Consider the following 72,089-nt stretch of genomic DNA (forward strand, 5'->3'; position numbering starts at 1 on the left):
AAGGAATGAAATTGGGTCATTTGCAGAGACATGGATGGACCTAGAGGCTGTCATACAGAGTGAGGTAAGTCAGAAAGAGAAAAACAAATATCGTATATTAATGCATATATGTGGAATCTAGAAAAATGGTACAGATGAACTCGTTTGCAAGAAAGAAATAGAGACACAGATGTAGAGAACAAAAGTATGGACACCAAGGGGGGACAGTGGGGGGGCGGGTGATGTGATGAACTGGGAGATTGAGATTGACATGTATACATTAATATGTATAAAATAGATAACTAACAAGAACCTGCTGTATAGAAAAATAAAATAAAATAAAATTCAAAAAAAGATTGATATGGAAATTATTTCAACATCTTGGATAAGCTAAAATGTCTCCATCAAGTCTTTCTTTAGGGCACTACTTCAAGTAGATTAGATGTCATCATTATCTGTGACAACAATATAGTAGTGAATGTGAGTTTCCTATAGATGCAGCAGCAGTTGGTGAAATATATAATCTGCTCTTTTGTAGTTATTATTCCTTGGCTTTTTTGCCCTGATGAAATGGTCCAACTAATTTATGAATAGGCAGTTTGCCACTCAGACAGATGGCTCTGACTGCAGCCCAGAGACAATGTATAGTCCAAAAATGTTGATGTTGACAGGATTTTCAGGCACAAAAAATCAAATGTCTGTCAGTCTCTTCTTAAGATGTGTCATCACTAATCCACTATTTATTGCATTATGTTCTAAAACAAAATTTTTTCATTTTCATCAGGAGAGATTATAAAAAGAAGTATTTTAATGGGAAATTCAGAGTAGAGCTTCCTGTTCCAAACAACAACAAAAAAACAACATTTCTTCTTCACCTTCATCTTCAAAGAATAATAAAGTATAATTCTATTCCATGACTTTTATACTCCTGGGCCAAAGCTGGTCATGCCACCAAAATAAATAGGCTTATTGACTTGAAGATAAAAATTTCATCATAGCCTCAGTAGTTATTTGTTATGATTTTATCAACATCAACAGAACTACTAAGCTTATTTTCTGATCAATCTTCAGCTGAAGATAAAGCATATCAATCACACACTGATACTATTGATATTATCAAACAGTATTTATAGTGAGTCATATAGACTTAAATGTCTATGTTATGGTACATATAGACACTGATCTTATCATGTTATCTTGATATAAAATATTTTGCTAAAAATACCTCTGTTTTGATGTTTGACATGACATGGGTAACATTAGACACAACATTTTATTTTGTCATAGAGTTTTCTTTAAAAAAACTTTTTGCCATGTAATGTTCTAGTGAATTTAGAGGAAATAGCTGTTTTATGGTGCAGAGAAAAAGTTACTCCATCTAAATATTGCCCCATTTAAATCCCAAACTCGCTTACAAAGTCATTTGGTACTGTTCAAGCAGTCACTTCTTCTTGGTCTTTTTTTTTTTTTTTTTTTTTAGGTACGCAGGCCTCTCACTGTTGTGGCCTCTGCCACCGCGGAGCACAGGCTCCGGATGCGCAGGCTCAGCGGCCATGAGCTCACGGGCCTAGCCACTCCGCGGAATGTGGGATCTTCCTGGACCGGGGCACGAACCCGTGTCCCCTGCATCGGAAGGCGGGCTCTCAACCACTGCGCCACCAGGGAAGCCCCTTTCTTGGTCTTTTTACAGCTTGATTGAAAACAAAGAGGGGTTAAATAAAAAATATATATAATTTATTATATATATATATCTAAAACAATAATTATTTGCAATTTCACTACTAGTTGAACAAAACAAAGAGGACTGAATCCTGGCAAATTTTGAAGTCACACGGTAAGGTTATCAGCATTTATAGACTTGCAGCTTTAGAATAATCATACTAACAGGCAGCAGTTATAGTGACTTCTTTTAAGTAATCACAGTTTGCAGTCTTCTCCAAGAAGCCAAATTGCCAATATGGGCCAGCTTGGGGTTCTTTAGCAAGAACTCTAACATAAAGACAGATGGCTAGTTGGTTAGTGATTTACAGATATTCCCACATCTTCACTGTGCAGAACCCTGTGTGAGAGGAAAATGATAAATCATAGATCTTATTCTTTAGAAGTTCAGTATACAATTTACGAGACAGGGCACATATCAAAATGAAGACGTAATAGAACCCAAGTGAAAGAGATATAATATAAAGAGTTTGATAAGAGTTGTGTCAAAATAACAGATTGATTAAAACCCAGGTATAAGAAGAGAGGAAATTCAAATATCTTATGAAAAGAAAATATTAAAAGATAATTTTTCAGAATTGGCAGTTTACAAACAGTTGTTTAATGTTAGAATGATAAAATTCTTATTTGCAAAAGAAAAATTTCTTTTTTTAAAAATTAATTTATTTATTTATGGCTGCATTGGGTCTTCGATGCTGCGCACGGGCTTTCTCTAGTTGCGGTGAGTCGGGGCTACTCTTTGTTGCGGCGCTGGGCTTCTCATTGCGGTGGCTTCTCTTGTTGTGGAGCACAGGCTTTAGGCACGTGGGCTTCAGTAGTTATGGCACGTGGGCTCAGTAGTTGTAGTGCATGGGCTTAGTTGCTCCATGGCATGTGGGATCTTCCCGGATCAGTGATCGGACCCTTGTCCCCTGTATTGGCAGGGGGACTCTCAACCACTGCATCACCAGGGAAGTCCCAAAAGCAAAAGTTCTGAAAATATCTTTGATACTTCCTTTTCATTCCTCATAATATCATGTTACCATTCTTTTTTTTTTTTTTAGTTGGAAGCTGTTTTAATCTCACAGCAGAGTATAATTATGTAATTTAGATGTACATATTAACTAAGATTTCAAAGAGCATGAAAATCCTACCAAAAAATTCAAGATCAAGAAGGAACCATGCTATAGCTTGTGGGAAAAAGTGGCCTCAGAGACCAATCTTCTGGATGAAATTCCATGCAATGGTAAATCTCAGAAAACTACCAGCCAGCAAGAAATATGCTTACTGAATAAAATGTGCATTATCTAAGGAAGGAAAACAGATACCTTCTTTGCATAAGTTGATTTGGGGAGTGGGGTGAGTAGAGCTGTGCCAGTTCTCCACAGACTTGATGGGATTCAAATTATTCCAGCAAAGTTACATAAGAACATAGACAGAGCATACTTGCAGAAAGTAGTAAAAGTTGTGACTTCTGATAACCCTTTGCTTTGTAAAACCTATCATAATGCCCGGTGATACCACTCCCTCCCAAAATGGGATATTCTAGCAAATAACTGATTCAGAAAAATCCAACTAATTCAGTTAAAGGTAATGATGAAAGGAACTAGCATAGCATCGTGTACAGATTCAATAATAAAAAAAGTGAGCTAAAGAGCATCAGAGACTACGAATAGATAAATAACATTTACCAGAGGAAATACACCCATCTAACAAATGAGTGTTATGATTAAACATTTCTCGTAAATTAGAATTAATCAATGGAATTATAATCAATTATGCTTCCATATATGTTGGCAGGTACAAGATTCACTTTACTGCAAAAAGGGCCATAAAAAACTTGATAGGGCTTCCCTGGTGGCACAGTGGTTAAGAATCTGTTTGCCAATGCAGGGGACACGGGCTCAAGCCCTGGTCGGGAAGATCCTACATGCCACAGAGCACTAAACCCATGCGCCACTACTACTGAGCCTGTGCTCTAGAGCCCATGAGCCACAACTACTGAGCCCACGTGCCACAACTACTGAAGACCTTGCACCTAGAGCCTGTGCTCTGCAACAAGAGAAGCCACTGCAATGAGAAGCCCAGGCACCGCAACAGAGAGTAGCCCCCACTCGCTGCAACTAGAGAAAGCCCGCACACAGCAACGAAGACCCAATGCAGCCAAAAATAAATAAATTAAATAAATAAATTTATTTTTAAAAAACTTGATAAATTACTAAAACAATAACAATGAATCCAATATAAAACAACAACAAAAACAAAGGACAATTTGAAAGAAAAACCCAAAAAAGTCAGGAGTTGAGAAGCCAGCTTAATTAACAAAAGAGAATCACACTGAAATGTGCTGGGCATATTCATAGCCTTCCTCTTTTTTCCTCCAGAGGAAAGAGAATATGCCCATTTGTGAGGCATTCCATAGACTGTTGGGCTGCGCCCCTCAGTCCTGCAGTCTTTGCAACTGCCCAGCCACAGACCAAAGAAAAAACCTGGAGTTAGTGACAGAGACATCAGTGATTTATTGGACAGAGACTCTTACAAGTCAGAGGCAAAGGTCCTGGAGCAACACCCCACCATATATGGATAAAGGCAGGCAGGACAGAGCAGCAGTCTTCACTGCACAGGGGAGGAAGAGGCTACCAGTTATAGGGGGCATGACATCCGAAGGGCTCCTTTGTTGCCAGGCCAGGGAACTGCAGGAACTCAACCACCACAGCTCCTTGGGTTACCAACCATTGAGACGGCCGCTGTTTCCTGTTGATGACTGAACATACTGGGGCCGTTCTGGTCTGAGGGCTAGAACAATCGTTTGCTGAGGGTCAGGCCAATCATACAGGCAGCTCTGATTAAACTTTAAGCTTAGGAGGGGGAGGCAATCATGTGCATACAGGCCAGGTCAGGCAGGGGGTGTCCAGAGAGCAAGGGAGCAGCCATCTTATGGGGCCTGACCATACACTTCACCCCTCCATACGCTGCGTGACTCTCACAATCTATCTGCCTTTCTTCTGCAATATCCCTGGGGTCAGGCATGCAGAGGAATACTGCAATCAGATGCCACAAACACAATACGGACAGCAGCAGCTAAAGAGTACTAACAGTAAGATGCCAAATATATTGAAAAGCGTTATTCTCCAAGAGGTGGATAAATGTTGTAGCTAGGCACTAATGGGGTTGATTGAGATGGAGTCTATGACAGAGATGTGCCCGTCTAAGGCTTTCATAGCAGAGGAAATATTGTGAGAATTATAGAGTATATGCACACAGCATTGGGCTTTGACAAGGGCACAACTACCACCTTGTACCGCTGTTAATGTGTCTAGGGCCATCTGGTTTTGTAGAGCAACTTGTCTCATTTGGGTAGTTTCTTTAGATGAGAGGGTGATTGCATGTCTGGTGGTATTGAAGGCAGCAGCAGTGTGTTTATCCAGCGCCTTCACTTGCCATTCCACATCTATAGCAGCAGGCTGGGGAGCAAAAAATAGACCACAGGTAAAACCAACAAGAGGTGCATTATCCATAGGTGTCCACCCTATATTATGTTGGATGTCATTAGAGAAAGACCCATTATGTGTCTCTAAACAATAGACAGTTGGTTCTATTGGCTGAACTTGGGTCATCAGGAGGCAGCCAATCCCATTCTAGACAGCATAACCTAGTGGAGTTGTGTTTACAGTCTCCCAGGTCAGCCAGAGGAGGTGTTATACTGTTTCAGACAGTGGAGAAAGTCCTTCAGTGATGGATGGGATGGCAGGAATGGGGAAAGGGCGTGAGCCCTTCCTCCAGGGTACCAGTCATTACCACATGGCTGGATTAATCTTCCAGGGAAGCCCAGAGGAAGATGACCGTGGTGTTTCATTGCAGCTCCAGCAGTTGGATTTATTCGGCAGAGATGCCACAGTTGGTTGCTCAATCCACAAACAGGTTTTCTCTGCCTAACATAAGGATGAAAAGTGAGGTGTTTAACAGGCACTAAACAAGAGAGTTCATGGCCATTAAGTAAAGTACATGCAGTCACTGAGTTTTGAGATAATACCACACTGGCCTATGGCTTTTGTTTGGGTCTACAATACCAAAATGTTTGCCTGCCTTTGTTACCTATGGCAGGTACTGAGTACTGTAGGGATAGTTTTACAACAGACCACAATGTCAATATAATGGTGCTTTTTGTGAGTAGGGGGCCTGGGTTGGTTAGTTTGGTGGTCTCAAACAGAGTAGGATAGAAAACTGGAGAGATTTATGTGTTTCTTTTTAACTTTATTCCCCACAGGGCAGCAAACCTAAACCACTGGGGGCCCACTTATTTGTCCCAGAGCCATCTTATGATTTGTTCCTCTGGGGGCAGGTCCTGTGGAAAGGAAAAGGGCAGATATCGTCCTGACCTAGAGTGGGCAATGATCCTTCTGTTGTTAGCAATTGAAGATGGAGAGTGTTGACCAGTTGCCATTGTTAACATGGTATAGGCACTAGGACAGCTGCTACATGGATGTTCATTAATGGCTTGTAGGGATTGTGTTAATCTTGGGTTCCACAGGCTGAGAGAGCGGGTTTCTTGTCTCAGTTGTTGTTTTAGTAGTCCATTCATTCTCTCAGTCAGGCCAGCAGCCATAGGGTTACATGACAGCTGGAAATGCCAGTGTATGTCATGTTCGTCTGTCCATTCCTGAACTTCACGGGCAGTGGTGTTCACTGATCACTGTCAATGTCTGTGGGGGTTCCACATGACATGCACAGTTGTTCTAACCCCCAAATAGTTGTTTCCTGTGTTGCCTACCAACTAGGGTAGGCTTGTCGCAAGCCCATATGTGTGTCTACACAGGTGAGGGCAAACTTGCATCCATCAGATAGAGGCAAGGGCCCAATGTAATCCACTTGCCAGTGGCATGCAGGAGCAGAGCCCCATAGAATATGTCCAGGTAATTGGCCACACCCAATTCATAAGCCTGTCCTTGACTTAGGACCCCAAAAGCCTGTATTTGTTTTATAACCACTTTTGCTTGGGTGAAGGTGTCTTCTCCTTGTGTCCAATCCCAGTGGGCTACCTTTTACTAGTCTATACTGGGATTCATAAAGTTTGGGCTAAATGTGGGATAAATGTTGTCTGGTAACCTAAGTACCAAGAAAAGTTTGCAGCTGCTTGGGAATAGTGGGCCTCAGATAAGCCTGTACTTTATCAATCACTGCTCAGGGCACCACCTTTGTCTTACCTGACCAAATAACACCTAAATATTTGACAGACAAGCCAGGTCCGTGTGTCTTGTCTGAATTTCTTAGCCATCCTTGCACCATCAGGCCACTAATGGGGGAGTGGCTTCTCTTAGGCTGAAAAGAAACTCTGAGGTTAGCATGATATCAACAGTGTAATGGAAGAGGAAAACATTGTAAGGAGGGTCCCACCTAGCCAGATCCACAGCTACTAGGCCATGACAAACTGTGGCCTGTGTAGATAGCCCTGGGGGAGCACAATGAATGTCTATTCTTTCCCCTTTCAAGTGAAAGCAAACTGGTCTTGGTATTCAGGGGCCAGTGGGATGCTAAAGAAGGCATTGGCAAGGTGAATAACAAAATGATACATCCCTGAATGTTCATCATCTGGGCTAGTAAAGAGGCAATATTAGGCATAGCTGAATGTAAGGGCAGGGTTACTTTATTTAATCCCCTGTAGTCTACAGTCATTCTCCAGGAGCCATCTGGTTTCCCTACTGGCCACACATGGCTGTTAAAGGGGCTGAGAGAGCTCCTATGATGCTTACCTGTGCTAGTTCTTTTATGGTGCCAGTGATTTCCTTCTTTCCTCTTGGAAGCCTATATTGTTTTAAGGCCACCACTCTTTGTGGCTGGGGTAGCTTGACCGTTGTCCAGTTGGCAAGGCCTCTTTTGATTTGTTTTACCAGGTAGACTCCTAGGCCGAATTCTCCCACCATTGTTTATAAGACAAGGCCTGCTACCACATCCATTCCCAGAATGTATTTTGGAATTGGAGTTATGAACATGGCATATTCCCTGGGGGGTAGTTTTCCAAACTGTAACACCAAGGATATTTTATTTACTCTTACCCTTCCACCCCTGTACCCATCAATGACAGAGAAGGAGGCCTCAGAAGTGGTGTACCTTGCCATAAATTAGGGTGCATTCTGCCTGGTATCTACCAAGGCTAGACAGCCTGTTGATTCTTTGGGGACCAATGAATGGTTAGTTCTATATGAGGCCTCCGGTCCCTGGAAACCCACATCACTGTTGCCCAGGTGGTATCCTGGGACCTTGGTTTCACTCCTAATCCACTGATAGGGATGCTGCCATATCCTTTGGGGTGGTGGGTACATCTCCTTCACTAGGCCAGGCAGCACGGTATGCAGCCATTGTACAAGAGAGAAGAGAAATTACTTTTTCTTAATGGCCCGTATAAGTGCTGCCACAGCACTGGGTGACCAGTCATAGAGGCCATTTTAGACATTTCTTGACCCATGAGCATGATACACTTTCCTCTGATATCCCATATGTGGAGCAGCCATGTTGCTACTGATTCCCCTCCTTTTTCTTTTTTTAATTTATTACTTACTTTTTCCAATCTTTTTGAGGTACAGTCCCTCATGGCAGTTAAACGTTTCCACTGGGAGAGGGGTGGGAGCTGATCGTCATTCATTCCCTGTGGTCTGGGTTGGTCTGATTTGTATTTAGCTGTTCATCCAGGTCAGCCCTCTGGGTGAACAGAGGGCGCTGAGGGGCCCGGGACTATTATGACTTCATTCTACTCCTCCTCTTCTTTTTCACCAGTGCTCTCGGTGGGGTCCCATTCCTTGAGGTCCCAACTGGGACAGGCCATTTTGACCCTCTGCCTAAGACATTACTGTCCTTTTAGCGGCGCTGCATGACAGGACAAGGTCTCTGATTTCTCATCTTGCTCCTACAGCCTAGTCACTAACATTTCAGTACATTCCGTTTGGGCCAGCTGATTTCTCCTAAGTTTTAGATTTTTTAAAAATATCAAAACAGCCACAGAATGAAAGTCACACTAGAAATAAAACAGGAGACAATAACTATGTAATAAAATGAGGGGAAACATAAAGGTTAGAAAAAGAGAATGAGAAAAATATATAAAACGTTTTAACAAAAAAATCATAAAACATTTCATTAAAAAATTAATAGATAAGAAAAAGACCTAAAATAAATCCTGACTATGTATTAATATTATTTTCTGGTAAAAGAAAACCAAAACAAATAAGGCATAATTTATGGAATGTTTTCTAAAATTGAAGGCCTGAATTTACATATTAAAATGACACTTCTCCTGTGAAAAGACATTCAGACATTGAAAACTGGGAAATGAAAAACACACTACTAGTGGATTTCAAAGTTAAACAAAAGAAGCAGTTGTGAACAAATACATTTCGGATAGCTATGCAGATGTAAATATAAAATCACTTAAAAGGAAACAGTCTGGTGTCTCAGATTTATCCTTGGAATCATTTATCACCAGAAATTGCATTATAAAGGGAAGAGAGTGTAACTTGAGAATTTTGTATTTTACATCCAGTTAATGTGTTCTTAGTGTATAAAGCCATCAAAGCTATGATAATATATTCTTGTCAAAGTTAAAATAATAGCATTCTCCTATGTTGCTGGAGGGAATCAAATTTGGTACCAACATATTAGAAAGTAATTGGGCATTATCTATCAGAATTACAAACAGTTATGCCTCTTGACCCTTTATTAATTCCTAGAAATAAATCCTACAGTCTTTTCTAATGAAAGGTAGGCCAACATAACATAAATTGCTTAAACTCAGTTGTTATTAGGGAAATTTCAGAATAACACAGAAGGCATGGTGGTTCACACGCAAGCATGTTAACTTTTTGTGCAATCAGGAACCAGCAGCTGAATGACAAATATTCTCTGATGACTGAACACGTCAAGTGCAAAAGAAACACAGAATTAAACACAATGCCCATTCATTCTGGATCCTTCCTCTTGTTTCATTTTGTGTAGTACATGTCTAATTTGCAATTTTTGCTGATTTTTCCCATTTATTTTTGTCTCAGTAACTGAACAGCCTCAATTCTTTCTTACACTCCTTCCCATTTTTCTAACTTTTTCTATATCTTAATAGGTAAAGTTATCAATTTACCATTTCCTAATTAGAGTTTAAAAAACTTCTAAATTGTATTAATATGTGGATTGTTGTTTTTAATCTTAGCACTTTAGATAAGAAGTTGAGTCATTTTTGGGTGGTTTGTCCTTAAAGCTGTTTTTCCCATAAGCGCCGTTACTTTCAGTGTGCAATGTTGTAGAATACCAGGTTCTTCAAGAGTCATACATTGCATCACAAGAAAAATAGTTCTAGTTTTAAATGTGTGAAATTATGTAAATAAAATTTTATCATTTTTTCCCAATACAGTAATCATAAATATGGGTCAGCTTAAGTCAATTTTGTTACCCCCAAGAAATAAACATCATACCACTGATAAAACAAATAAGCAAGCAAAGCCGTACAATTCAATAGCAGAAAAAAAATCTAGTGAAAAGGTTCTAAATAGACATTTCTCCAAAGAAGACATGCAGATGGCCAACAGGTATGTAAAAAGTGCTCAACATCACTAATCATTGGGGAAATGCAAATCAAGCCCATAATGAGACATCGTCTCACATCTGTTAGGATGGTTATTATTTAAAAAGAAAAAAGATAAATGTTGGTGAGAACATGGAGAAAATGGGACCTTTGTACACTGTTGGTGGGAATATAAAATGGTGCAGCAGCTATGCAAACAATATGGAGAGTCCTCAAAAAATTAAAAATAGAACTGCCATATGATCTAGCAAGTCCACCTCTGGGTATATATCTGAAGGAACTGAAATCAGGATATCAAAGAGATAGCTGCACTCTCATGTTTACTGTAGCACTATTCATAATAGCCAAGACATGGAAGCAACCTAAATGTCCATTTATGGATGAATGGATAAAGAAGATGTGGTACTTACACATAATGGAATACTATTCAGCCTTGAAGAAGAAGGTTATCCTGCCATTTTCAACAACATAGATGAAACTGGGGGACATTATGCTAAATGAGATGTCAGTCATACCTCAATAATGTGTTTCTTTAAATAAAAAAACATATACTTATAAAAACAATATCTTTAAGCTGTATTTTAATTGATAAATGTTAATGAGGGACAGCACGTATATCATGTGCCTATATGTCGAATATGAAAACTTATATATATATATAGCTAAGCCCTTTCAAAAAAGACACAGGAGAAAGCAATATGCCAAACTATGCCAAAAACCAAATAAACATTTTAAAAATAAACTAAGTTCAAATATTAGCATTAATCATCTCTTAAAGATTTGAATTTTTAGCTTTGAGATTTTCATTGTTGCTCTGTGCTTTTATAATGTGAAATACTACAACATACCATTTAAAAGAAATAAAGTCAAGATTAGTCAGAGTTGAATTCTTAAAGGACTCTCAAATTTGAAATCCCAAGCTTAGACCAGAGATCTCTTCTTGTATATAGTGTGCATTCTCTTGCTGCATAATTCTAAATTGGAAAGAGTGTGCAATATCTCTTCATGTAGGAACTGTACCCTCTTCACTCCCCCATCCCCATATGATCAGTCCTCTATGCTTTCTTGTGTTGTTTCAAGCTAAAGACATATTTTTCAATCCCACTTCAATTAAAACCGTCAGGTCATGTCTCTTTCTCCCGGGGTTTTGTTCTAGTCTATCTAACCTTTGAAACAGTTTGTAAAAGTTTTCTCACAATTCAGAAATATTAAAAAAGCAATGAAATCCAGAAATCTGAGGTTGTGGCACGTTTCTGGGCAGATGTATCACTTTATTTCAAATCTCTGTATTTGGACTGTACTACTTCCTGCACTGTCATTTATATTAATTCCCAAAAAGCATGCTTAGTCAAATGTGAGGAAGAAATATGGCAACTAGCTTTTGGCTAAATTTCTCTTTGTTCACATTTAGAAATTCTACTTAATCAAGAAAGGCAAACTTCCTCAGTGTGAGGTCCAATTTTGCTCTAAGGAAGTTGGGCAACGTAATAGTTTAATTCAAACAGCGACATACAAATGTTGAAGGACAACCAAGCACATAATAGTACATTAACTTAGATGTATTGATAGACAGGGAAAGATATTTTTATACTTTAGCACTTAATTTTACTGTAATTAATGCTGACTTCCTTTGTGTTGCTTTGAATCTTTTAATTCTTCAGTTATGCACTCAAATTCTTGTATTTAAAATTGTGTCAAAAACACAAAAAAGATTGATTAGCACCAGTGGATAATCAGCATCTTCCTGTTTGAATGTGAATTCTGAGAACATGATTCAGAATTTATTTGAAATCTCCAGACCAATTCTATATTGTTTGGATAATTAAACTCTCAATAGCTGTGGAATATATCAAAAGCCCTGTGCATCTGTGATTTAGGTTCTTAATATGGGGTTATAAGCCTTTTCCTCATATCCACACCAGCAAAATGCCACTATCACGAAAAGTAAATCTGCCAGCTTTTATCATTGTTCTAATGACTTTGAAAACTCTTCTAACAAAAATGTCACTGGATGGTAAAGAGGGCAATTAACCAAAGTTCCTGTAACTGTGAACACAGTTAGATATATTCCAAGGTTCCAATAGTAAAAAGAATCCCTGAGCTATTTATATGTACTCTTGGATGCTCATCAATTAGTTTATTATACCACATTATACTTTGGTTGACATTTGTATAAACTTCTGGTGCTTATAAGCACGTTTTCTCTGCTTCTGTGGCTATGACCTCATTTATATTTTCAGCAGTACAGAATGGATACTGACTGAAACTTCTCTCTCACTCTAAGATATCCTTAGCAAAAGTTACACATATCTCATATATGTCCCCTACTCCTATCACATTATGTATGTAGAACATTTCTAACGTTCTAATGTAAATCATTTCTAATGATGCATGTATCCTGCTACCAAAACAGTGCTATTGAGATTCTATTGTCTATGTGATTTATCTTTTATTTAGGCCATTCTCATAACTGATATTCCCTTACTCTTTTTATTTTCCACAAAGATGAAAATGTTTGGAAAAGTTGCATCTCGTCTGAGCTATTAAGTTTTACAATCATGTGAAAGAACAGCTTTTGACCTTGAGTCAAACTTTCATATATTAACTTTTAATAGAATTACAAAGAATTTAAAGTAAACTGTATTTAAATTACTTTTTAATGTGGTTTCACATTTTCTCTGAAAAACAGAAATTTAAAAGAACACATTTCAAATGTTTTTCAAAGGTAGGCATTTTATCATGCTTCTTGAATAAGATTAATAGTACTATGTTCTACCTAGTGTGACTTCATGTTAAAGATAATATTAAATGTGCATATATATTCAGATTAATTCCCTGTCAATACTGATTATGTTTTCAGAATTCCCAAAAGGTTACATCATCTTTTATGAACCAAACTGTAAGTCAGATAGTTTTATAAATCTATAGTATATATGATAATACCCAAATGCATGAGGTGAAAAAAAAAACACTTCAAATTTATCTAGGGATGTTATGAGAGTTTTTGGACAATATGGAAACACCAATTTATTATATTTCTGTAGGTATTTTAGTCAAGGACTTCAGTATAACATATTTGACAAATATTATGAGGGCTAATGTTATTCTACTGTTATACTTAAGCATATGCCACCGTTCATGTATTATTTTAAAGTAAAGAGACTTCCCTAGCTATGCAGTGGTTAAGACTCCATGCTTCCAGTGCAGGGGGTGCGGGTTCAATCCCTAGTCCAGGAATTAAGATCCCACACGCCCCACGCAGCGTGGCCAAAAAAATAATAATAATAAAATACACTTAAACATGTACAAACACACAGAAAATAAACTAAAAGTTGTTGAGCCTAACTAATTGCTGATTATATTTTTAGAGTGATAATTTGGAAATAAAACCCCAGATGATATCAAAATAAAAATAAGTAGGACAAAGGGGAAAAACATTTCTAAAAATGTTGTTAGTGCTCTTGACTAGTGTTTATATGTAGTGAGGAAACACACACACACATACATACACACACATCTTGACTAATTCTAGAGATCATTAAAGAAACAAAAGTTAAAATGTCTTAAAGTGTTAAATACAACTAACGAAAAAGTAGAAATAACATACATTACTTTCAACTACTTGAGGAAAACAACAGTACATAAACAAAGCTAAGTCAATCCAGTGAAAAGTATTTTAAGAAAAGAGTCTAGAAAAATAAAAACATAAGAGTGAGAGCAAATTTAAACTGAAATATACCAGTAACATACAATGAATATGGATGACTTAAATTTGTCACTTAAATATAGAGGTTTTAGGTTATATAAAATAAGAAAATCAATATGCTACTTTCAAGAGAAATTCTGAAACCAATAGAAAGGTAATGTAATAAAGATAACTATGAAAATGCAACAAAAAGAAATCAGTTCTAATTCTAATAACTAATCGTAGTAATTCAAATATCAGGCATGATATTATTTGATTCTACTTATTCAAATATGTCTGATATCATACAAAATATAGTAACTGTAACATCAGATAGAATAGAATTCAAGGTTAAAAAATTGTCAAAGAGCAAAATATAAATATTAAACTTTGGTAAATATAAGGGCTGAAATAGGGGAAATTATAAAACTGATGATAAAAGGTTAGGACACTAATAAGAATAGGTACCGTGCACAACTAGATACAAATAACTAATAAATATTCACTATAATCTTTGGTAATAAAACAACACAATTAAATTGAAGCTTAGCTTAGGTAGATTTGTTTGTTTGTTTTCTTATTAAAAACTTGGCAAAGTGAATTAGCTAACATAAAAGATTAGTCAATGTACAGCGTACTCCACTACTTCAACTGTAAAATATAGTAATTGCACCCACTGAATGCAGAATAATCATGGTTAATATGTTAAGCACTAGAATGTTTCATTAAGTGGTATGCTTATCAGTGGTCAGCATATTATATCTCAAGTACACACGGAAATGACATACATTTATTAACGATTATATTAGCAGTGATCTATAACTGAGATAAGAGAGCTTTGTAGCTTTGTTTCTATGAAAACTGAGTAAAATTCTGATTAATTTTTTAAAGGTTTTGAACAAGATTTGGTCAGAAGAATTGTGAAGATTTTACAATAAAATTCAAATTATTCTAAAACTAAAATTGCTTCAAATGTATATTGAAGTGTTAACTCCACTGGGGAGAAAATGTAACTGGAAATTGTAGGTAATGTATTTAGGATATTTTTATGGAAGGTAGGCAAACAAAACTATAATCATAGATCATTGCCTGAACCAAATTAAAATATTGGTGAATAATACATGATTATTAAATTTCTGGAAAAATAGACAAGCTATATAAATATTATATTTCTATGATTTTTCACTTTAAATTACGTTTAAATTAACTAAAAAACCATACCATTTGAATGAGTGTTTTTATCATAATAATACTCATTGCTGAAAACAATGTAGATGATTTCTTAATATTCATAGGACTGCTGATGAGAAACACACAGGAATAACACATGTAAAAATTAACTTAGTAATATATCCCCAGAAACTTTATGTGATGTGTCATTTGTTCTAATGCTATCCTTCTTAGAATCTATTCCTAGGAAAGTATTATGAACTTTAGACCAAATCTCATGAGTAAAGTGGTAAAACATAAAAATTAAAAACAACTTAACCTCCATAATTTGGGAAATAAGTAGATAAATTCTAGATGGTAAAATAAGATGCAGTCAAATTAAACATATTTATGAAAATACACTTGATATAATTCCATTTAATAAAGGAAATAAAAGAAAAAGAAAAAATTGAATGTACAGTAGCAGTGGACAAACTTTTTCTGTAAAGAACCAGATAATAAAAATTTTATGCTTTGCAGGCCATGCAGTATGTTTTGCAACTACTCAACTTTACTGTTGCATTACAAAATTAGCCAAAAATAATACATAAACACACGGTACAGCTGGGTTCTAATAAAACTTTAGTAACAGAAAAAAAGTCAGTGACTGAATTTAGCTCCAGTCCATCGTTTGCTATCCTCTGATAATGATTATTATTTATACTATAAAAAAATTCATAGAAAAACACCAATTATCAATTGTGACTGTTCTGAGCTATGAAGTTAGTATTGATTACTTAAACATTTATTGACATGTAATACACATTTTAAAATGTGCAGTTATCATAAGTACACAGCTTGATAAGTTCACAAGCTAAATACATCTATATAATCAATTAATACCCAGATCAAGAAACAGAATGGATCAATATTTGTTGTTTATATTTGCAGAACTTTCCAAAATTTACATATTGTGCATGTATTACCCATGTATGATGCAAAATAAAATAAGAAAAATAAATATAGTTTTAAAATTTCCCTACTAAGTTACATAATATTTCTATTATTCATTCACTCAACATTTTTTTCATTTTTTAGACTTGAAGATATTCTAATGAGAATTAATGGCATTTTTTTTTAAAGAATATATTAGTAAATAGCCTCAGTATCATAAGATGGATTTGGGTGACTTCTGTGTTTCCTGGACACTGAAAAATCAAATATATTCTCTATGTGTAAAATCTTTCAAATTTGGCTACCAACACTACAAACTTGCCTATACTTAAACCCACCCTGCTATCTCCTGTAATGACAATAACTTCATATTGATTTCCTGTAATTTTTTTTCATGGCTTCTCAGAAACCTTAAATTAACAAATAATCTCTTATTCCACTTGAATATTCAAAATCTCTCTTAATTGCATCTTTCTCATTAACTCTTAAGCACAACTAATTAAATAAAATATTTATCTTTATCCAACCCCTAACCTAACCTACCTTACAGATACCATCTTATTTCTTGCTTTCTATTCGAAACATTTTCCTACAGTTGTCTCAGAGAGGTATAACTTGTTCATTCACTAATTCAGATTTAGAAAATGGGCTATTCTTTATTTTTAGAACAGACTTCTAATGTCTGACTGAGTCCCCAGCCTGTCTAATGACAGATAACTTAACTGCTTTCAGTTAAATTTAGTCCAATCTAGTGATTAATGAACCAATCTGAGATGTATAAATTAGTCACAGTCTAGTTAAAATTTTCCATTTTTATTCTCTTCCTCAGGTTCTGGGTTTTACATTCAGGAGCGAGGGAATTAGGTGGGAAGGGAAGTCATGCACCCACTGCTGACAGCCGCACAGTGTCTGAGTAGTGTTTGGCCCATTTTATATGCTATAACTTATTATTGATGTCATCCTCTTCCAAAAACAGAAAAAGCTCTAAGGCATCTGTAGAGTATCGAGTCCCATGTAGTTTTCTGGTCAAGGTCATCTCACAGATATGCATACTACTCCTTGTCGCTGCCAGCTAACCCTGTTACATGATCTTTTAACTTAGAAGACCTCTTGAGCCCATGGAGACTTCCCAATTTCTCTCCCGGCACCAGGGTCCTCTTATGACTAAGTACACCATGCCAACATCTCTTGTATTTCCTTCATCTACTAATGTGCTATGCATATAATAGTTACTGTTTTCTAATTGCTACCGGAAAAATAGTGGCAGTGCCGGGGAGAGGGATTCCTTTTAGTTCAGAGATTCTAAGTTTGGAAAGCAGGTGTGTGAAAAAAATCAAATCTATCTTCTGTTTATCTTTTTTCTAAAATTGTGCTCTGCTTTCCCCACCCAGAAAGTAGGGAGTAGGCATTGAAATAAAATCCATTCTTCTGGCTAATATAAGATGTACAGTCTTCCTGTCTATCATCTCAATGTCAACATGTTAACATCTTTGTTTTCTGGTCTTTAGCAAGTATACATGCCGACTCACGCACAGGGTGAACGTATATCTTGTGCTCTGCATGGAGATTGGTTACAGGAATAAAAGCAATTTAAGGCACATTCCTGAAGTGCCATGTTGCCTCATTTATCTACTCCTTCTTTCTTTTTTTTCCTTTACCATTTGCGTCTTATTAACTTGAAATGCAGCCACTGCTCTATTACATAACTGCTATAAGATGACATGAAATACAGTACATACATTTTGATGTCCCTGAATATATTTTGGTTGAACTTTCATCATCCCCTCTTCCATATTTTCAGCTTTTATTATGGAAAATTTCCAACATATGCAAAAATATGGTAGTATAATAAATCTTCTATTATCCAGCTTCAACAATTACCAACTCATGGTTAGTCTTGTTTCATATACATCCTCAATGCTATCTCCCTCCACTGTCTTATTTTAAATCAAATTTCAGACATCATATAATTTTAGCAGTAAATATTTTCACATATATCTCTAGAACAAAAAGACTCCTTCTGTAAACATAACTACAAAATTCTTTTATTACATTATAAATTTTTAAGATTTCTTTTGAATCAGAAGCCAAGAAAGGGACCTATTTTTCAGTTTGTTGATCCATCCCTTAAGTTTTTATTAATTTATATGTTCTCTTGTCTTTAAATTTTCTTTTGCAATTTATTTATTGCGGAAACTGGTCACCTTCCCTCCATTTTTAAGCAATATTTTTCCTTAGATTCTTGGCACATTAGTCATTTGGGTTTCCTCTTATTTTCTGGTCACTCCTTCTCTTCGCAATCTTAGTATTTTTCCACCTAGGCTTGTAGGACATTACTATTAACGTAGTTAAAGGGGTTGCAATCGTATCCAGGATCCAGGTAACAAAAAGTTGAATATGCATGTAAATGAAGCAAAAAATGCAGGCTACTCAGCAACCATGAGCCCAGGAACGAAGAAAAACAAATGGTTTGGTGGACAAATCAGCAGCATTCACTGTCTGCCAACTTTCAGCCAAGACTATCTATACATACCTCTCTTCTCACACACAGATGACAAAATGGAATAATATATGTATGCCTCACAATGTTTATATTTCTTCTCCAAGAACAATTAAAAATAAAAAGCAAAAATATGTGGTGTATAGATGAGTACAATGGAGAAAAATAATTCAGGACAAATATAGAAATGACAGTGGGGAGAGAAGGTCTCACAGAGAATTTGGCATTTGAGTAGAGACCTAGAAACAGGTGACAGAGCGAGACAGTGCAAATCTACATAAACTGTATTCCAGCCAGAAAGTAAGACCACACTGGGCATGTTTAAAGAATAACAAGGTGGCCAACCTGATAGTAAACAATTAATGAGGAGGAAAGTCTTGGGATAAGAGATCCAAGAGGTAATTAATAGAGCAGATTTTAGGGAGAAAAATCAGGTTCTGGATTTTGATACTAAGTTCAGGATGTCTATTAGATATCCAAGTGAAGAAATCAAGTAGGCAATTGGATTTTTCTTGGCTTCAGATATCAGTTTGGAAGTTGTCAGCATATAGATGTTATTTAGAGCCAAGAAACTGGTCAAGATCACAAATAAATTGAGGGGAGAAAGGAGAAGAGGTCTAATGACTTATTCCCAGGGTAGTGCAGGGGCTGAAAGGCCTGAGAGATAAAGAAGAAACAGCAAAGAATACCGAGGAATAATTAAATAAGAAGAAAAATTAAAAATTGCTTTGCTCTGGAGGCAAAAAGGAAGAAAAAATGTTTCAAAGCGTGCACGCCTGCAAGATAAATAAATACAGAGAGAGAAGCCGATCCCTTGTGTCAAATGCTGTTGTGAATTTTCCTGACTAGAGTACTGAGAATTGACTATGTGGTTTAGCAATATGGAGATTTACTTTTTTAAGACATTAAGAACAATTTCAGCAGCTTCATGCATGAGTGGGAATGGCTATTTGGAGTGGGTTCAAGTGAAAGTAGAAAAGGAATAGAAAAGCGTGAATACAGAAAATTCCTTTGAAGAGTCTTTTTCTATAAACAGAATTGAGAAATAGAGTAGTAGTTACAGAAGCTGGTGGGGTGAAGTGGATTTTCATTTTAAGTCAGGAGTTTATTGTATAATAATATGAAAGCTCTAGTGGAGAGGGAAAAGTTGATGATTCAAAAGAGAAAAGTCATAAAATTTTTGTTCAAGTCCTTGAGTAAATGATAAAGACTGGTTTCTAGTAACAAATGAAAGGTTTGGCATCAGTTTTGAGCACAGAGAGTTCATCCATAGTAATAGAAGAGAAAACAGAACTTCCATGCAAGTGGGCTGATAGATCTGGTAGAGGAAATGATTCAAAATTCTTTTCTTATTGCTTTTATTTTCAGAGTGAAATAAATCAACAGATGAACAGAAGTTTGACGAATTTGGATAACATATGTAAAAGTTATCCAAAAGAGTGACAAGGTGACTGGACTACAGGAATAGAATAGATTGTGAGTCATCATGAAAGATCCACCTGAAATTAGGGGGTCACAGAATAATGTGTAAGCAGTTAGTACGGTTGTACAGTTTTGTCCAGCTTGGTCACCAACATAGTTCAAGTGTAGATAAAGGCAGAGTTGGATAATTACAACTGTAGTTTTCAAGCTAATTCTGAAAGCAAAGAAGCAATACATGGATACAAAGAAAATCAGGGCACCCTCAGTACGTGAATACAATTGACCATAAATATTTAACCTGGGAAAGAAAGAAAAATATGGCATAAGGGAAGTGGAGGATTGTATAAAAGCAGGAAGATTAATGTGTTGTAAGTCCCAATGAAATGGAAAGACTGTTAGATACTAAAGCAAGGACTCATTGAGAAAGTTGATTGGTAATTGAGATTATACAGAGGTTACAATGATAAATTTTAGGGCAAACTGTCAAAAAGTACTTTCTATAATGATGGAAATGCTCTATATCTGTGGTGCCCAATACATTAGCCATTAGCTACATATGACTACTGAAAACTGAAATATGCAATAACAATTTTTAAAACCAAATCTGGGGACTCTCTTTGGCCACTTATTCAATGGCTTTGCACATGATGAAACCTGTCCTAGAACAGCTTTCCTTCTATATCTACACACAGAGTAAGTCTCAAGCTTTAACACAGTCACAACTTTGATTTCTCTTCTTCCCTTTTTCACAAGTGAGTTACCTGCTTTTCCATTGTGCTCACAGGGCATCTGTAAAATGCACTGTATTTTACCCATCATTTGTTTCTCTCCTCAACTGGGCTGAAGTTCTCGGAAAGAGAGGTTCTATTTCGATCACAATGTACATATCATGGTGCCTTATACCTAGGAAGCTTTATATATATATATATATATATATATATATATATATATATATATACACACACACACACACACATATATATATAAAAAAAAACATATTTTATAATATATATTTTATTATATATATATATATATGGAAGAAAGACAAAAGAAAGAATAAAAGAAGGAAGAGGGAAGGATGGAAAAATGGAGGGAAGGAGGAATGAAGCAAGGAGGGAAGAAATGAAAGAGGAAATGAAGGAAGGAAAAATGTAAAAATGTTAGTGCTGGGGAAGAAAAGGAAAAATAAAAGAAGGAAATTATGGGCACTTCATTATAAAAAAGAAATATCCTTTGAAAATCAGAATGTGTCAACACATAGACTAGGCTGTTCTGTGAAGGAGTGGTTTTGTCACTGATTAAGGTATTTTAAAAGAAAGTATGTGAGTGACTGTGAGAAATATATACAAGATAGTTCTGCACTAGGCGATAGGCTTAACTGAATAAATTCCAAGGTCCTGGAAGACTCAATATTTCATAATTCCTTTTTGAAATTTGACCATTTTGAATGAGAGGTTATTAGCAAATTAAGAAATTCTTAGAAAATCTATTGCTCTTTTTTTTTAACTTTCCTATTTTGGTACACATGAAGGTGATGTACATTCTTATTTATCAATGACCAGCTATAAGAGTGTAGTTAAAACTGCTAATTGGTAAAATGATAATTTAAGCTTCACTGGTATGCATTTTAATAAATGACATGAAGTAATAGAAAAATAATTGCATATAACTTTTCTGGGTATTAAATATTAAAATATTTTAATACACCTATAAGATAACTTTTCATCATTAGAATTTAGCTAAATTTCTGACATTAAGTTTCTTATGACTCATAAATAAGTAGTTCTACACAGTTACTGTCAGTCAAACATTTAAGTCATTGGAAATTATTGAGTAGAATGCCAAGGAAAAGGAATTTTTATAAAGGTTGATGATTACACTAATTTTAACATCAGAATGACAGGCATTGGAACATTTGCACTCACAAAATAGCTGAAATATCAGAAAAACATGTGCATAGAAACAACAGAGGGATCAAGTAGGAAGAGCAGCTCTAAATGAAGCTGAGAATTTATAAGGAACAGGGTAACCTCTATTAAAATCTTCTAAGCTTCATAAGTTTGTAGCAAAAAATATTCTCTTTAGTGCAGTGAGATATTGAAAGGGGTGCTTACTAAAGACAATCGGTTTTAATGTGATAATTTTATATTTGTTATTAAATTTAATGCTACTGACCTATTCGTGATGGAGACTAAAATTACTTTTTGAATGGAGGGAATGGAATTGTCCAAAACACTCTACATTCACCTTTTCATTCTTCTTATAATTATTGGAATATGTTTGTGATAGATTCTGGAAAAGGTAAAAGCGACACAAAATGGAAAACCAAAAGACCAGTTAAACCCATTATTGTGGCATTATCAATGGCATGTTCTCACCAACGTGTGTGTGTGAGATCGTATAATCATGTAGTTTTAAGATGTATGTGTATATATTAAATTAGCATTAAGTGAAAATGCTGATTATTGTCTCAGTGTTTTATCATAACATACATGCATTCTAAAACCTTTCATTCTGAGAGCCACTACTGATATCAGAACTTTGTGCTCCATCAGCATGTGATTATAAGGGTGAACAGTACTTTTAGAACCAGGGTGAGCTTGGGAGCAAAGCATGGACAAGGATGTTGGCAGGGAAGATAGTCCAGGTAAGTCACATCCTGGAAATCATCTGAAGTTTGGGCCATTGAGAGTTGCTGATGGATTGAATGTAATGTGTTAGAGAAAGTGAGAAAACAAGAATAAATCCAATATATTAGGCCCTTGTAATGATAACTTTAAAAAAGTGCTATTCAAAGAGTTACCATTATCAAAAATAATAAAGAAACCCAGTCTAAATAAACATTTTAAATGTTGATTTACTGAACATGTTCTCAGAAAATATCCTTAAATGAAGTTCAATATAATTCTTATTCTTGTTCTATAGGTAAGGGTTTTTTGTTTTTTGATTTGTTGTTTCCCTTTATCTTCTTCCCAGATATTCTTTTTGTCCTTGGTACTCTAAAATCTGAATATGATATGCCTAGTGTAGTTTTTTGTTATTTATGCTCCTTGTTCACTGAGTTTCCTGGATCTGTGGTGTGGTGTCTATCATTAATTTTGGAAAATTCTTGGCCTTTAGTATTTCAACTATTTCTTCTACTTTTTTCTCTCTTCTCTCTGTATTCCGAATACATATAGGTTATACCTTTAAAAATTTTCCCATAGTTTCTTTTTTTTTCTTTGCCTTTCATTTTCCTAAGTACCTATTGACATCTTCAAGTTCACTGATTCATTTCTCATTCATGTCCAGTGTACTGATGAGGCCATTAAAGATATTTTAAATTTCAGTTACAGTGGTTTTTTTTTCTAGCATTTTCTTTTGATTCTTTCTTAGAGTTTCCACCTCTCTGCTTAAAATATCTATATGTTTTTTGTATGTTTTCTACTTTTTCAATTAAAGGGCTTATCATAATTATAATTTTTTTCAATTCCCTATCTGATTGTCCCAAAATCTGTGTCACATCTGTGTCTGGTTCTGATCAATGTTTGTCTCTTCAGACTGTGTTTTTTCTTCGCCTTTTAACATGCTTGCTTTGCCTTTGTTTTGTTTCATTTCATTTTTTAAAGCCAAACATGATGTATTGGGTATAGGAACCAGAGAGAATGAGCCTTTAGTGTAAGGTTTTACGTTCATATCACTAGCAGTTAGCTGTTTAAAGTTCTTTCTAACTCTACATGCCAAAGACTTCAACTTTGTCTCCTGTCCTAGGTTTTATCTCTCCTACTGTCTTTGGCCTTTGTGAAGAACTCTTACTTAGAATCTGAATCATATAGAACTTTCAGCTTTACTCACCTGTTTTATAGGATCCTCTTTTCGTGGGGTACTGTGAAGGGAGGAGAACTTTCTGTAATATTATGATTAAATAATATTTTTTAAATGAAGTGGTGTCCCTGGGCAGTGATCATCACAAATTTTCGCAGGTTTCGTTTGCCCCTTAGATGAGATAACAAGGCCGGAGGGGACTGGAGTCAGGAAAACGCTCTTCCTTCAGGTGAGATAAGGCCCTGGTAAAGAGTTTTTTTTGGTTTGGGGGGGGGGGCGCTTTTTTCTATTCTTCCCCTGGAGAATTGGCCTTTTATTATGGAGAACATTCTGGGTCTATTTCAACTACATTTTCTCTTCATCTGTCACAGCCACGAGGGGATCTCGTTGGCTCTTCACGATGAGAACCTAGCGTGCGTGGTTCCTGGATATAAAAGCCATTAAAGTGTGCCACGTTACTCATCCTTTTCCCACTCCCTCCCATCGTAAGACTGCAGCCCCTGTTCCTGGTGAATTTAAGGTTTTTGCCCCGTGGAGAAAGAATTCCTGATAGGTGAGGGGCGGCTGCCCTGGGCTTCTTTGGCAAGCCGGTTATGAGGGGCATACAAACGAAGGGGCAGAATATTCATTGAGGAAGGAGGAGTTTAGGGGTTGTATTCCTTGATTTTCATCCCAGCTCCATCTTCCCGAGGGGAAGAGGGATTTTTGTCCTTATTTAGCTTAGATCAGATATGTCATGGCATCGGTGCATGCTGGGTACTTCTTATCTGCAAGGCTAACTGTATTGTAATGAGAGCATAATGAGCAATGGGTTGCATTAGGACTCAGGAGATTCCCACCTTTCCTCACCTTTCTTTGTGTGCCTCCAGGACACTTATCACCCCAAGTGTGGTTTCCTGTCCATCTGGAGGTTCCTGTTTTCTTTGCCCATGGACCCAGCTGTTTACACGATGCGTGATTTCCTGCCACCTGACCCCTGTCTCCATTTCTCTGCTCATATCTGGCTACCTGCCTGCTGTAACATCCCCAGAATTTATCACTCTCATGCCAGTCCACACTCAGCCTCCAGCAGTTTGTCACAACTAACATGTAATTTTTTTTTTACCAGTTTATGGCTCTAGCAGCTTCTATTACAGGTAAGCATATATCAGCTGTGACTCTCCAGCTTTACATGTCTCTCCTGATTTCAGAGTGCTCTGCTCTGCAACCTGAGTTCTCTGAGATATCCTCGAAAAGTTGTTAATTTTCAGTGTGTCCTGCTTTATTCCTGTTCTAAGACTGGGAGGGATGGCTTCCAAGCTCTTTACATGTTGGAGCTGAGTCAGGAAGTCTGTGCAAACTATTTCATCCAGTATTTCCAAATCCAGGAATTTATCTTTAGAACATCAATGTAGGGGTATACAAACATGCAGGTAAGCAATGTATATTGTAGTATTATTTAAAATAGAGATAAATAGGAAATAATCTAAAGACCAAGAAAGGGATGTGAAGCTTCTGCAATACAAATATGACATACTATGTATCAGTTAGCATCAAATATGTGTGATACGGTTCATTATATCCTGTTAATGCTTTAAAAAGTCACTTATAAAACAATATTTTTAATTTCAAATTACTTGCCTTAAAAAAATGTGAGTAGGGCTTCCCTGGTGGCGCAGTGGTTGGGAGTCCGCCTGCCGATGCAGGGGATGCGGGTTCGTGCCCCGGTATGGGAAGATCCCACATGCCGCGGAGCGGTTGGACCCGTGAGTCATGGCCGCTGAGCCTGCGCGTCCGGAACCTGTGCTCCGCAACGGGAGAAGCCACAACAGTGAGAGGCCCGCGTACCGCAAAACAAACAAACAAAAAAAAGTGTGAGTGGTCCAAAAACAAAAGTACAAATGAACTTATTTACAAAACAAAAATAGAGTCACGGATGTAGAAAACAAACTTATGGTTACCAGGGGATAGGGAGTGAGGAGGGATAAATTGGGAGATTGGAATAGACATACACACTACCATATATAAAATAGATAACTAATAAGAACCTGCTGTATAGCACAGGGAACTCTACTCAATACTCTGTAATGGCCTATTTGGGAAGAGAATCTTAAAAAAAAAAGAGAGGATATATGTATATATATAACTGATTCACTTTGCTGTACACCTGAAACTAACACAACATTGTGTCGACTTAAAAAAATGCACAATGTGAGAATTGCAAGTTAAGTTTTATTTGGGGCAAAATGAGGACTGCATCCTGGGAGACATCATCCCAGAGAGCTCTGAGAAACGGCTCCAAAGAGGCAGAGGGGGAAGGTCAGTATATATGTGATTTTGGTGAAGGGGGGAGTACATGCAATCAAGCACATATTTTTTCACAGAAGGTTTCTGCTAGTCTCGTGCAGGTTACTCCTAGTTACAAGGAGTAGACGTCACCATGAAGGATTTTAGTGCTTTTCTAGATATGAGAAGATACAAGAATTGGGCTCATAAAATCGGCTCCTGAAAATATTTAACTATCTGAAGACCTGTTCTGCCAGTTTTTCCCAGAGCACAGAGTGCCTCATTTCTGCTCACCACCTGAACTCCTTTCAGGGGGTGTTGAAAGTCAGCAGCTGCAGCAGCACATGATTTAATCCTTGTAGAGGTAGCTGGCAAGTGCCAATGAAAAATGCCAATTTGTAGTTGACAATTGTAAGTCAACTATGCTCCAATAAAAAAAAAAAAAAGACAGGAAGGGCATTCCTGAATAGAAGTTGTTTGTTTTTTTGTCTTTTATGCTTTTCTATTCCACTAGCTTGTTAAGTATTAAACATGGTTTTTTTTTTTTTTGGAAATTAGGAAAATAGAATGATTAAAAATTGAATTAGTATGAAACTCAGGAAGATTGCATTACATTCAATAGTTCATTTAGGCCATATATTAATTTTCCTTTCCAAAATCATGTTTTTAAAATAATAATTTAGAGCTCCCAGTGTAGGTGTCCTTTCATCTTATCCAATATAAGTCATAAAACAAATTATTGGTTCAAGAATAAGTAGACGATATAATAAAACTATATTATTTCTCAAGATACAATGAATTGAAATTTTACATATGAATAGTAAATAAAATTTCAGTTAAGCTGGTTTTGAAATAAAAGGCCATTAAAGTTTCTAATAAATCTTTTCCATTCATATGGCTCATAATACTTAATTTAAGGACTTATAGATTATTTTCACTCTACATATTTTATAATTTTCATAGCTATGAAGTGGTACTTGAATACTTCAGTGTCTGAGGGAAGTCATTCGTGGCCTTGATTATTTTTAAAAATTAATTAATTAATTTATTTTTGGCTGCATTGGGTCTTCGTTGCTGCCCACGGGCTTATTCTAGTTGCGGAGGAGCGGGGGCTACTCTTCATTGCGGTGCAGCGGCTTCTCATTGCAGTGACTTCTCTTGTTGTGGAGCATGGGCTTCCGTAGTTGTGGTACACAGGCTCAGTAGTTGTGGCCTGCAGGCTCTAGAGCGCAGGCTCAGTAGTTGTGGCACACGGGCTTAGTTGCTCCGTGGCATGTGGGATTTTCTCGGACCAGGGCTTGAAACCGTGTCCCCTGCATTATCAGGCGGATTCTTAACCACTGCTCCACCAGGGAAGTCCCATGGCCTTGATTATTATTCCTCAAATTATCGTCACGACCATCATCATAAACATTCATATTTTTTTTAATCAAGTCAGTTAATAATATAGAACCATTTTCCCCAAACTAGTACAGTTGTAATTCACATCAACATAATAGTAAATTGATCACTTATCATGGTAGCCATTTAATACATTACAAAAGATGTTATTTTTAAAACTATCATGATAATCAAAAGTTAGATTTCTTTTCTTTCTTTTTTTTAAATTGAAATTAAGTATTGAAAACCTCGGCATTTTTGTTTTATCTGTTCTTTTTGCATTTATAGATAAAATAAAGCACTGAAATATTTCAAAGACCAAGTTTTATATGTTTACTTAAATATTTTCAATTCAGAGGACAGAAACCCTCTAGCTAAAATTCAGTGTTTATACATTCTATGGACATATTTATGCAAACATTTGCAAAGCATGAGCATTAGAAAATAATTTACTGTTAGTGAACTTTTGGTGAGGCATATTACAATCACTGTTTTCATTTTTAGAGCATTATTGCAAGAGTAATTTAACTAAGGAAATTTTTTTCTAGTGGCCTGAAGGAGTGAAAGGTTAATGGAGTAATGAAGGCTTACAAAATAAACAGTAAGACTTTTACCATCTTTCTTCAACCAGTATGTGGTAAATTAACAGGTAACAATGTTTGCATATAATAAGCAGTCCCATGTCAATAAGCTGTATTAAGGAATTACTTTGACAGCATGATTAATTGAACTGTATGGTTTCTGTGCAACTAACCAAGCAAAAAATATTGGACAGGCAAGAATTAACACTGTTATACCACTGCTGTCTACATAGTTATTTCATGACACAGGCATGTATTTCCCATCATGTGAGATGAAGTTGGGAACATGTGACAAAGTCATGGAAGGAGAGGAAACCTGAGGTTAAAAGGAAGGAGAGATCAGAGGCCAAAAGGGTGTTAGTTCAAGACCTGTGCTGATAAGACTGCAGGCTCAAACATCAGCTAGTTTAAACTTGGACTTAATATCACAAAAACTCTACAGGATACAGCAAAAACTAGAATCTAAAGTGTTAAGGTTTAGCCAGAGAAGCAAAATGTTCTTGCTTTATATAGCTATATAGCAATTTGTAGCCCTTAAAGATATAGGGTCCCAATTAAGTCTCTTGGAAGGCTTGGGAGAGATATATTAGTAAAAGCTCTTAGGTGGGTAATTTTTTTTAAAGGTTGTCCTAGCAAGAGTGCTTATATAATTGTATTAATAGTGACTTTTGAATCTGAAGGATACTGAAAGACCAAGAATCAGTGACCTGCAGGGTCACTGCTAAATTCTGTGTTAAATTAGAACATATAGACCAAAAAAAAAAGGACATATAGACAAGACTTGGATAAACTGGAGAAGATGATGAGATTTGGATGGGATGGCATTGGACACCTTGGTTAATTCCAAGGGCATTAGAAAAGGGCAATGTCATATTTTTGTCTAAAAGATTGCTATGGGGTCTCATTGTATGTGGACTTTGGGTCACCACAGATCAAGCCCAAAGGTAAATCTTACTATTGGTTTACATAGTAAAATTATAAATTTAATATATGGTACAATAATTTCTATAGGAGAAATTTTTGTTTTGGTTACAATGCTAGTCTACTCTTTTTGAGTGTTTATGTGTTAGATTCTTATACAGAGACTATTACTCATTAATATTTAATGAAAAGAGAAGAAGAAATCCTGAGGATTTTGAAAGTGTTTAGGAATCTGGAATGCCGTGTTTTCAAAGAAGAAAGTTGTGAAAAGTTTGTATGTGAAAAGGAGCTTTTTTTTAAAATTTATTTTCTTTTTGGCTGTGTTGGGTCTTCGTCTCTGTGCAAGGGCCCTCTCTAGCCGTGGCAAGTGGGGGCCACTCCTCATCGCGGTATGCGGGCCTTTCACTGTCGCGGCCTCTCTTGCTGCGAGGCACAGGCTCCAGATGCGCAGGCTCAGTAGTTGTGTCTCATGGGCTCAAGAGCGCAGGCTCAGTAGTTGTGGCTCACGGGCCTAGTTGCTCCGCGGCATGTGGGATCTTCCCAGACCAGGGCTCGAGCCCATGTCCCCTGCATTGGCAGGCAGATTCCCAACCACTGCGCCACCAGGGAAGCCCGGAGCTTTTTTTTTTTAAATTTAAATATATTAGATTGTGTTTTACGTAAGAAAAACTATAGAAATAAACGAACAAAAGTATTCTTGTCCATTCTCCTGTTTCTAATGATAAATAAAACAACTAAGAAGGAATAAAGAATCTATGTGGAACAGGTCTCAACTTCTCATGATATAAGGGAGAGCAAACATCATATACAGACTGATCCATGGTTGCATGATCCTGCTTGTTCAGATGGTACTTTCAGTCCCAGCACAACCCTGTGTTTTTTTCTATATTCCATATGTACAGAGAAGCACCACTGTAGTATATACATCACAATCTGTACCTATCTAGAGACAGGATACCCAGGCAGGAGGATATTCCAGGCTGGAACCAAGGAATGTAGATTAGGTGGAGTGTATGGTCGCTGCCTTTACCTTTTCCTTTACGCTATGCACTCTCTACGTTAAACTTTGTCCTAACAACCTACATTTTCAATGCACTTTATTTGATGAGCCCATATAGATGGCCAAGAAAGAGTAAGATAAAGTTTATTCCCCAAAATTTATATTTAGACTACTCTGTTCCCATCCATGTATATTCATATTTAATCCACTAAGCAGTTCTATAAGGTAAGCACAAGAACTAGTTCTGTTTAGCTAAGGACACTGAGGATTAGAAAATTTAAGTAACTTGCCCATGTCCCAACTAACTTATAGTAGATCTGGGATTTGAAGTCAGCCTTGTGCCTCTGTGCTCTTAATATTTGGTTTATTGCCCTTTTATTAATTAATTCACTCACTTACGAAGTCATGTGAAAGCCAGAAAAATAAAAATAGCACTCAGGTATTGTTCAAGACACAAAAGTGGACTAGAAATAAACACACTCTAAGAGAAGCATGAAGACTCATTGAGGATAAATGTGGATTGTCAAATGATGTAGGAGGGCAAAAAAAACCCAAAACATTTCACGTTGTTACAAACTGATTTATAATGTGTTAATGCAAATTAACATGCAGAATTTTAAATAATTTAAATAATATGATGTCAATTACTTAAGAGAGCATCAAGATTATTTTTTTAAAACACAGGTGGTAATGATACACATTGGTTTTTAGAGCTACAAAATTGAAAATAAGTAGTCTTCAGAAATGTAAAATGCATTTTTCTGTAATTAAATCAAAAGCCCCTATTAATTAGTATTCTTTTCTTACATTTCTGGAAATGAACTATTGCACTGGTATCCATTATTTATATTTGTAAAATAGAGTATACATTTAGAAGTACCTTAGAAACCTTTGTGCCCAGTCTGACACAATGTACGAGTGACTTCTACAATACCCCAGAAGTGTGTCCTTGGGGAGATAAGGGAAGATAAGGTTTGTGAGTAGGAGCTGTCATTCCATCTCTTTCTTAATAACATAAACTTGAAAGCTTCAAATGAAAACTGATTACAATCTCAGTCATAAAATTGCAAAAAGTTCTTTTTCATAATGAACCAAAAAATGTTTCTGTGAAACTTATAACCATTGGCCCTTATTCTGCCCTTTGGAGTTAAAAAAACAATCGAATCCCTCTTCATATGGTTCTAATAAAAGTATTTATTAAAAAGTGGGAAATTTTTATTTTCTTGTAATATAAGGGAATAGAGAGAAGAGCCCAAGGGAATTTCTTTCAGTTGTTTCCCTGCATTCAAACACAAACTGCTTTAAAAAACTGGCCTGTAACATGGTCAGGGATCAATGTAATGAATACTGCCGCTATAAAAATGACTAGTACACAGGAAACACAAAATAAAATGCAGAGGAAATTATCTGGGGAATTCAAAATAAAAGGAATTCTGGCTACTGAAGAAAATTTAAGATTTCTTCAGGGGATTCATACAAAATTTCCCTTACTTTTTCAGAGACAGAAAATCAGGGAAAGTTTATAAGAAAAGTTTATCAGGGCACATTTTTAAAAAATCACTGAAACAAAATAAATCTAGATAGTTACTGAAAAATCTGTGTAGATATAACTTACCTGGGTTGTAAGTAATATTTTTAATGTTTTATTTGAAGTATCACCAATTATAGGAAAAGTACACAAAACCAGAAAAGAAGACAATAACGTACAAATATGAAATATCTAGTTGTGATTAATATTAACATTTTGTCACATTTGCTTCATATTAGAGTACAATATTATGAATATAGCTTACTTCCCATGGTATTCTACTATCATCTTACTTCACTTCCTTCTCCCAAAGTGACCAAAAACAAGTACTTTGAAGTTTGTTATAATTATTCAAAAGCATGTTATTACATGTTATTTGTATATTTATATGTCTATAAAAAGGCATATTTGGGGGACTTCCCTGGTGGCACATTGGTTAAGAATCCGCCTGCCAATGAGAGAACACGGGTTCGATCCTATGGAGCAACTAAGCCCATGTGCCAGAACTACTGAGCCTGTGTTCTAGAGCACACGAGCAACAGCTACTGAGCCTGCATGCCACAAATACTGAAGCCTGTGTCTAGAGCCTGTGCTCCGCAACAAGAGAAGCCATCGCAATGAGAAGCCCGCGATTAGCAATGAAGACCCAATGCAGCCATAAATAAATTTATTTTTAAAAATGCATATTTTGACATCTTAATTGAGTAGTATCAAAGGCACTATCTTTATTCAATATTCTCTTTGCATGATTTATGAATATTGATACATTTTGCTCTAGTTCATTTATTTTCACTATCCCACATAATTATAATAAATAGATTTTTTATCCATCTATTTTGTTATGCATGGACAATTGTTTCTAAAATATTGCCACTACAGATAAGGCTGCAATAAAATTTTTCTAGGTTATATATTCATATTAATCAATAACTTTCTTACTATAGAAATTTTTTTACAAAACATTTCTTGTAGTTTTTAACATGAGTTAGGTAATATGCACTATAAAAGATATGGTTATACATTTATTTTCACAGAAATGATTATATTAATACTTTTATGAAATATTCTATACAATATGGAAATTTTTATCTAAGCAAGATAAACTTTCAACAGCCCTAATTATCCTGGTTTTGCAGTTATGAAATTGTAGTATGTTAGTAATTCTCACATGCCTTTTGCATAGAGTGTTTTACTTCTACATTTTATGCATACTAGATTATCAAGTTCATTTTACCCTATATGCTAATCTAGACCATGAGCAGAGAAGTGAATGGATTTTATGTAACTGAAGCAAAAGCAGCATGATTTGAGAAATGTTCATCCTCATTTTTGGTGATTTCTGGACTTGAACCTCTGCATCTGGCACAATCTGGGACATGAACCAGGCAAATCCACTTAGAATAGCTTACGGGCTAGGTTCCCTGGAGCAACATAAATAGCTTGAAGTGAGTTGGAGGGAAATAGACCTTGTAGTTGATGGAGCAGAAGGTATAACATAATCTTTGAAGTCAATTATTTCATTGTTCAAATTATGGCCCTAGTAATTATTCATCGTGTGACCTGGGGTAAATCATTTAATCTCAAACTTTTAGTTTCCTTATATAGGAAATAGGGATAAGAGTTTCAAGTTTAGCTCATTGGTAAATTGTAATGATGGAGAACATATACTGAAAGTTCATTTGTTCCAGACACTGTAATATATGTTTTTAATGCAAATATTCATTTAATGCTCTTGTAACTCCATGAAGTAAATGCATCTAAAGTCCCCATTTAACATATAAGGGAAAGGAAATACATACAAATGAAATAAATTGGAGAAAGTTACAAAGCAACTATATGGCAGAGGTGAGATATGACCCAAGTCATTTTGGATTCATGGCCATCACTCTTAACCCACTGAGGAATGTTACCTCTTAACTTGTAACTTGAATTTCATTCTCTATATTGAAATAAATTGTCTCCAGCTGCTGTCTGCAGAAATCTCAGAAGTAGAGGTCTACAAGGTATGTTTTAGTTATTCAAATAACATTGGGAAAATTATTATTTTGGTAGTCGTAAACCAGGTATTAGCCTCAGGATTGCTCTAATTCACAGAGGCCTTGAGAAATCTTCTTAGCATTTATGAACCTCAGATTTTCTCACTTATAAAAAGTACAAGTTGAAATTTTCTACTTTCAAGCCACCTTAAAAATGTTCAGTGAAGTTATATGTATTTTCATAAAAATATGTACTCTATGTGGTCTTTCTGTTGTGTTTTTTAAAGACCCTCATAATTCACAAACATACAGGCAACAAAAATCAACATTATTATATACATTTTAAAAATTATTTTATAAGTTTTATATGACACATATAAAATTTTTATCAATTTCTTTCTCAAAACAATCATTTGTCTTATGTGAACAAATTCCATTAATAAAAATGTCTTTATACTGAGATGTTAAAAAATGAAAAGCTTTTTTTTTAAACAAAGTATATAGATAAAGAATGTGAGATTAGTTTAATATTTTCTATATTATGCTGTTTATTATGAAGGATTTTGCTCACCTCTTTACTGCTCCGGATTTGACAAGTTCTCTGACACTGAGGTACAGATATTCAAGAAAGATAACAACCTCAGCATTCTTGGCCTGAAGTTCTACTCTCAGACGTACATACTTGATGCTCATCTATGGTCTTTTGGATGCCTGTACATGAATACCATCTGTTAAGTGATAACATATTAAACAAAATGAATTTATATTTTGGCAATTTACACAGCACCAGGAGTAACATTTTGAAACAAGCTTTTTTAAGTGTTCTATAATATTGAAGTCATATTTTTTAAATTTGATGACATCTGCAGATTCTGAGGAAAATGATGCTTTACAGTTGGAGAAAAAGAAAGATGTGGTTTGGTTGCCAGAAAACAGGTTATAAATATGCATAAAATTGTTCAAGTTGCATAAAGTGTCAAATAACAAGAGCATAATAAATCAAAATTTTAAAACATGTAACTTGGGTGACTTCCTAAAATTGGGACTTCTAACTAAATAATAAAAACAAACTAAATCCAAATGCATGATAAAAGGAAATAAAAATAATGAAATCTTTTAACAAGAACCACATATTTTGAAGCAGAGATGATTTGGCATTATAAAAATGTCATCAGGCTTCCCTGGTGGCGCAGTGGATGAGAGTCTGCCTGCCAATGCAGGGGACACGGGTTCGAGCCCTGGTCTGGGAGGATCCCACATGCCGCGGAGCAACTGGGCCCATGAGCCACAACTACTGAGCCTGCGTGTCTGGAGCCTGTGCTCCGCAACGAGAGGCTGCGACAGTGAGAAACCCATGCACCACGATGAAGAGTGGCCCCCGCTTGCTGCAACTGGAGAAAACCCTCGCACAGAAATGAAGACCCAACAGAGACAAAAATAATAAATAAATAAATAATTTTTTTTTAAAAAAAGCGGACACAGCCACAGATAGAATAAAAATAAATTTAAAAATATCATCACTTTGGGAGACATCACCAAAATGGCAGAATAGAATACTCTTGACTTTTCCTCCTTCCATGGAGGTACCAGATATACAGCTACACATGAATCAATTCCCTCTGAAAGTAACCCAGAAACTAGTTGAGATACTTCTACACATTGGGCAACTGAAAAAATACATGAAGACAGGTAAGAAAGGATGAGACACAGTCTTATAAACACCATCCCCAGCACTGTGCCTTACAATCAGGAAGGAATCCTGGTCTCCCAGTTTTCCCCTGAGGAGCAAAGGATTTATATCACACATCTAGCACCTGAATTTTTGAGGCTGCCACCCAAAGAACAGGCCCCCAGATCACCTAAATCTAAGGGACAGCTGAGCTCAGTATCCATGAGTTCCACAGAACTATAGTAAGCAAAGAAGTAGTTTTTTAAAATAGGTGTGTGAACATTTCCCATAGCTTTCCCCTCCAGACTCATACTTACCAATAATTACTTTAAATGTAAATGAACTAAACTCTCTAATCAAATAGAGTGGCTTCATGGATAAAAAACAAAACAAGACCCAACACTTCACTGCCTACAAGAAACTCACTTCAGTTTTAGGAAAACACATAGCCTAAATTTAAGGGATGTAAAATATATTCTGTGCAAATATAAACCAAAAGAAAGCAGAGGGAGCTTTACTTATATCAGTCAAAGAGACTTTAAGCCAAAAAAATGTAACAAGAGACAAAGAAGGTTATTATGATATAGGATATATCATATCATATAGAATAGAATATATAATGATAAAGGAGTCAATTAATCAAGAAAATATAGCATTTGTAAATATTTGTGCACCCAACATCAGAGCATCTAAATATATAAATTAAATATCAGTATGTATGAAGAAATAGACAGCAATACAATAATGGTAGAAGATTTCATTACCCCACATTTAACAATAGATTGACCATCCAGACAGAAAGTCAATCTGGAAATATTTGACTTAAACTACACGTTAGACCAGATGGACCTAACAGACAAATATAGAAAATCTTACCCAACAGTAACAGAGTACACATTCTTCTCAAGTACAGATGAAAATTCTCCAGGATAGGTCATGCGTTTGGCCACAAATCAAGTCTTAACAAATTTAAGAAGATTGAAATTATATCAAGCATCTTTCTGACCACAGTGGTATAAAATTAGAAATTAATTACAAGAGAAAAACTAGAAAATTTACAAATGTGTGTAAATTAAGCAAAGAATCAAAGAATAAACAAAAAGGCAAATCAAAAAAATCTTGAAATAAATGGAAACACAATAACAAAACATTATGAGAAATAATGAAGATTAAAAGAAATAATGTATGTAAAGCTCTTCAGCACTTAGTAGGTGTTCCATAAATATTATTTTCCTTTTCAGTTAAAAAACCACTCTACAATTTGAAATTTTTACCTCAGAAGAATTAGACTTCAGGTGTATTAATGTACATCTTTCTAGCCAAACAGAGAATAACTTCAAAGACAAAATAGGGTGGCTGTCAGTGAGCAAAGAAGTGCCAGGCTGGTGCAGAAAGGGTACCCCCTTCCTGATGCAAAGACTGAAAATATACAAAATGCATCAGTAAACATGAGGCCACCTCTGACTGGCAACTACCCCTGCAGCATAGGTCTCCTGCCCAAATCCCAGAAACATCAAACATCATGAATGTGTTTGATTTTTACCTTAAAGAATCTTTATAACTAAACAAAGTATTAAGGCATGAGAACAAAGGTAGAACTTCCAAATTCTCAGAAAACTGAAAGGGTCTGCTTAGAAATGGACAGATGATTCAGTCTCTCTCAGTGGAGTTCACTAGCAGAGAAAATGGTTCAAGGGAGATGTAAGACAATGTACTGCTGGGGAGCTGTTTCTACCACTGGTTAACAATGAAAATGGAAAATTATAACTATTGAGTGTGTGACTATAAAGATTTTTTAAAACATCATGAATGCACTTGGATACTCTCAAAATTTCTAAATATTGTCATGTTCCTGTTTTATGTAAGGAGTAATTTTCTATCATAAAGGGTGTCAAAACCAGACATACACTAATGGAAAAATGCTTTCAAAAATAAATGGGTGCCAAAAATAAAAATTAAAAACATTATGAGATATAGCAAAAGCAGTTTTACAAGGGAAGTTGATAGCAATAAATGCCTACATGAAGAAAAAGAACCCAAATAAATGACAAATTTACACCTCAAGGAACCAGAAGGAGAAAATAAACTAAGCTGAAAATTAGTAGGAGTAAATACATAAAATCAAAGTGAAAATACATGAAATAGAGAAAGACAATACAAAAGATAAATAAAATTAAGAGCTTTTAAAGAAATGATAAATAAAATTGACAAAACTTTAGCTAGAGTGACTCAGATAAATAAAATCAGAAATGAAAGAGGAGACATTACAAATGATACTACAGAATACAAAATATTATAAAAATTATTATGAACAATTACATGGCAACAGCATGTATAACTAGAAGTTGATAAATTTCAATAAACATATAAGCTAAAAAAACTGAGTCATGAAGAAGTAGAAAATTGAACAGACCAATGAGTAAGAAGATTTAAGCAGTAATCAAAAACCTCCCAACAAAGAAAAGCTCAGGACCAGATGGCTGCACTGGTCGATTCCACCAACCTTTAAAAAGGAATTAATATCAATCCTTCTCAAACTTTTCTCAAAAATTGAAGGGGGAGGAACAATTCCAAACTCATTTTACAAGATAGCATTACTCTGATACCAAGACCAGACAAGGACTCTACAAGAAAAGAAAATTATCAGCCAAGATCCTTAATGAACATAGATGCAAAAATCCTCAACAAAATATTAATAATGGCAACCAAAAAATTAACAGCACATTAAAAGGATCATATACCATGATCAAGTGGGATTTTATCCTGGGGAACATGATAGTTCAACATACACAAATCAATAAATGTGATACATCACATTAACAGAATTGGGAAACAAATCATGGGATCATTTCAATAGATGCAAAAAAGGCACTTGAGAAAATTCAAGAACTTTTCATGATAAAAACTGTTAATAATTTCATACAGGTGAAATGTAACACAGCCATAATAAAGGCCACATATGACAAGCCACCAGCTAGCAACATATTCAACAGTGAAAAGTTTCTAACATTAGAAGATCAGAAAGAACGATAAGGATGCTCACTCTTGCCACTTCAATTCAACATAGTACTAAAAGACCTAGGCAGAGCAATTAGGCAGAAAAAAGAAAAGGCATCCAAATCAAAAAGGAAGGAAAAATATTGTCTCTGTTTGCAGATGGCATGATCTTATATATAGAAAACCCTAAAGACTCCACCAAAAAAACCTGGTAAAACTAATAAATAAATTCAGTAAAATTGTGGGAAATAAAATTAATTATACAAACATCAGCTGTGTTTCTATACAGTAACAATGACCTATGGAAAGAGAAATTAAAAGAACAATCCCACTTAGAATGCATCAAAAAGAAAAAAATAGGATAAATTTAGCGAAGGAAGTGAAAGATCTATTCACTGAAAACTATAAATCATTGATGAAAGAAATTGGAGAAGACAAAAATAAATGAAAAGATAGCCCATGTTCATGGATTGAAAGTATTAGTATTGTTAAAATGTCCATACTATCCAAAGTGATCTATAGATTCTATATCTTTATCTATATCTATATCTAGACCTAGAGATGAATGTGGAGAGTCAAACAGAGAAAGACAAATACTGCATGGTATTATATATATGTGGAATTAAAATTTAAAAAGTCAAACTCATAGAAACAGAGAGTATAATCATGGTTGTCAGGGGCAAGGGAGTGGGGAAAATGGAGAGGCAGTAAAAGGTACAAATTTTCAGTTATAAGATGAATAAGTTATAAAGATCTAGTGTATAGCTATAGTTGACAATATTGTATTGTATGATTGAAATTTGTTGAGAGTGGATATTAAACATTCTCACCAACAAAAAAAATAGTTAACTATGTGAGGTGATGGATGTTTATCAATTTGTGCAAATCTTTTCACAATGTATACCTATATCAAAGTATCACATTGTACATTTTAAATATAGTACAATTTTATTTGTCTATTTTACCTCAGTAAAACTGGAGAAAAACACGTAAAAATTTTGTCACTTTGATTATATATTCAAATTCATTTATTTCTGGCTTATTTTTTTCTGATTAGTCTAGTGATCCATGGGTAAATCACCACCATATTAAGCTATGCCGAAGTGTTAGTTTTTGAAGTAATATGTCCTGTTGCTCTAAGGAAAAATTGTTGTCCAATATATCCATCAGCAAGTTGATAATATATTTTTTAGCTATATTTGGTGACTAGTCAGAATTCACATTTTATGATGCCAGAAATATAACAAGAAAGTGTGAAAATCAGTTTATATTATTACCATATGCTTATGATATCGTAACTACTCTTGATGGTTTTTAGTTTTATTTACAAATATTAAGATAAGTAAAGGTGCAGTGAGCGTGATTAAGTAATTACTAACAGATTGTATAAAATTCAATGTTTCTTATGATTCAAATATTTGGAAAACTTCAACAGCTGTAAATTATGCTTCTTTTAGTTTTATATAGTCAGTATTAATTAAACATGCAATGTATTTTCCCCTAGATAACCATTTTGGAATGTGTAATTGGTCAACTGTCTTTATTAAGAGATATTAATATAGTCTTTGCTACAGTAAAATCATAATCAAGGAGACACCACTACCTTTCCTTTGCAGATGGCCTTATTTTCAGACTCTCTTCAAATATGTCACTTCATAAATTTAATTTCAAAGCCAGTCTGACCAGTATGAAATTATTTGGTAATATTTTTATAACCAGTGTGAAGCCCTTAGTACATGTGCGTGTGTGAGAAATTACATCAAAAAGCTAATCATATTCTATCTTTCCAAATGCTTCAGGACATATTAAGAATGACCACAGGTTTCTGGGGTGTATTATTTCAAACTGGATATTAAAAAATTGAATAAGGAATATAACTTTGCCTCATTCCTTACTGCTTTTTATAAATCTAAGTTAACTTCAACTGTGGGAATGTTGATAGAATCAGAATCATCTGTAAACTTTTTTCCACCATATGCCTGTAGTTCTCACAATTGTTTCCAGACCAGCAACATCTCCATCACTTGGGAACTGGCTGGAAAAGCAAATTTTGGGGCCCTAACCCCAGCCCTTCTGAATCAGAATGTCTGGAAATGGATTCAGCAATCTATGCTTTAACAAGCACTATATATATATATTTCTTATGTCTGTTTAAGAATCACCGCCCTATTCAATTCCCTAACCTCAGAGATAACAATTTTCAAAAGGGGACCTCCTCAATGATTTTGATATACTAATCTATGAAATAGAAATGTTATACAAATATCTTAGTTTTGCTACTCATTTTCATAAAAAGAGGATTATTTTTCCTTATTTTATATTTATTAACACATTTAAGGGTATATGTATGAAAATTTGAACTTTGTGTCTGTTTACTTTCAAATCAGAGTTCTTTCTGAATATAGGTTGTATTAGATAATACTAAAGCCATGAATACTGCACTTAAGAAAGTGAAATATGACAATTTATGGTCATTCAGGTGATATCTGAAAACTCTCAGCATAAGACAACTTTAATAAGGAGTTTGAACAGATACGGCTGAGAATATTTTCTATAGACACATGCTGTAAATCAAACACTCAGGATCATTGCTCTGTCCTCCTTTCCTTCCAATCAAGTTTTTATCAACTGAAAAAAAATTTTCCTCCAAAGTAGCCTAACCAGTTAATTTCACACCTGGCCACATAGAAAATGCAAAAATAATAGAGAGGATCTCTTTAAACAGTAAGTACAACAACTATAACCATACTGGCAATTGGTGTCATTTTCCTTAGCCAGAAGAAATGGTGCATGACTTTGCAAGAAAAATTTGAGTTAATTGTCACTTATATAACATGGTACCATAACCTGGGGTATGTAAAAAATTAATAAACAGAAACCTCAAATAGATAGAATCAGTAGACAAGAAGGGGGAGCTCTCACAGGGCATGATAGCAGAGCCCACAAGGACTAAGTCAGTAAAAAGCCACAAACCCTTTGTTTACTACAGCTCCCCAACTTCCTTTTTCCCTCTATAAAAGAGTTCTCCTTCCCTTGCCCTGCAGGGACTTACAGGTGGCTCACCATGGTTGCAGACACTGAATTGCCATTCTCTGCTGATCCCAACTAAACCCATCTTTGCTGGAGAAATATCTGGCAGTCAATTGTTTTAGGTTAACAGTTTGTAACATCAATGATGAGGCAATGAACATTGAAGATGAATGCCAAGTGTAGTTTAGCTAACCATATGTGAAAGCATTATTTTTCCAATAAATCTGAAAGATTGATTAAGCCAAATGTGAACATCTATTTCTTACGTCACACGTGTTAATGGTTAAGTATATTAATAGAGAATACATGCTCATTATTAAAATAAATGGAGAATATTTTAAATATTGAGTGTATTCAGGAATATCTAATAATGTTTTAGAAATCATTTGCTTTAGCTCTAGTCACAACAGTGACTATATCACCCTGTATGTATACACATAAAATAGGAATGAAAATTCAAGAGGCTCTAAAATACTTGCAAGTCATTCACATCTGTATTGGGATGAAATTCACCCTAGAGAAGAACACACATGAATTGGATTGCCCTTGCCTTCCATTCTCATCACTCGCTTGATCAGCCACTGGATGTTGCCCACAGTAATCCACGGAAACACACTCTTACTAAGTACTTCATTTCACTGCAAGTGATGTGAGTGAAAAGAAAACTCTTAGCAGATGTCACAAAATGACTTAAAACCATAATTCAGAATACTTGATATTCTTGACATGACAGATTTTAGAATGGTAAGGAAGTAAGCAAAAATGTTAGACAAGTTTCTTCTAACAGTGTATGAACCTCTAAACAGTTATGTGAAGAAGGATTTCTAATCAACAGAAGAAAGTAATGACAATGGTATACACTGACAAAATATACATATACTTGAAAAAATAGAATATACTTGAATTTATAAAGAATTTTGTAATGCCTAAGCCATTTGTATTGCTCTTGGAAAAATCCATTACCTTATAAGGTATTCATAATTTTTAGTCACTGAAAAATAGTGTAATCATATACAGACAAATCAAAATCACTGACAATGTACTTTTAAAAGGAAAATGTAACATAGTGGAATTACTTTTATTTTTCTGCCCTTGGCATGGCAGTCTGCTTATGAAATCAGAATTAATACATCAATGTGTTAGTTATTCAAAAATTTCTTGACATATGGAAACAAAGCCTGGGTGAAAACGCATTTCAGTCACCTGGAGAGAATTCTATGAGCTAATAGAATAATCAGTTAATTAAAATCTCTAAAATGTCTAGCAAAGCTATTTAGATCTAAATTATTTAGTTTCTAGAATTGAGCAACATTCTAAATGCAGTATTATTAGAAATTCTCTTTATTAAGTGTCTCAGTTCTTTCTGAACACAATTTGACAAGTATCCCGGGAGTTACTCCTCCAGCAGATGCTCTCTGTACCATCTCTATCAGCTGTCCAGAGCTCCAAAAAATGAAGACAAAACAATTTCACACTTGTCCTTAAGAATCTCAGACACAATGTTCTATTGAATTATTTTCAAATGTAGGTTATTATTTTCATGTAACAGATGTTCTAATAAAAATATATAGATATATGAATAATTGCATAGGGTGTCAAAGACTGTATTATTGCTTTTAAAAAATTTTTTAAAAATCTATAAGGTTTTTGGTATCTTTCCTCTAACTTTAATATATACACTTTTCTAAATGTAATATCATGAAGAATACTAATCTATTGAGCAAATTAAATTGCTCCAAGAAATAAGTTTCATTTTCTACTCTGAAACAACCCATTAAACAACCCATAATTTACTAAAGTAAATGCAGGAAAATTGCTACACTTTGCTGGAAACACTTTAATAATCTTGAACATGAATATCTTAAACTGTAGTCATACTGGTTTAGTTTTACTTTAGTAGACACAGTAATGAGAGTGGAATTAAGAAGATGTCTTGAATTTTTCTATAACTCTCAGTTAATACAGAGCAACAACTTATGTTTTCCCAAAGGCAGTAGATAGGGGGTGAGGGTAATTTTTGGGGAAGGTAGACTGGATTTCAAGTTGAAGGAAACAAAAAAAGTCTTCATAAAATGCAATCAAATCTTCAGCAATTTAAAAATGCTTTTAGTAAAGGTGTACTTAACATTCGATCCACATTATAGATTAAAATTACATATTGAAAGAGCAGGAATAATATCAGTTATTGCATTTTTTTGTTAAATATCTTACTTTAATAGGAAATTAACCAACTTTTACTAGACAACCAAATCAAATTACCCATCTCTTTATACTTCTTCTCATTCTACTCTCATCCTTAATTTATTTCAGACAGCAAAATATGTAAATAAATATGATTGGACTTTACAAGTTGTACTGGCCATGTAAATACTTAAATATAGTATTTACAGTAAAAAGTTCTGCTGAGCCTTCAACATTCTCTCTTTTCCTGTCTTCATGAATATATTCTTCTCAAGCTCAGAACATATTCAGAGCATAGCAGCTCAGAAAATCAATGCTGTTCAGCATATGGACACACACATCGTTAATTTAATCATTGAAGGAGAAAGAATAAAACATGATTTTGTTTACATTAGAAATTCTTTTATTTTAATTTAAAATATTTTCAAAAATTTCTATTTGATATTTCTATATTGATGAACTATCTTTTTTTCAGTTATGAAGAGTACCAATAATTAAATATAATGATCAAAGAAAATTAAGCCTAATATTTTCTTGATATATTCTTAACATATATATTGAAATATAATATATTCTTAAACAGTAGTGCAATATGTTACTTACTGTCTTTGTTTGCTTTCCCTCAGAATATACCTAGAGGCAAGGTTTCCAGTGAAAGTAGTTTGTACGGAAGATGATCATAGGAGAAACTAGTAGAAGAATAGGAAGTGTCAGTAAAGAGTAGATTATCAAACAAGTATACCTGTAGACAACTAGAACTTAATCCCACTCAGGAACTGAGAACCACCATAGGATACAGACCTTAGAGTTAGTTTGCCTAGGCTACTAGAGGGCTGTGGTACTTTCCACCAACACTCATTCATCATTGGTTGAGGACTGTTAATCCCCTGACTCTGCCAACCTGGCCCGCAAGTGCACAGGGTGTCCTCTTTCCACCAGAGAAAGCCCTCTGTTAAGGCTTTTTTGATATGTCAACTTAACTAGGCCATAGTCCCTGGTTATTCAGTCAAACATTAATCTAAGTACTGCTATTAAGAGATTTTGCAGGCATAATTAAAGTCCCTCTTAGTTGACTTGTAAAGATTATCCTGGATAATCTGGCTGGTCCTGACTCAGTCTGTTGAAAGGCTTTACACATGGGCCTGAGACTTCTCTGAGAGACAGAAGAAATTCTTCCTGTGTATAAGATCTTCGATCCTTGTTCATGGGTTTCAGCTAGCATGTTCTTCCCTTGCTGACTCTGCCTGCCCTATGGATTTCAGACTTGCTTAGCCAATTCCTGCAATTATGTAAACTAAGCCAATGCTTTCATGTGTGTGTGTGTGTGTGTGTGTGTGTGTGTATTCTGCTTCTGCTTCTCTGGTTGAAACCTGACTGCTATGGCCCCAAGATGCAGTGTCTGGCAATGGAAAATAGACCTGATGTGCATAGAAAGGATGTGTCAAGTTGATAATGGCAGGGAACTGATAGAATCCTCAGACTGCCCAGATACATTCACAGTCCATGTTAAATTCATTCCCTCTTATCACTGATTTCCCAAGGTGACTGCTAACGACATTATGTAAAAAACAGATTTACATTAGGGGATTTAGTAGAATGAACTACAGTAGCTGCTCCTGATTTGGTCCTGAGGATGCAATTGACATTTATCATCTCCCTCTTCTATCATCTATTCCAGGTATTCCTCATCTTTAAGTCGATTGCCAACTTCAGTTGTTTGCCATGAGATTCTACACATCTGCTATACAAATTAATTAAGCCTACATTCAACATATGAAACCCAAGTATGTATATGATACTTGTGTATGATATGAACATCAATAATACTTTGTCATAGTAATAATCTTGAATCAGTGTAAGACATCCTGTTACAAAAACACAGTCATGTGTAATATTTGTGTTTTAATGTGTTTAACTATAATCCAGTTATTACACATTTACTAATAAATTAGATATAATTTCTTTTAACTACAGTCCATAAATGTTTTCTTTTTTTTTTTAAAAAAAGTCTTTATTGGGGTATAATTGCTTTACAATGGTGTGTTAGTTTCTGCTTTATAACAAAGTCAATCAGTTATACATATACATATGTTCCCATATCTCTTCCCTCTTGCGTCTCCCTCCCTCCCACCTTCCCTATCCTACCCCTCCAAGCGGCTCACAAAGCACGGAGCTGATCTCCCTTTGCTATGCAGCTGCTTCCCACTAGCTATCTACTTCCATGTCCTGGCTATTGTAAATACTGCTGCAATGAACATTGCGGTACATGACTCTTTGAATTATGGGTTTCTCAGGGTATATGCCCAGTAGTGGGATTGCTAGGTCATATGGTAGTTCTATTTTTAGTTTTTTAAGGAACCTCCATACTGTTCTCCATATTGACTGTATCAATTTACATCCCCAACAGCAGTGCAAGAGGGTTCCCTTGCACTACTGGTGGGAATGTAAGAAATTCCCACATTTAAGAGCAGAAATGGGAAGAAATTCCCACATTTAAGAGCAGAAATATTAAATGTGTTCGTGGTAAATAGGAAAAGGATTTGTCTGAGATCTGTATGTATGAGATATATACATACAGATCTATACTTGTTTAGATAGATAGACAGATAGATAGATAGATAGATAGATACTTGTTTCTGGTACAAGTCAAGGCATATTCTCTCCATAATGCTTCCAAGGATCTTGGTCATCTCCCCTGGCTGGTTAGATTCTCCTGCAATTCTGTAGGCCCATGGGTCTTTTTAAAGTCCTAATATGACATACATCCAATCCCTGTGCCCCAAATTAGACCTGAGACAGAAGCCTCTCACGTTTTGCTTTTCATTTTCTCTTTTTGTTTTTCCTCCCTAAGAGTCACATCCTCCAGGTTCAATGCCACAGTAAAAGGGCTGTGAGAGAGAAGAGGAAATTTTTAATTTTAATTAAAATTAAAGATTTTTAATTCTTTACTTTTTTCCACTCCAAAGGATCTCCTTTTTCCCCTTCCAATTTTGGATTAACTCTGATTGCTGTTTATTTAGGTATGGTACTAGGTTATATTCATTTTCTCTGGTGACACTAAGTCTCATGTCTCATTCCAAATGATAGGCATGTAAACAGGAATGATATCTATGGTGAAGGTGAGTGAAAAATACAAAGCTAAAAATTTCCAAACTATAATACTCATCTTATAAAATAATATAATTGAGAGATTATTCAAATTATTTACAATTCTTTATTGCTACTTGATTTTAAATTATATTTTAGCATCAATTTCTGTCTTGCTAGTTTTCAGTTTCTATACTATACTCAAGAATAATCATTGAGAATTCCCACCCTTCAAATATACTCCTTCTATTTTTATAATTAATGAACATATTGTTATTTGAACTTTGTTAGAACCCAACCCTTTTTTTTAGATTCTTTTCTTATTCTGTTTCTTTCATATTACTAAAGCCTCATATGGATTAACACCAACTTAAATCTTTGCTGCAGTTCAATAACTACACCTCTGTTAAGTCCACACAAATCCTATCTGCTATTAACGTGCCAACAAACAACTGCTTGTTTATCCTAAGATTTCCAATTTTTTAATATTTGATTTTTAATCATTATCTTCTCAAATTTAGTGAGTTCTCTTCAGGCACTCTTCTTAAGAAGCAGTCAAGCTATTATTTAGGTGAATGGACAGCAAATTTAAAGTATTTCTTAATTATAACTATGCACATTTGGTACATTATAAAATTCCCACACTCTTTAACATGGTGTAAGTTGGGGAATACAAATGCTGATAAGATAAATGGTTTCTGAACAAGAATGAATTAAAGATATACTCACTGTGTTAGTCAAGGCTCTTCAGAGAAAGAGAACCAACAGAATGTGTTTTTTTATTTTATTTTTTTTTATTTTTATTTTTTTTTATTGCGGTACGCGGGCTTCCCACCGCCGTGACCTCTCCCACCGCGGAGCACAGGCTCCGGATGCGCAGGCCCAGCGGCCATGGCCCACGGGCCCAGCTGCTCCGCGGCATGCGGGACCCCCCCGGACCGGGGCACGAACCCGCGCCCCCTGCATTGGCAGGCGGACCCCCAACCACCGCGCCACCAGGGAAGCCCCAGAATGTGTTTTAATAGAGAGATTTATTTAAGAGATTGGCTGCTCGCATAATTGTGAGCTTCAGCTCTTCAAGGAAGAGCTTCAGTCTGAGTCCAAAGGCATTTTGTGGCAGAATTCCCTCTTATTTGGGAGAGAGCAGACTATATTCTATTAAGGGCTTCATCTGATTGGATGAGGCCCACCCACCTATGGAGGCTAATCTCCTTTATTCAAAGTCCACCTATTTAAATGTTAATCTCACTCGCAAACACTTTCACAGCAACATCCAGAATAATGTTTGACCAAATATTTGGTAACATGGCCCAGGTAAGTTGACATATAAAATTAACCATCACACTCACACTCTTCTGAAACCCTTTACCTTAAATATGAACTGTGTAGATAATTACATAAATATGGCAATCATGTGTATCTACACACATTAGTTATTCAAATAGTGTGAATTGTAAGCCATAACCAAATAGTTCATCTTTACAATCTTAAAATGACAAAGACGCTTTGTTCACAGTGACACCAGGCACCATTTACGTGTGTTGGACTGCAGGCTATATTGGATGACCAGGTAATAGGTAACATCACAAGTAGAAGGTTGTAGAGAACTACACTGCTGCCTTCTCTATCTCTTCTCATGAAAATGACCCAGACATAAGCATCTGCTATTTGAAAGCTTAGGAAATGAATACCATTGAAAGCTTAGGAAATGTATACCATTAGAATCTACATTGTGATGGCATTTGATAAATTGTTACTACTTTATTTTTTTCAATAACCATCAGGATTCAGCCTAGGTGAAGGTGTAAGAAGTAATGTGATTGAACAATCATCAAGATAATTGATAGGGATGGTCTCAGGTAAAACCATGACTTAGAATTTTCAAGAAAAAAACAAAATATCATTATGTAATACTGCTGTTTTGATATATATTTCTTATACATTGCCATTATACTTACTGCCTAGATGGTTCTTATTTAAATCATCAAGTTATATTGTTGATGTCAATGGATTTCAGTGATTTTCACTGAGTTTTTTTCACTCAGTGAAAAAGCTAAGTGGTTTCATTGAGGTTTTCACTGAGTGGTTTTCTCTTGACACTGTAAATTCTGTGTCCCAGGAAACCACTCAGTCCTGGGCAAACAATAGGGTTTGTCACCATAGGACCAGTGACTGATTAAGACAGTGACTCTCAATATGAAAGGTGTTTATAGGAGTGGGGAGAACATTGAGCTGTAGTACCCAATGTTAAGTTTCATAGCTTTTGAAAAAAAGATTAAAAGATTGAGCATGGACTTTCTTTAGAATTTTACCATGTAAGATTACAAAAACAAAAAAAAAACCTATACAGCTATTTCCACTATCATTCAATAAAGGAAATCAGAATTTAAATTTTAAATATAGCAAAATAGAATCTCAGTTTAAAAGACAATCCTTAAAATTGAGAACGCTGTATTATTTTATCACAGGATGCTAAAAAATTCCCCCACTGACATTATTGACCTGTATTGGTGAATTCTGCCTTAGTAACTAGTAAGCACTCTCTCCTCCTTTCCATCAGATGAGCCCGCTCATTCCCCTCAAGAATACACGTCACATCTATTTTTTTCTTCTTTGAAAATACAAGTAACTTTTCTCTAATTTGAAAGAATAAGAAACAACGTGAGCGGTCCTTAATACTTGGAGGATGGTAGGGTATGAGACAGTAATACTTATTTGGGGGCATCTTAATACTTTGGGATGCATATAATTCAAGAGAATCCACTCCTTCTGAAAAAAATGGACGTATGTACATACACACAAAATATTACCTATAATTTCAGGAGCTTCACAGAGCCTCTGGAGCCCAGGGACCCTGGGACCAGAAATCTTGTTCAAACTTGGCTGACAAATGTTTAATTATCTTCTAGTCAAACACATTCAAATGGTTTCCTTGTGCCTCACAACAGTAGTGATGAGAAAACGCATGTGCTTCCCTGAGATCTGCCACATCAAATACACCAGCCAGATTAAGCTCATAATACCACAAGATAAGACAGAGGGAATGAGGCAACTGGCCTGTATAGATTTTGTCACAGAGCAGCATTACAACGAAGAGACTTTAAAACACTTAAATTTCAAACAAATATTAGTCTTAGGCATACAGAGGCTTTACATGTGGGTTAACAGAGCCTTGCGTTCTGTGAGAAAGTTTCTGGTAGGTATTTGCTATTTAAATCTTTTCAGGTAATTAGTCCCTGTGGTGCCTTCCATTTCAGGCTCCAGCTGTTCATGCTAATGAGATGTCACTTGGTGTCAGGAATTCCCATCCTCCAGCATTAGACAGTTAACCAATAATGGGGTGCTTGAGAAGCTGCACACATAAAGGGAGGTGATGAACAGCTTAAACTTAATTATCACTGCTTTTATCCACCAAAAAAAAAAAAAAGGCAAGTGATATCTACAGTATTAGTATTAGTAGAAAGTCCCTCTCTGATGAAGCATATTTCAAAGAGAAGAAGAGGGAAAAGGTTAACATTTCAGCCATAATCAGAGACAAGTTATTTCTTTAGATGTACAATCTGATTTCTGAAAATATCAAGCCCACAAAAATGATCAAATGTTTATCAAACATCACCTCTTATCTCTCACGTTTACAATATTTACGTGAAAAGGTCTAGTTGGCCAACATAAAGGTAACATAAGTTAGGAGTTCCACATTTTTGTACATTGTACCTTTGCAACATTGTTTTGCCTGACTTGGTGTAGGATTGAGTACATCTTAGCTTTAGAAATTGATTATCCATGTAAGAAGTCTTGAATTTGATATTTAATTTATAATTTAAAGATAATGCACTGTCACAAAGACACATTTAGTAAGTTCCAAATAAACATGTGGCAGAGAACATTCTGATCAAAATGTGATAAGAAGTGAAGTTCACTTTAAAGATATATGAAAAAATGAACATCATTGTTCTAAAATAATTTATAAATGAAAGAATAAATCAAAAGTAAAAAAAGAAAGTTGGAAATTATAGTGCCTTAAATCCAATTTACATATGTCGTGAGAACTGTTTTTATTACTAAACAATAACATTTAAATAAATTCATTAAATTTTAAATGAAACAAACAGAAAAATCAAAGTTTATGAAACTAATTAATACAAAAGAAAAGCTAGCAAATTACAATATATAGAAAAATTGACAAAAAAGACAGAGATAGAGATCCTTAAAGCTGGTCGTAAAAAGATATAGATGTTACCAAGCTCAAGTTCGTGTATCCAATGCACAGTGAGGCCAAACAAACCAAAACTTAAGCATTTGGAACAGAGAAAGGTTTATTGCAGGGTCAAGCAATGAGAGCGGGTGGCTCCTGCTCAAAAACCCCCAAACTCCATGATGGTTTTGGGGAGCAAATTTTTATAGGCAAAATTTGTGGTGAGGGCTGCAGGGTGTGTGACTCTCTTCTGATTGGTTGGTGGTGAGGTAACAGGGCGATGCGCCATGAATCTTGAGCTCAGCCTGAAATTACCCTCCTCCACCTGGGTGGGGGCCTTAGTTCTGGCACAAGAACTCAAAGATATTGTTATGTATATCCTTTCAAGAGGAAGCAGGATCCTGCTTTACTCTCTGCACTAACATTTCTTGATTGTTCCTCCTTTGTTTCTGCATTCCCTATTTCCCTGATCAGTAGCTGTTTGACTCGGCCCTTTGGAATTCAGGGAAGGTCTAGGAGGCTGAAGTCTTTATCCTGGAAATAAGAAATGGGGGACCTAGAAAGGCTTTTGTGCCCAGGAGGGCCTCAGAGGGTCCTGCTCAGTTTCACAGAGATTACATTGAAATGAACATTACTTCTTAGAAAGCATTACCAATGAAAGAAAAGAGAGAGAGAGAGAGAGAGAAAGCAAATTACCTAAGGCTAGAGAATGGGATTAAACTACATATATAGGTAAAAATAAAATATTTACAAAGAAAATAGATGAGAAAATTTTGTCAGTAAATTAAAAATGTAAATAAGTTATAAAAAAGTTACAAAGTATGAAAAGATATTTGCTGTAAAATTAAATTTGATAAACATTTGTAGATCAGAGTACTATTAATTAAATAATGCAGTTTTTTGTGGAGATTAGATATATGTATATGTGTGTCTTGTATATATGCAGGTACAGATATAGATATATACACACAAAGACAATACAAAATAATCTTAAATACTTGACACGTGGTAGGTTTTGATAGGGAGAATATTTGGCCATTACATTTTATTTTCTATTTTAAATGGAAAATCTATTTTAATTTTTAATATTTTAATCATAAAAAGCCACATTAACAACAAAAAGTAAATCTAAAAACTATAGCTAAATTACTCAGCTACATTTTATATGCTTGAAGGTGTTACTTCTAATTATTATTAATATTATTATTATTTTATAGTTAATATACTGCATATAGAATAACTAGCATAAACCTCTAAAACAAATTAGAAAATCTTTACAATGACAATATAATTTAGGAAAAAAGTATATGGTAAAATTATAGGCATCTCACTATTTCTTAAGTATCCAGAGGAAACTCCATTTAAAAAAAAATCTACTGTTATTTTTCTAAGTGATAGCTCTGACTAATATCATTATGATGTTTGCTATAGAAATCTGTAGTTCATTCACAAGGCAAATTCTACAAAATACTCTTATTCAAAACTCTTTCAAATGCAAGAAACTCACTTGCTGAATTTGAGGCCAAGAGCCAAACAAAAAGATTCATGTCTTACAGGAAAACATTCAGATGTTTACTGCTAGGTAATTGACTTATAGCTGTCCTTTTATTAAAAACAAAACAAAACAAACAAACCGTATAGTTGCAAAATTCTGTCTTTGGGAACTGCAGCATCACCGTTCTATTTACCTGTCCTCTTTGTAGAGGTTCTCAATCCACATTGCGTATTAGAATTATATGGGCAAAATGTAAAACAATTACTTAGTCAAATCACATGAGGATTTTACAATTTCAGAAAAATTGAGTACTCAATGTCTACAGTAGCCAATCAGTCCTAGAAATTCCCTTAGTTGTTATTGGTTTTGGATAATCTTGAATAGCCAGTGCTCTTTAACTAATGTACCATCTTTAACTAATGTACCATCTTCCGTGAAGGGGAGATTAGCTGGAGGTTGAGTTAATGCTTGATCATGGGTACATAATGAAGCCTCCATAAAAATCCCATAAGAATGGGGTTCAGAGTGCTTTTGAGCTGGTGAACACATCTACTTGTTGGAGGGTTGGTGCACCCCAATTCCACGGGTACAGAAGCTCCTGCGTTCAGGACCCTTCTGAACGTCACACTGTGTAATCTCTTCACCTGATTCTTCGTTCATATCCTTTATTGTAAATGGTAATCTAATAAGTAGACTGTTTTACTGAGTTTTCTGAGCCACTCTAGCAAATTAATCAAACCCAAGTAGGGGGTTGTGGGAACCTCTGATTTATAACCAGTCTGTCAGAAACACAGATAAAAACCTGGACTTGCAATCGGCGTCTGAAGTGGTAGTGGTAGGGGGGCAGTCTTAGGGGTCCTCATTAACTCCAGTTAGTGTCAGAACTGAATTGTATTATAAGACACCAGGCTAGTGTTTGAGACTTGGCCGCTGTGGGAATAAACCCACACATTTGGTGATGAAAGGTGAAGTAGTGTTGAATGTACAGAAGTATTCTGTGAGTAATGAGTAAATGAGAAGCAGGGAGTTTTCCTACACAGTAGGTTTTGTGCCATTATACCTTTGTGTTTTGTTTTTCTAATATAGGGTATTGGCTCTTCCTGAGGCCCTTTCCTTGCAATATTTGCAAGTACCTTAGCGGGAGATGTTTGTTTCTGGAAAGATGATCCTTTGATATTGTTTCTATTTAAGAGTTGTTTTCCTGTTGTCCAGAGTTTGATTTTGTTCTTAGTTTGTCAGTTTTCTAAACCCCTCTGAAAATATATGGCTTTATGAGAGAGACTGATTATTCAAGTCTGAACATTTCCATTCCAATTCATTTTTCTGTTAAATACATAATTTCTGGTCTTGGTCCATTTATGAAAACAGAGGACAGTGATTATTTTTACATCAGCTGTCAGAGACACTTTAAATATTTTTTGAAAGTCTTTTGAAGCCAGTCGCTAAAATGGGATCATTCTGTAAAAAATCTTGAGTAAAAGAGTTGTTCCCATATGTATTTAGGAGAGTAGAAGGGACATAAGCTATATAAATAGGTGAAGTTAAAGTAGGATATAGAACTTGGAGCACAAGAGAGAAATGTTCCAGATGACTTAAAGGGAAGTGGTTTCTTTTCTTTGGTCTTTACTAGAAAGTCTTTGAGGGAAGATATTCTGGAATCAGAATTTCATTTTAAGGCTTCAGCATAATAATAAAAAAAATATTTATTGTTGGATATTGGCCCTCCCTTCTTTTCTAGGGCTTCTGTTAGATGTATTATATGTAAGATGCCAAAAGCTTCCCAGGATGGCCACTGAAATTTTAATTTATTCTTGTACCATGTGGCAAGGTAATTACTGAATTTGGATTACAGTGAGAAAACATCTTGGAGTGGACATTCTGTAGGAGTAGGAGAATGCCTATAAGTTAGAGACAAAATAAATCACTTTCTCTCACACACACCCGTGCACACATCATGACAGCCAGTTTCTGCTAATATTTTATGAAACAGCATCTTGGAATCTTGATTATTTCTATCAAGACTATATGACTAATAACCCAGAAACTATTAATCTACAAGATATTGAAATGGAGAAAAAAAACCTCCTATGTTAAACAGAGTAAACTTTCTTTGGACAGCGAAGGCAGAGAATTTCCTCATTAGATTTTGTAAGGGACCCAAGTAACGTTTATAAATCATTATTACACATATTTGTAATGTTTGTAATTCATTATTACATATGTGATAACTTCTTATCATAGGAAAGCTCTTAATATTAAAAAACACAAATTTCTTTTTTTTTTAGAGGTTATTTTCACAGCACTGCCTTAGCATCAAGTGCACAGCAAAACGACCCAGCCATTCTTTCTTCAAATCACACTCCATTGTAGGTCATCACAAGATATTGAATACAATTTCCTGTACTATACAGGAAATCCCGCACCACCCATCCACCTTATGTATAGTAGTCTACATCTGTCAATCCCACACTCCCAATCTGTCCCTCTCTCCTTCCCCCTCCCCCTTAACAACCACAAGACTGCCCTCCACGTCTCCAAGTCCACCCTTGACCAGTACACACATTCATGTGTATCATTCCTAGACCACACACACACAAGTGACATCATACAACCTGAGTCCCTATCTGTCTGACTTACCTCACCAAGAAAATACCCTCCAGGTCCATACATGCCGCTGCAAACAGCAATATCCCATTCCTTCCCATGGCCGAGTAACATTCCACTGTACACCCACACCACATCCTCCCCAGCAAATCATCTGCTGATGAGCACCTGGGCTGTGCCCATGCCTCGGCCACTGCAAACAGTGCCATAGGGCGCATGCATTCCCTTGAAGTAGAGTCCTTGCTCCTTCGGGATATAGACCAAGGAGTGGGACTGCTGGCCACATAGCAGCTTCACCTTCAGTCTTCTAAGGAACCTCCACACTGCTCTCCACAGTGAACGCACCAGTTCTCACCTCCACCAGCAGCGCACGACCCCACCCCCACCCCCGTCCTCCCCAGCACCTATCATCTGTAGACCCCTAGATGACAGCCACCTTGACCTGTGCGAGGCAGTACCCCATGGGGACCCCAATATGAACTTTTCCAAAAATCATCAACGCCGAGCATTCCCCCATGTACCTGCCGGCCGTCCTCACATACCCGCCCTCCCGGAAAAATGCCCACCCGGGTCGCCCGCCCACCCTCCAACCGGGCTGTCTGCCCCTTCGCCACAGAGCGGCGCAACACAACAGGTTCATACATTCTCGACACCAAGCCCCTGACAGTGGCACAACCCTCATTCTCTCCCTCTCTGCAGGCCACCCCTCATGGGGGTGGGGATGGGATACACAATTTTCTTTATTTTAAAATGGTCACCAGAGAATATCTAATTACTAGACTGGTAATAAAAGTAATGAGATGACAAAAAAATCCAAGAAACAGCTGGTTTTTAGACATACAATAGAAATTTGGTATAAATGTAAAGAGAACAGTGAAAAATTTAGCAGTGGCATAATAGTCCATTGCTTACTCTGTCAGGAATTAAGGAGAAGTAATTTGTGAAACTATTCAACAGAATAACCAGTGACAAGAAATAAAACATGTGAAAATTGATAAATAGATGATTCTCAACAGAATTGTCAAGGTAGGTATGGATTTATACGAACATGCCGACTTTCACAAATTTAGAGATTCTCAATTATTTCTTCCCATACATACCTTTCATAAATGTTTATGTCTAGCTATGAATAAATATTGATCAGATGTTATGAGCATGCCCTTCTTTCTTTCTTTCTTTATAGTGGATACAGCAGCAAGGAACATTGTTAAACATGTTATCCACAGGAGAAGAGTTATTTAAAAACATCTGATTTTAGCACTGAAAAACCAGAATTATGGTTAAAATATAGTAATGGGGAGGGGGAAACAATATATGAAAGAAATAATATAATATTCCTTTATATATAATCTAATAATTTCATATAATGGTGACTTTCAAATCAGGAATTATGTAATAATTACATTATAGTTTCCTTGAACTTATCCTTTAGGAACTACTCCATCCTCATGATACATTGTATCAATGAGGATACAATCAGGAGACATAAATCACAAATTCATATGGGGGTAGTTTAATATTAACAATTATTAGCTATAGTGAGAGTTGACTATGAAGTTTCTGTAGGGGTCTAATGAACAGCCTAGAAATGCCAGAGAGTACTCTAGAAAGGTCCCATTGGAAAAGTGTGGCTGCGACCCACTGGAAGCTCTCTGAGTTGTTCCAGGTAAGAGCTGGTGTGCAGTTATCAAGAAAGCAGGAAATATCCCTCCAGGATGCAGTTGGGTCAAGGCTAGTGGACAAGAAACTGATTGGAAAATAGGAAACAACTTTCAGGGTATAGGTGGATTGTTGCTGGCATGCAAGTGGGGAGGAAATTTATGGCTGAGACTGGCAAGGAGAAAACACTTCCAGGCCGGAGGGCAAGCCAAGGTTGGAGGGCAGATGCAGGAAAGAAATAGAAGCATCAAGAGCTCATGTGCTGGCTGAGTAGTTTAGGTGTGTGGTGTCGGTTCAGGGACAGCTTCATTGACATTGTCACTGAGCTAAGGCCGAGGCTGTAAGCACACTGAGGGGCTACTTTCTCCAGGCTTCTAGCTGGGCAGAATGAAACTGAATGTTCCCCAACACACAATACTGGCAGCCGTGAGAGGAGCAGAAAAAATAAAAATGGGACTACACTGTAACGGGAAGAGATGCCCTTTTCTCTAGTTCTATATCTACATCACCCTGTGCTGAAAAAGTAAACATCTTACTCTCTGCCAAGGAAAAGTGCTCAGAATCCAGCTCTATTATTGCAGAACAGGGAGAAAAACCCCACTGGATTTGAAGCTGAGATAATAAATTGATAGTTCCAAGCACATGGTCCTTTTGGGAAGCCAAACATCATGCTTTACTTCCCATTCTACTGCGATAGCAGAAAGAAATCCCTGACTATGGTTTTTGAGACAATGACTCCAGTCAAGACCGATATAAGATTAGCCCTGGGACTTCCAAGTCATATGAGTAATATTGACCTTTGGATCTAGCTAACTGAGTTGTCTTTTTACAATTTGTACCTGAAAAACTCCTGATTGGTACAAAAATGCCCTCAAAAACAAATGTACAAAACAGAAAGAAAGATGCTTTCTTTAATAAGTACATCTAGGTAGTACAAGATTTCTTCACAATCTTTCAGATTGTAATTATTTAGATACTTCATTGCTCGTATATAATTTCTTCATGAGTTATTGGGTATAGTTTCATCATTCGTAAACAGAACTGAGATTAAAACACCCTTTTACAGACTTCTGGCTTGAGCTCCATCATTTAAAAGTTGGAAATTCTCGTGGTTTGATGACCATCTTTAGTGTTGGGTTCGGGTTGCTTTTACTTTTGTGTGTGTGTATCATCACTCTCATCCTCAGAAAAAGATGAAAATTTAGCAAACCCCAAATCACTGACTTTGTTTATATCCTCCAGGGAATTGAGGCCACAGGACAAATGGCCTTCCAGAAATCTAGAGAGAGGCAGATAAAGACAATCACAGCCATGGTCAGGATCAGGTTACCTGGAGCTGAAGCAACTGAGGTAGGAATACTTGAAGAGTCATTTCGATGAATTTCTGCAGGCTGAGTGTGTACTAGCTTGACAGTAGCTTAACTAAAATCTCCTGGGAGCCCAATCTTAGAGGGGTCACCCTGAATTTTCATGAATTTTACCTACAGCAACCCCACCAGGTGCCCACTGTAACAATTGTGAGGAGAAGGAGAAAAGTACCCAGTTTGAAATACACCTAGAAAATAAGAAAGCATTGGAAATAGGCCCAGAGCTGTCTCTATAACAAAAGTTTGCCCTTCAGGGGAAATGACTTTACCAGAGCAATTAGACAGCTCCTGACTCCCTATCTGCTCTGGAGGCAGAGCAATTAGACAGCTCCTGACTCCCTATCCATTATATCTTATGCTCGGGGGTGTTAAAAAAAAAAGGTTATGAAATGTTTCTGAATCACAGCCCAGTGACTCAGGCCAATGAAAACTGAGATTTAACTGTAAAACATTTGAATGCTTCCCTTCCCCCATATCTTAACATCACAACAGGAGGCATCAGAATAATAACAGTAGATTATAACTGAAAGAGCTGGAAGACACAGACTCGATTAAGTTCTTAAGGAAACCCAAAGAAAACAGGGGAGAAAAAAATACAAATGAGGAAACTGAAGCCTCTGGCACCTATATCTATAGAAAATATTATACACAGTCCAACACCAAGCCAGACTAACATAAAACCTCACATTATGTGATATATCATGCCCAGTTTTCAACAATAACAGCAAAAACAAAATATAACACATGCTAAAAGACATGAGACAAAGCATCAGAACCAAAGTGAGATATGAAATTGATTTTAGAATGAATTTAGAAAATTTAAAATCACATTTAGAGAATTTAAATCAATTTAATATGTTAAATGTACTCATGCAAAAAGTAGGCAGCATGCAAACAGATGGGTAATGTAAGCAGAGGGATGGAACCACAAATCAAAAATCAGAAGGAAATGCTAAAAAATAAAAAAAAAAACTAGCAGAAAAGAAAAATGACATTGATAAGCACATTAGCAGGCTGGATGTAGCCAAAGAGAGTATCACTGAGCTTGAAAACTTGTCAATAGAAAATTTCCAAACTGAATTGCAAACAGATGAAAGATGAAAAAAAAAATGAAGATTATATCCAAGAACTGTGGGACAATTATTTAAAATAAAGTAGGTACCATCATACTTAAGGTGAGAAACTAGATGCTTTTGCCCTGAGATCAGGCACAAGGCAAGGATGTCCTCTCCTAGTACTCTTATTCAACATTGTACTAGTAGTTCTAGTTAATGCAATAAGGCAAGGAGAGGAAGTTAAGGTATGAAGCTTGGGGAAGAAGAAATAAAACTTTTTATTCACAAATGACATGACTGTGTATGTAGAAAATCCTTAACAATCACCAAGAATTCCTGGTTCTAATAAATGATTGTAGCAAGGTTGTGGTGTACAATGTTAGTATATAAAAGTCAATTGCTTTTCTAAATACCAGCAATGAATGATTGGAATTTGAAATTAAGAGCACACCACCACTGTATTAGGCTGCTCAGGCCGCTGTAACAAAATACCACACACAGGGTGGCTTAAACAACAGAAATGTATTTTCTTACAGTTTTGGAGGCTGTTAAGTCCAAGATCAAGGTGCCGGGAGGGTTGGTTTCTCCTGAGAACTCTCTCCTTGCCTAGCAAACAGCTGTCTTCTCCTTGTGTCTTCACATGGCCTTTTCTCTTTGTGTACACACTCCTGGTGTTTCTTCCTTTTTTTATAAGGACATCAATTCTATTGGATTAGGACCCAATCCTTATAACCTCATTTAACCTTAGTTATTTCCTTAAAGGCCCCATCTCCAAATACAGTCACAGTGGGAGTTAGGGCTTCAACCTATGAATTTTGGAGAGACAATAACAGCCACTTACATTAGCACAATAAAAATTGAAATATTTATGTATAAATCTAACAAATAAATACAGGATTTATAGATGGGAATTACAAAGCCCAGTTGAAAAAATCAAAGGTGGTCTAAATAAATAGATTTTTTATGTTCATGGGTAGGAAGACAAAATATTATTAAGATGTCAATTTTCCCACCTTGATCTATAGTTTCAACACCTTGTAATCAAAATCCCAGCAAGCTATTTTGTAAGTATTGACAAACTTATTCTAAAATTTATATGGAAAGCAAAAGATCCAGGAGAGTCAGCACAATCCTGAAGAAGAAAAGAGTTGGAGGACTGACACTACTTGACTTTAAGACTTACTATAAAGTTATGATAATCTAGATAATGTGGTACTGGTGAAAGAACAGATAAATAGATCAATAGAACAGAATAGAGAGCCAATTGAATTGAAAACCTATGTTTATATAAAAACCTCCACATGAATGCTTATAGCAGCTCTATTCATAATCACCAAAAGCAAGAAGCAGCTAATATGCCCTTAAATATATAAACAGACTGTGGTATATTCAAATAATGGACTGTAATTGAGTATTAAAAAGAATGAGCTATCAAGCCACAGAAATACACTAATGAAACTTAAATGCACATGGGTCTGTGAAGAAGCCAGTATTGAAAAGCCACATACTGTATGCTTCCAAATATGTGACATTCTGGAAAAGGCAAAACTGTATTGAAAGTAAAAAGATTAGTCGTCAGTGGTTCAGAGGGAGAGAGGAAGGGATCAATAGATAAAAATGGGATTTTTAGAGCACTGAAACTATTATGTGTATACTGTAATGGTGGTTACATGGTATTTTGCATTTGTCAAAATCCATCGAATTGTACAATACAGAGAATGAACCATATTATAAACTATGGACTTTTGTTAATGATAGTGTATCAATATTGATTCATCAGTTGTAACAAATATACCACACTAATGCAAGTTGTTAATAATAGGGAAATTGCATGATAAGGAAGGGATGTATATGAGAACTCTCTGAATTACCTGCTCAATATTTCTGTAATTATTTAACCGTTTTATAAAAAGTCCATTAATTAAGTACATACAAACACACACACACACACCCCACGCATCTTTTACTACTTATTTAGCATGTGGTCATGGACAAATACTCCCTTAACTGTGGTTTACTTGTCAATAAAATGGGATTATTAAAACAGATTTCATATGAGGATTAATTTAAAATGTAAGAATGCTAAATATATCAATGTAATAGAATATAAAATTACTGAGCTTCAGTTAATGTAAATTCACTCCATACATGTCCATATACTTATTACACAGATTTAACTCTGTCAAGGAGGATTTCATGCAACTGAAAGTTACCATAAATAAAAAACTCAATTTCATAAGATACAAACAATAAGGAAGATTTATTATCTCATAAAGCAGAGTTTACATGGATAAGAAGTGGCCACCTTAAAAAAATGGCTATTGGAGACATCCAGGAAGTGTCCTATAATAATTTTTGTTTTATCCAACATTTTGGTGTTATGTGAAATATGGTCTTATCGCTATAATTTGTTTTAAAACTGGCTCAAGAATGAATATATTTTGCCCCTTGCTTGACAACTTTGTAGAGTCAAAATGTCTATAATGCTCTTTATTTTAATCTCCTCATCTATTTTTGCCACCAGAGAAAGAACAATGCTTTGTTGACACACAGTAGTACCTGATTTTCAGTCATATTATTTCTGCAATATCTCATTTGGGGGTACTAGAGATTTATGGCAAAGGAAGAACGCTATTATTAAATCCAGTCTACTTTTCTAAGAACATCATGAGACTGAAGCTAAAAAGAATAAAGGCTATATTGCTTTTCTTATAAACATTCATTTTTCTAAGTGATTATTCCCATTCATTCATAATATATTTTTATGTCCAGACTAACTGTCAAGGTACAAAATGGCTTCAGGTCAAAGTTAATAAATTAGAATTTTGGAAAACATATTTATATTTCAGATGAACTGAACCACTGTTAAATTCTATATTTATAATTTATAAACTATAATGGTCAACAAAGAATCACTTAATACCTACTCTGGACAAGTAATCAGTGTATAAGTCATCTAAGGTACCCCATATTTTGAATCTGGAGGGTACCAGAATGTAATACATATTATGTACTAGTTATTATTCCAGACATATGTTCTCTTCAATCAATTATTTTAAATTGAGTACAATTTAAAATTTCTTATTAACTGTTCCAGAACCAGGACATACAGTGATGGATGGAGATATAATTTAGAAAAAATAATGTAATTCCTTACCAAATATGGTCATTCATTTAATTAAAGATTATTTAATTCAGCTTCCTAATTATAATGGGGGAAATCTCTAAATCACAGGACGATGTCCTTTTTAAAGATCGTGTTCCAAATTACTGTAATAGCTAGAAAATAAACATTATGTTCTGACCAACACCCAAGTTAGTTTTTTGTTTCCCTACAAGAAGATTGTCTTCTTGTAGTCTACTATCTTCTTATACATGTTAGTTTGTGTACATGTTAGTTTGTGGTCAGTAAAGGAACTTTATTGTAAAGGAACTTTCCAAACATCTCAAGTGCTTTGCCCTTTCTTTCATCATTTTTATGTGCTGTTTCCTCTTTCTGTCTGTCTCTGTTCTAATTGTCCTTATTGGAATTTTAAAAATGAGAGTTCCCCAATAGGTTTCAGAAGCAATGGTTACAAAAGAGAACCTATGCACAACCTGTTCTGACCTGTCTGCAAACCTCTATGTAGTAGTGGACACCAAAGTTTTATTTATCTACATGGATCAATACTTTTGCTGTGACCTCAACATTCCTTAACACCTTGGAATTATTATTCCTGTTACATATAAACATATAAATACAATTAAAGAAAAATATTATGTTCAATGAACAGTTATTTTTGTATGTTTTTTCCTGTTGTGAATAAGCAATGTATTCTAAGACATAGAACTAATTTTTGATCAGATATTTTAGGTTAATATTTCCTTTATTTTAATTGTACTTTATTCATGGAAAAGGAGCAAAGATGATCAGAGAAATTAACTAAAATAAACAAGATTAATGTAAACCAACAATATAATATTTTATATGAAATCCTTTCAGTCAAGGGCTGTGATGGGTCTGAGATTTAACCTACTTAAAAGATAACAGGTTAGCCTGCCATGGGTTCATGAATTCTGGTAGAAGACATGAGACCCTTAGGTTAGAGATGAAGGACAGTGCTTCTTATTCAGGACAGTAACATTAGCCTGAGTATCAGCATTTTGGTGCAAGCTCTCTTACCCCCAATTCTGGCCGGTTCATGTGAAAAGAACCAGGTGGCATCTGCACATAGTTTGTTGCATTAAAGAAGAGGAATGCTGAGCTTAGAGAGCCCAATTTTCTCTTAATGATGGACATTAAGCGTGTTTACTCTTTCTTCCAGAGAGAGAAACTATCATTCTTTTCCAAGGCTGTTCACTATTCAAACATTATTAAAAATAATTCAGAACCAAAAGCAGTCAGTGCCTCACTTAGACGGCATATAGAAATGGTAGAGACACTTGGGGAATTGTCTTTCAACACCTTCTACCTTATAAAAATGTTTTCTTAATATCTCCTTCTAAGGTAGAGGAATTTTTTGTAACTTTTGGAGGTGGAGAGGGGAAAAGTCAAAGAAATCCCATTTGAAAACAAGAGTGTTATATGATTCTAATGAAGTAAGCTACGAAAGAAAAAAAAGTCAGTGTTGCAGACACTGGGATTTCTTCTTTTAATCTTTGTGTGTACCAGTCCCCTGGCTTCTCTGTAATTTCATTTCTAAAGGTCTGCACTAGCAACTCTCTTCAGAGAACTTCCCTTGGGATACTGATGCCACTTTGCCTACACTTGCAGAGTTGCAAGAAGCTGAGAGTTTGTTTCTTGATGGCTGTTCTTAGCCAGTGATTGATTGGTCCTTGAATTGATAGCTCACTATGTTTCTATTCAAGAAAAACACTGAAGTGAAGTTACACTTCCACGTTTCCCTGAGGGATCAGCTATATTTACCCTCCATAGGACTTTCTGGAAATGATATTCTTTTTAACTTCTATTTCCTCTTCTGTTTTCCCTATTACCTTCCTAGGTTCTCCTGAAAGCACTTTTATTTTTTTGCGGTAAGCGGGCCTCTCCCGCTGCGGAGCACAGGCTCCAGACGCGCAGGCTCAGCGGCCATGGCTCACGGGCCCAGCCGCTCCGCGGCATGTGGGATCCTCCCGGACCGGGACACGAACGCGTGTCCCCTGCATCGGCAGGTGGACCCTCAACCACTGCGCCACCAGGCAAGCCCTGAAAGCACTTTTTTAGTAAATCATTTTCACAAAAATTCTTGTTTCAGATTCTGCTTCTCATTAACTATGCAATAACAGGCAGGAAAGATTAAAGAAAATGATAGCTACCACTATCGCCTGCTTATTATATTCCAACACTCTGTAAGCCCTTGATTTCATCCTCATAACAACTCTGTGAGGTAGGTATTGTTATTCCATTTTAGTTAGGAGAAAGAGAGGTTCAAAGAGGTTAATTAATTTGCCCAAGTCCTATTGATAGTAAGTGGCAGAGCTCAGTTCTGGCACCATCGCCATCCGAAGACTACGTGTCTAAATACTACAGAGATTAGGAAATCTAGTTTAACTTTTACTCTTCTGAACTTAAGTCTTGAACTAAAAAAGCAGCTCTGAAGAATATTTTCATGAGCCTTTTCGTTAAAATGTTAACAGTCAAGAATATGCCCATGGAGATATTTAAGCAGTGACCATGTACATGGATAATGCTTCCCAGATGCTACTGAGGTCACACTATTCTATAGTTGCATACTCCAACTAAAAGTAAGTTTGTAATCACTGTTCCTCAAATGTTAGGGTGAATGAAAATGTAAGAATTCTCAGGTCCACAGAGGTAGGAATTCTTGAGGAAAGCTTATAGAAAATCCAGATCCACTGGTGTCAAATCCAGAGGTTTTTTTTTACTGTTTTTATTGGAGTATAATTGCTTTACAGTGGTGTGTTAGTTTCTGCTTTATAATGAAGTGAATCAGTTATACATATACATATATCCCCATATCTCTTCCCTCTTCTGTCTCCCTCCCTCCCACCCTCCCTGTCCCACCCTTCTAGCTCGTCACAAAGCACCAAGCTGATCTCCCTGTGCTATGCAACTGCTTCCCACTAGCTATCTATTATACATTTGGTAGTGTATATATGTCCATATACACTACCACTCTCTCACTTTGTCCCAGCTTACCCTTCCCCCTCCCCGTGTCCTCAAGTCTATTCTCTAGTAGGTCTGTGTCTTTATTCCTGTCTTGCCCCTAGGTTCTTCATGACCTTTTTTTTTTTTTTAGATTCCATATATATATGTGTTAGCATGTGGTATTTGTTTTTCTCTTTCTGACTTACTTCACTCTGTATGACAGACTCTAGGTCCATCCACCTCACTACAAATAACACAATCTCGTTCCTTTTTATGGCTGAGTAATATTCCATTGTATATATGTGCCACATGATGTAATAAGTCTGCTATACATTTCAGGCAACTGTAATTGCATTATGGAACTGAATTATGGAAAGTCAAAGGAGGTGAACGAGAACTGCAATTAATACTTAAAAAATAGACATTAATTCATCCTAACATAGTGATGTACTGTCAAATATTTGTAAATTCAGTTTTAATATTTCAATAGTGTTCTTTTTTTCTTTTGCTCTATATTCACATTGTCTTTTTCTTCTTTTTCCCTTATTTCCAGTGTAGATACACTTCAGTTGGGGGTGCAAGAGCTCATCCTTAGAAAATGTTAGATTACCTAAGCTATGATCTTTGAAAGACTCTAATGAGGCTCCCAACTTTCCTGCATAGGCTGCAATAGATGTACCTCTGTGAATAAAGGCTACGGAGACGAGCCATTGTAAAGTGTCCAAGAACACAGACTTTGAGCACAGGGGATGCTGTGAGCATACATTCGTATCTCTAAATTAGTATGTAGGGAATATAAATTGCAAATATTTAATTGACTAATTGTCAAATTTTCATGTATTTACCATAGCCTTGGACTTAGTCTTTTATAAAATTTAAAACTATTTTTATAGTCTTTACAACCATAGTTGCATCTTTTTTTGTACCTCATAAATATTCTAAAAAAGTTTGCTTACACTTTCTTGCCCACGATTCTCTGTTAAACTCAGTGAAATGTGGCTTCTTGGCTCACCTTTCTAGTAAAGTTACTATGTCAAAATTGATAAACAAAAATGATTTAGGTCATTAAATGAAAAATGAATAGTTCTTGTTTACTTAACTACCTCATGATATTTACAACTCTTAACGTAATCTTTTTACTTAAAACTATCTCTTGCCATTATTTCCATGGTACTATAATTCTCTAGTTTATACTCTAGCTCTATGGAAACTTCTCTGTGTCCTCCATAGTTTCTTTCTCCTCTTTCCAAGCTTAAATATTGCTTGTATTTTTAGGATCCATTTCTCTCTTTATACATTCTCCCTGGGGCTTATCTCAAGCCTTCTAAGACTTTAATTAAAATGATCAGGGTGATGATTTCAGGATAATTTTTTTTAGTATATATCTCTTTTGAACTTTAGACCTGTGCAGTAGTTTCTCTTTCAAAAGATCTGTATTTCCATCTCAGAGTGATTAAATTCTTATTTTCTATGAAACAGAAGCCCAAGGCATAATGTGAAGCTACTGAGCTATTATGTGTGATGCCATTGTAGTTATCTTCACTGCAGTTAATAATTTGCTTGCCAAGATTCAAATTTGTTTGTTCTCAAATCATTTTGTGCATGTTGCATTTATTACTACAAGCACATAATTTAATTCAGTGTTAAGTCAAGTGATGAAATATGAGTACCAGGAGATCAAGTTTATTCCTACAACAATGAAGTTTAATGCTTTAGAAATTCTCAATTAGGCTGAGTTGCTAAATAAATGATGTCAACTATGGCATGGGTATGGCAACAAAGTAAGACTGGAGAAAAATAAATAAGTAAAAAATTCTTTGGATTTGTTCAGTAGTGTACTTTAAATTAATGTCTGGAAGTCATAGATTATTTGAGTGCGGATTATATAAGAAAAGATGACTAACAACTTCAATGGGTAAACAGATATTCAAAGAAAAGGCCTTGGGCTTATAGCACAGTATTGGTGAATTTAATACACAATAAGATAATGAGTTAATATACAATGTTTAGACTGTCCCATTGTGCATACGTGCCATGATGTGTGCTTTCTCACTTTATTCAAATAACTAACAACAAACCAGTTCTGATTGTTTCAGGTAAGAGAATTTTTACTACATATTCATGTATTTGCAAGATAACTCTATTTGGATATATCCTAGGTGCCTCAAGTTTAATGTATAAAAAAATATTATCTTCCATTCCCCTGAACTTTCCAACTTTTATAAACTTTCTTCCCTTCTTGTCTTCTGTCTTTTCATTATTGGTAAATAATCACATTGGTCAAATGGACCAGACCTGAAACTCAAATTTCATTTTTAAATCCTCTCTTACTCTCTTCAAAAACTTTTCCTATAAAGTCTACTCTTAAATAGCCCTAGATTTTCTAACTTCTAGATTATCAAACCAACATTATATTTATTTGCTTGCTTCTGCTTGAAACTCCTTTTTATTTTTCTGACATCCTCAACACTCTTAAACAAATGCACACATACTAGTTAATTCTTCCTTATGTAATCCTAGTGATATTTCTAATCTGCAACTCTGATAAAGGCCAGTCATCTCACTATTTAAAAACTGTTAATGACTATCATCCTAACTATAAAGTCCTAATGATCTGCTTTTGTCTTGTTTAATCTCTCAGCCTCATCTATCAAAAAGAACCCTTTTTACGCTTTTGTTTCCTTAATGTGGCATATTCTCTTTCATAACATATTGTTTATCACATTTATTATGTTATGCAGCCCATCATATTAAAATTTCCAATTTAATTATCTATTTCCTCCCAATTCTAAACTTATTATTGATAGGTTTTATTTCTAGCTCTGTCTCTCCAGAGCCTAGTAGAACCCTGGAACATAGTAGACATAAATGATCATGAGACAAGTTTTCCTAAATAAGTTAATAAATTGAAGGGGTGTCTCAAAATGAGAATAGTGTAGTCATAGCCTGAAATTATATTATTAGCCATAAATTGTTTATTCAGTCCTCTCACTGCTGATCAAAATTGAGGACAAGCACCTCACTAGCCAGTTATTCAATAATTTACTAGAATAGTTATCATGGCATTTTCCATGCAAGACCTAAAGAAACATGAGATTTATGATGACATGGAAAAGGAAGGCATCTTACAGTTTTCCAAGCAGTTAAGAAAATTTTTTCACATCTTTGACTCTATGTACCTGAGAATATATCCCATTCCACCTCCTGACTGTGACTGTGGAGAGACAGAGGGTAGCATCTTGTTTAGGGAAAAACATCCAGGAATTCCAGGCAGCAACAATTAGGCAGTTCTTGGAAGATGTGTGTGTGTGTGTGTGTGTGTGTGTGTGTGTGTGTGTGTGTTCCACAAAGTATATCTGGAGAGACAAAACTCATTCTGCAGACTTCGAATTTGGAGTACCAATGTCTCAATCTCTGTGTTCTGGTGGAATTAGGAGTGACGACCAGCTGAAAACGGTCTGCCAGTATCCTCCCCGAGTGCTAATCTTAACTGAATGATTTGGGCTTCAGAAAATGTATTATTTGCTGAAGCAAGAATGACAGTATCTCTCAAAATAGGATGAAGATTTGAAGGGAGTTGGAGAGGGACGCAGCACATCTGAGTGCAAAGAGTCCGACTGGGTACTAAAACATTCACTTCTTGTGAATGGCTGAATTTATTACCAAGGAAAGTCTGTATTCAGCACCTGATTTTTAACATTTACATTCTCACTTTGTAATCCCTCCACCCCCCCTCAAAATGTCCCAATACTTCCATTCAGAAAGTTCCATGTGTTCTTCTTGGAAGGCATTACGGGACATTATGACATAGAAGCAGTGTGGCCTGTTCCACTTATCCTCTTGACTGTGACTGTAAAGAGAGAGCAGCATTGTCAAAGGGACAATGTCCAGGACTTCCAGGCAGTGACTAGCATGCAGTATAATGAGACTGGATCTTGGGAGGGAAGGGAAAATCATTCAGTACAGTACTGTAAATAGCTTCCAAGTTTCCAAGTAACAACGCAGGAGATGAAAAAACAAAAACAAAAACACTTTCCCTCACTAAGCTCTGAGCTCACTGTTTATAGGGGGATTCAATTTAAATTTGTGTATGGAAATACTATGATGTATTATTTTTCATGTAGAGAGAGTATTATATTTCTATTCCATCTAAAACTCTATATTCATAGCCATTTAAAAAAAATCTTTACTGTCAGTAAAGTATCATTGCAGTCAAAATGCATAACCCAGTTCTTAACATAGATGGGGACTCTAACAACTTGACAGTACAACTATAATAAGTTTTAATAGTTACCTCCAATTGTAGCTAGATTTATCGGTATAATGGATTTCTGTAGAGTCCTTTCTATGCTGGCACGTTTAGGCAAAGATTATTTATATGAAAAAATAATGTTATATGAATACTGGAGAAACACTGATTCTCAATTTTACAAATAAATCTTTGTTTGGCAATTGAAAAAGGTCGTGTTGAACTATTATTACATATTAGAATAGCAGATAAGAAAGCACCCTGGCAATCTTTGGATATGCAAAATGCAATGATAATTGCTAATGTCTAAAATGTATTTAAAATATTACGTTACGTTTCACACTACCTAACAAATGTTATGGCTTCACATAGGTCATGGTCAGGACCGCTGCACTTCAGGACAGAAAATAGATTTCTCATCTCAGTAGAACATATTAATATTTCTATCACTTTTGTTTCAGTACAACTGTTCTGGAGGTAGAAGCCATTTAATAAAATCTACAGTTAGTTTTAGGCTTACTAGTTTAATGTGAAGATTAGTGACTTACCAACTTTATATACGTTAAAGTAAGAGCCACTTTAAAATCATTTAGATTAAAAATAGTTGAAAAAGATAAGCAGATTACCTTAAATTCAAAGCATTAATTTGAAACTGAGTTGTTTTCAATAGTGTGTGGGAAATTTAATACAGTCCACAAGAGTGAGGCAGCTGAAATGTTGGATTTTTAAAAACTCACTCTCCTTGAATTTAAAATGTCACAATTTGGGCAGGCTCAGACCAGGGATATAATAGGAATTTGTCACAAAGAAGGGAACATGTCATGTAAGTCAATAAGCATTTTGGACCCACATAATTAACTCAAGTACAGAGGTTAGCTTCACCAAGTACAACTAGGAGGATCAAGACACTGTCCAGGTAGCAAGTTTAGGCAACAATGAAATGTTGAATTAATTGGTGCAACAGAAAAGGGGAAACACCAGAACACAGTGTAGTGCTGACGAGAGCTAGGAAGGAGCTGAGATCTAGTTTTGTCCTAAAGGAGATCGTGGACTAAGTAGGGTAACCAATGAGTTTATGCATTGAGAGGGTTTTTCAGTTAGAAGCCCAGCTGTTGAACTAAGCCTGTGAAGCAAGATGAAATGGGCTATTTAGATGAGCATTACATCCTAGTTCTTGTAGGTAAAATGAAAATTTAGTTCTGGGTATAATTCCTGGTTATAGGAATTAAGTAGTGAAAAGAATAGGAGAACCTTTTGGAGAAGCCTGAAGGGTTAATGTAAGCATGTCATCAAAGATCCTTTACTTAATATGTGGGCACTTCCCAAAAACTTATGCTTTCTGCCTGTACCTTCAATAAATATACTGAGGAATGAAATGAAATTAATATTCAATGAGGGAATTAAAATAGTCTTAGAGATAATCAATACAAGCTAGATATGGAAGGTAATAATACTAAACCACAAAGTATGATAAATTCCACTGAATATTATGAGACCTACTTCTTAAAATATATTATACAATATTCTGAAGATAGTAAATACATAGAAAATATACCGCATAAAAATGTTAGGAAGTAATTTATAAAAAGTTAAAATGTAGCAGTTAAAACTAGAATCCTAAAAAAGGGAAATATTAGTAAAATATGTAAATAATATATTCAAAATATTACCACAAAAATGTAAAAAAATTAAAAATAATTCAGTTACTTAAAAATAAGATTTTAGGAGATTAAAAGAAAAGAAAAACCTTGTTATGCTCAGAGTTTTCTACCAGGAGCTTCCGGTTCGAGTAGATTCCATATCCTATGTTCCCAAGCATTGGAAGCTCAGGGCAGGTGCTAGTCTGTAAGATGCCTCTGAGAATAAATAAAAGGCTATTGCTCTAGGCATTTGGCTTAGTGAGCAATGGTGTCTTTGAGCAAAGGAAAAATAGTCGCTTTCTCTGTACCAATGTAGCCTATGCTGGGTCTGGGGGAGGGGGACACAATCCACAGGGCTGCCAGTTGGTGAGCTAGATTTCAATCATACTCAGTAACTCAGAACAAATTGCATAGCATTTTACTGCAGGCTTTAAATCAACACTTGAACCTCAACTGATAATATACGTAAGCTTTAAGCCTTTATCATCTTATTTGTGAGAGAAAGTAAACAACTTATTGGAAAGCATCCCTGGTGGCAACTTTCACTCCCAAGGACAGTGCCTTAGCTAGGCAAATAAATGGAGGGAAAAAAAAATAGAAACAAGACTGAGAAATGGAGAATACAGTAGTGTGGGAAAAAAAGACATTGGTGAATATAAATCAATACATAATGAAAGAGCAAACTTTGGATAGCTAAACATAAGATTTTGCATGTCTGCCTCTTTTACTGGACTTGAATATCTGAGTAGTAGGTGTGTTCTATTCATTCATTTATTCCAATATCTAGTTTAATGTCAGACACATAACATGCTAATGTTTGGTGACAAGTACTAATGGAAAGATGAAAAATAGATGATAGATAGATAGATAGACAGATAGACAGATGATAGATAGGAGCTTGTGCTTTTCTCCAAGGGCAGGGGAAAGGGTTCAAATCATGCTTTGATGATTGATTGCTCACTAAGCTCTATTTTATTTTATTTTTTATAAATTTATTTATTTATTTATTTTTGGCTGTGTTGGGTCTTCGTTGCTGCACATGGGCTTTCTCTAGTTATGGTGAGCAGGGGTTGCTCTTCGTTGTGGTGCGTGGGCTTCTCATTGCAGTGGCTTCTCTTGTTGCAGAGCATGGGCTCTAGGTGCACGGGCTTCAGTAGTTGTGGCTCATGGGCTCAGTAGTTGTGGCTTGCAGGCTCTAGAGCACAGGCTCAGTAGTTGTGGTGCACGGGCTTAGTTACTCCATGGCATGTGAGATCATCCGGGACCAGGGCTCAAACCCATGTCCCCTGCATTGACAGGTGGATTCTTAACCACTGTGCCACTAGGGAAGTCCCCCACTGAGTTCTATTTTAAATAATTCATAATACC

The sequence above is a fragment of the Aethalodelphis obliquidens genome, unplaced genomic scaffold (assembly GCF_003676395.1).
Source record: "Aethalodelphis obliquidens isolate GAN/ISIS:26980383/991018 unplaced genomic scaffold, ASM367639v1 scaffold2, whole genome shotgun sequence".
In the NCBI taxonomy this organism is placed as follows: domain Eukaryota; kingdom Metazoa; phylum Chordata; class Mammalia; order Artiodactyla; family Delphinidae; genus Aethalodelphis; species Aethalodelphis obliquidens.